Genomic DNA, 72,089 nt, shown 5'->3' on the forward strand with positions numbered 1-72,089 from the left:
GCTCTGAGTTAACTCTCAGGTCCTGATTCATTAGGAGATTGTGCATCTTTTGCAGCTGCTAAATCTGTGCAAATGAGACTAAAAGACCTCAGCTGTATATGTCTAATTCACAGAGCACCCACAAAGGGTTAAATGCTCAATAAACTGCTCAGCTGAGTGTATAGTGTCTCTGTACGCCAGTGCTGTTTGCATACATTTAAATGATCCACTGTGCATTTATTTGGAGCAAAACAGGCCCTTTTCTATGCAAGCAAGGCTTATTGCAAAACACAATCAACATCTCGATAACTGTGCAGGGATTTACAGATACATTTCACAAGTTACTTGTCCCATAATTCCAAAGACATTCACGTTGGAGTGTCAAGGTTTCAGCTCAATATCAGCTCAAGAATGGCACAGACAGTGAAACACAAATGATTGAAGTAGCAGCAATTACTTCATAATAATTGTTTATCTTGGTGTTATAGCAACTCAGTTTAAGGAGGGAAGGGGGAGGGGGGGCACTGTTTTGGTTAATCAATGTTTAGATTAATCTTACATAAACATTGGTGATGAGGAGTGTGAAAGAGAAAGAGGCTGGAGTAGGAGCCACTAGACCTGCAGACTGGGGCCCCCACAAGGTGTTCCCCGAATCACCCTAAATGCATTTATAGGGTGACCAGGTCCGTCGGATTGCCTTCTTTGCCACTTGATCCATCTCACCACTAGGTGGTGATCAATTAAAAGCTCTGCTCCTCAGATTTGTTGACATAGAAACAGAGTCCATCATTGGTTTTTGGCCTAGCATGTTCTGATACAAAGAACACATAACGTATATCAACTGGTTCATGCAAAGCTTGGCCTTCAGGCTCAGATCCCTCTGCATCACAATGGTCTGGGACAACTTCTGCCCACCATAACCTGTCTTTCAATCTCAGGGTCCCTTATCCCTTACTTTTGAACAAGACCATGAAGTTCTTGAACTTCTTCACTTGGAGCGAGGACTCATTTCTACCCTGTGGGGAACAATCCACCATGATCAAGCAAAGAACCATGGCCTTGGACCTAGAAGTAGCCTGAAAAAGCCAAAAGGAAGCAGTGGTAACCCTGGCAAGTGCCAGACACAGCTCTCACTTTGGTCATACAGGGACTGGATAGCAAGTAGAAAAGTCCTGAAAACCTATACTCCCATGGTACCCTTCACTAGACCCCAAGGGACTCGATTCAAAGCCTTCACCAAGTCCACCAAATACATGTCAACTGAACGAACAAACTCCCTGCTCCCTGCAGGGGTCCTGCAAGGGTGAAGAGGTGGTCCACTGTCCCACAGCCAGGATGAAATCAGCATTGTTCTTCAACATTATCACTTGTAAACCCAGTGTGACCAACATCCCACTGATGAATTCTTCCTGTTAGTTCTCCGCTGCTTAAAACTAAAAATCTGGTTTCTCACCACTGCCCTTCAAACTCAGCAGCCTGAGCTCGGGCTGAATGCCAAAAGTTAAGAATGAATGGAAAATACTCACAGTCACCTCCATATGTGGTTTTTGCACACAGCTCAAAAACACATGCCTTGTTCAAGTAACCACATTATCAGATAACGCAGAACCCGAGTTCAGATTGATCCGAATCAATCTGGAAAAATCTACCCCATTATCACTGTTTGATATCTAATCCTGATAGGGGTGTTGCCTCACAGCAAGAAGGCTCCTGGATTTAATCCCTGGACGGGCAGGTGCCCGTGTGGAGTTAGCATGTTCTCCCTGGGTATGTCATATGTGGGTTCTCTCCATGCCCCCCCCCCCCCCCCCTCTGCGACCCTGAATGTAATAAGGGGTCAAAGGTTGATGGATGGATATCTAATCCCTGACTCATTTTTGGCCATAGAAGTATTTTTCCAGAAAGGTCCTGGGGTCAATCTTCAGTTTTCTGAGTTATTGTCATCAATTTGGGTTTCACAAACATCCCTGGGATTATTTCTTCCTTTGGGTTTCCTTCTGTTCAACAAGAGCAAAGATAAATCTCCCCTGCCCTGTAATCTCATTAGGCTGAGGTTGAGCTCAACACACACAAAAATAAAAAGAGTATAATATAAAATATTTCCAGGCTCCCTCAGATGTCTGCTTCACTATCTTTAGATTACTTGATCATATTTGGCCCTTAAAGTAATTTTCAACAAAGGTCCTGGGGTCAATCTTCAGTTTTCTGAGTTACTGTCATCACTTTGAATCCCTCAGCTGTTCCAGACCTGTGGCCAGTCATGTGACTGTCTTAGAAGGTATTTACTCAACAAGACACAAGCTCTGCAGTAAACTCATCTGCACTCGCTAACATTGTTCTGCTGCTTTAGTTAACCCAAAAGAAGGTGAACACTGGGAGGCACAGACGGTCCCAGCAATCGGAACTAACATTTGAAATGAGAGCTCACAATATAAATGAGCCAGTGTAACGTCTCCATACAGCCTGGTCCTGCTGCAGGTCCTCTGCTTAAGGTTAATGAGGTAATGGGTCGTGATCAATCATGAGCAATTTTACACATTTTTCTCATTTCAGGCTCAGTGGCTTTTCTGAAACCAGGGTTTTAAAACCCTTGTTTTTCATGATTGTAATGTTTATCTACACGTTAATTCTGTGTGCCAACCTGTTGCTCATTGTTGTTATCTGTAAGAACAGGAGCTTACATGAACCTATGTATATATTTCCATGCAGTCTGTTTGTTAATGAGCTGTTTGGTAGTACGGGGTCCCTTCCTCTCCTCTTGGTTCAGATTCTCTCTGACAGTCACACTGTTTCTGTTCCTTTGAGTTTCCTGCAGATCTTCTGTGTGTACTCATATGTAACTGTAGAGTTTTATATTTTAGCCGTCATTTCTTATGACAGATATCTTGCCATCTGTTATCCTCTGCAATATAACTCTCTTATGACATTTAAAAAGGTTGCTGTGCTTATTGCACTGTCATGGTTAGCCGCTTGTCTTAATGTTGCTTGCACAGTGTCCTTGAGTTCTACTCTGCAGCTGTGTGGGAACATTATTGACAATGTTTACTGTAATAACTACTCCATAGTTAAACTGGCCTGCTTTGACACCACAATAAATAACATTTACGGCATAGTTATGCACATAATCGGATTATATGTTCCTCTGATTTGGATCTTATATACTTACATAAGGATTCTTAAAGTGTGTTTCTCTGGTTCCAAACAGACCAGACAAAAAGCTGTTAGTACCTGCACACCTCACCTGGCCTCTCTGCTCAACTTTGCTTTTGGAATTGGCTTTGTGGTTATTCAGAGCAGGTTTAATGTGAGCGGTGCACAAACTCTGCTGCCTATAATTTTCTCCTCATACCTTATTACATGTCAGCCGATCCTAAACCCGGTCATGTACGGCCTGAAAATGTCCAAAATATTCAATATATGTAAAAGCCTGTTTTGTTCTAAAGCTCTGATTATCCAACTCAATCGTTGAGATCAAATATTTATGAATACCTTTTAATGAGTCCAGTTTTCTTGATGTCTAAGGGTCACTGTACTGTCATACAAGAAATCAAACATGCACTTGATAACAGCACAAACAGCTGAGCTGGTTTTTGAAGAGCAAATGTAAACACTTGTTGAATCCTAGTGCGTCTCATTTAGATGAACTATGTATGTGTTTAATGTGTTGACAGTTCCATTTGCCCTGAGCCAACAGCTCGGATTTCAACACAGTAAGGTTTTGGTAAAGTGTTCTGCATGTCTAAATGCTATTTGAAGCTGTATAAATAAAGTGGATGGATGCACAATGATTATTTTATTTAAGAGTCCAGTCTAGATCTGCTCTTTCTCTAAAATGTCTTCATGGAAAGTGTCCTGATATAACAGTTGGTATGAACTGGTGCTAGACAAATATTAGACTGACTGGCTGATTGTCTTAGTGGGAAGTTTCCTGATATTGATTCCTCCAAAGCTTGTTTGCTTACACATTTTCTTGTGCAACATAGTGTGACAGTAAAGCTGTTGCATTTTAGAGCTGTAGATGTAAAACATGGCACAAAGCAACCAACTATGAGTCATTTATTTATCATCTGAGGTTATAGCTATAGTTCCATCTTCTGATGCATCCAATTCCTTCACTACCAACATCAGTTAAGCTGTTTTAGTCGGAGCCAGATCACTGCTTGCTCCACAGAGAGATGTCTTACTTTTTCATGCTGAGAAAAGTCTCCAGCAAACTACAGACTGCCTTTCCATCGTCAAATAGCACTACAAGGCTCTGAGTTAACTCTCAGGTCCTGATTCATTAGGAGATTGTGCATCTTTTGCAGCTGCTAAATCTGTGCAAATGAGACTAAAAGACCTCAGCTGTATATGTCTAATTCACAGAGCACCCACAAAGGGTTAAATGCTCAATAAACTGCTCTGCTGAGTGTATAGTGTCTCTGTACGCCAGTGCTGTTTGCATACATTTAAATGATCCACTGTGCATTTATTTGGAGCAAAACAGGCCCTTTTCTATGCAAGCAAGGCTTATTGCAAAACACACCTAATCAACATCTCGATAACTGTGCAGGGATTTACAGATACATTTCACAAGTTACTTGTCCCATAATTCCAAAGACAGTCACGATGGAGTGTCCAGTTTTCAGCTTAATATCAGCTCAAGCATGGCACGGACAGTGAAACACAAATGATTGAAGTAGCAGCAATTACTTCATAATAATTGTTTATTTTGGTGTTTTAGCAACTCAGTTTAAGGAGGGGGGGGGGGGGGGGTGTTTTGGTTAATCAATGTTTAGATTAATCTTACTGTAAACATTGGTGATGAGGAGTGTGACAGAGAAAGAGGCTGGAGTAGGAGCCACTAGACCTGCAGACTGGGGCCCCCACAAGGTGTTCCCCCGACTCACCCTAAATGCATTTATAGGGTGACCAGGTCTGTCGGATTGCCTTCTTTGCCACCTGATCCATCTCACCACTAGGTGATGATCAATTGACAGCTCTGCTCCTCAGATTTGTTGACATAGAAACAGAGTCCATCATTGGTCTTTGGCCTAGCGTGTTCTGAAACAAAGAACACATAACGTATATCAACTGGTTCATGCAAAGCTTGGCCTTCAGGCTCACATCCCTCTGCATCACAATGGTCTTGAGTTACCAGGGTTTCTGCTGATGATTGTGGAGTAAAACTGAGATCTGGCATCCTGGAGAGCTTTGGCATAGAGCTTTTGGTGATCACGGTGTGCCAGCTTATGAACAGTGAGTCCAGAGACTTTGGCCCGCCGCTCCAGAGCACGGCCAGCTGTCTTCATTTTTCGAAGTTCATCATTGAACCATGGTACTGAATGTTTGAAAGTGACTGTCCTGGTTTTGACAGGGGCATGGGTGTCGAGGATGTTGCTCATGGTCTTGTTGTATATATCTACTGAGTTGTTGGCTGATGAGACTTGAATGGAGGAGCAGAGGTGATGGAAGTCTTGTGTTATTGAATCTGGGTCTATATTTTTGATGTTTCTGAAGGAGATTTGGCGCTTGAGTTTAGTGCAGAGGTACTGTAGTGTTAAGTCCAGTGAGATGACTCTGTGGTCGGAACCACCCAGGTCGTAGGCTTGCAGGTTGCTGAGGGGGGCGGAGTCAGTGATGACCAAGTCTAGGGTGTGTCCTCTGACGTGTGTGGGGACGTGAACATGTTGTGTCAGATTGAGGTTGTCGAGTAGTTGTATGAATTCCGCTGCGGTTTTACAGGTGGGTGAGTCGACATGGATGTTGAGATCACCAAGTATAACAACATTGGCAGATGTTGTGTACACAGTTGAGAGGAGGTCATGTATCTCTGTGATGAAAGCTGTATTTGGTTTTGGCGGCCGGTAGATGAGGAGTAATGTGGTTAACTAGTGTAGGACCCTTTACCAACAGCGGGACCATTGAAACGGCGTTAAAGCCAGATGTATACCTAGACTGTTTTTCACCCATTGACCTTCCTGAACTGGTTTCAACAGTTTCTTCAGCTAAACCATCGACCTGTCTTTTAGACCCAATCCCAACTAAGCTGCTAAAAGAAGTAATTCCACTAGTTAGCAGTTCTTTACTCAGTATGGTTAATATGTCTTTACTGACAGGCTATGTACCTCAATCATTTAAAGTAGCTGTAATTAAACCTCTCCTTAAAAAGCCCACTCTTGATTCAGGCTCCTTATCTAACTATAGGCCGATATCTAACCTCCCCTTTATCTCTAAAATCCTGGAGAAAGTGGTGTCAGTTCAGCTCTGGGACTTTCTTAAGAGCAACAGTTTGTTTGAGGACTTTCAGTCGGGGTTTAGAGCCCACCATAGCACAGAGACTGCACTGTTAAAAGTAACCAATGATCTACTAATGGCCTCAGACAGTGGTCTTCTTTCCGTACTTGTTTTATTAGATCTTAGCGCTGCATTCGATACGATTGACCATCAAATCCTGTTACAGAGATTAGAGCAACTAATTGGCATTACAGGAACTGCTTTAGCTTGGTTTAAATCGTACCTAACAGATCGATCTAGATTTGTTCACGTTAATGAAAAGTCCTCAGTGCAGACCAGGGTTAGTCAGGGAGTTCCACAAGGATCAGTGCTAGGACCAATTCTTTTCACCTTATATATGCTTCCTCTAGGTAACATCATGAGGAAGCACTCTATTAATTTTCATTGTTATGCTGATGACACTCAGCTCTATTTATCAGTGAAGCCAGAAGAAACCAATCAGTTATCTAAATTAGTAGCCTGTCTAAAAGACATAAAGACCTGGATGACCAGAAATTTCTTACTGCTAAACTCAGGAAAAACTGAAGTGATTGTTATCGGCCCCAAACACCTCAGAGAGACCTTTTCTAATAATATAAGAACCTTAGACGGCATTAGTCTGGCATCCAGCACCTCGGCTAGGAATCTAGGAGTCCTATTTGATCAAGATTTATCCTTCAATTCCCAAATTCAGCAAATCTCAAGGTCAGCCTATTTTCACTTGCGCAATATTTCTAAAATTAGACACTTCCTATCTCAGAGCGACGCAGAAAAACTAGTCCATGCATTTGTTACCTCCAGGTTAGATTACTGTAACTCCCTCTTATCAGGCTGCCCCAATAAGTCTCTAAAGATTCTTCAGCTAGTTCAAAACGCCGCAGCTCGAGTATTGACTAAAACTAGGAAGAGGGAGCACATTTCTCCAGTGTTAGCTTCTCTACACTGGCTCCCAATAAAATGTAGAATAGAATTTAAAATCCTTCTTTTAACCTACAAAGCCCTTAAAAATCAGGCACCCTCGTATCTTAAAGAGCTCATAGTGCCCTATTACTCCTCTAGAACTCTACGCTCCCAACATGCAGGCTTGCTAGTTGTACCTAAAATCTCTAAAAGTAGTGTGAGAGGTAGAACCTTCAGTTATCAGGCCCCTCTCCTTTGGAATCATCTACCAGTCAGGGTCCGGGAGGCAGACACCCTCTCCACTTTTAAGAGTAGACTTAAAACTTTCCTTTTTGATAAAGCTTATAGTTAAGCTGGATCAGGCTTGGACCAGCTTTTGTCATGCTGCTATAGGCCTAGACTGCCGGGGGAACTGGCACACTGACACACTGGGATCCTAGCTCACCTTCTTCCCCCCAACCCCTTCATCACTTACTTTAACTCTGCCTGTCCCATTAAAGTTACTAACCATAGACCTTTCTGGAGTCCCTGAGCTCCACTGTCTCGTAGATTCCTCTGAGCTGCCGTAGACGTCCTCCTGCTGCGGACGATCTGGACTCCAGCTGATACGGACGTGCTGGACTCCAGCGGCAACAGCTTCTACGACTCGTCTCATCACTATCACCTCTCTCTCTTACTCCCCTCTATCTGTCTTTCCAGACCCAACTCAGTCGAGGCATGATGTCTGTCTAACATGAGTCTGGTTCTGCCTGAGGTTTCTGCCTGTTAAAGGAAGTTTGTCCTCACCACTGTAACTAGCTAAATACTGCGATGTGCAATGCTCATGATGGATTAAGGTGGGGTCAGACTGAGTCTTACCCTGTCTTGGTGTTGGGTCTCTGTTCATAATTTGACATAGTGTGGGCTAGGCCTCCTATGTTTGTAAAAGCGTCTTGAGATAACGTTTGTTGTGATTCGGCGCTATACAAATAAAGATTGATTGATAAAAGATTGATTGATAGTGAGTGGAGGCTTGCATTTGAATGCAAGGCACTCAAATGACGAAAAAGTCGGTAGAGACAGGGGAGACAGTTCAATGTCATTACGGTGGATTACAGCTAGACCACCACCACGGCCGGTGTTGCGGGCTCTTTCCAAATAGCTGTATGTAGGGAGGCAAGCTTCATTTAGTACATGATATACTTCGGGCTGATGCCAGGTTTCAGTGAGACACATAATGTCAATCCCTTTTTCCAGGATGTGATCATGTATGAGACAAGATTTGTTTGTGAGTGACTGGGTATTGAAAAGTTCGATTTTGATAACGGATGGATGTGTGATTTTATTGAAAGAGCGGAGGAGACTGAAATCCACTCCGCGTTTTACGTCCGTCTTTGTGTGCGGCAATCTTCTCGCAGCTCCTGCACTATTTGGTCCAGGGATGAGAGCGCGCTGATGACATGTCCGGTGTGCGACAGGGCGCACAACTGACGTAATGGCAGGTATGGAGAGACAAGGCTGTGTGTACACAAAGCTACGACGAGCACTCCTTTGGATATATCGTGGTCGTCGTAGAATCCCAAGTTGTGTGATGGTTTGGATGCACGTAGGGATGGTGTGGTTGTTTAGTTGTAGAAGTTGTAGAGTTGAATACTTGTGCATGTCGGTGGACAGGGAGGCTGTAGGCTCAGGGTTAGCAGTTAGCCATGTACCTGATGCGCTGTCCTGGAGGGGCGTCATGTATCGCAGGATGATCCACTCAGTAGCAGGAGGAGGTGAGGAAGACCACCGGGAGGAGGACCAGAGTCCGCAGGCTACCACCAGGCAGAGGAAACGGAGGTCAGGAGTCCGCCGGGTCAGCCGGCAGCGGTAGCCACCAGCTACTCGTTGAGGAACAAGGGAGGCTAGCTGACAGCTAGCTGCGGAGGCAGCCGTCGAGGGCATGGAACCCAGGCGATTCTAGCAAACAGCTGGGAGGCTGTCCAGGCTAGACCATCGGTACCAGAGCCGTGAGTAGTTTGGTGTCGGTCCAAGGTGGAGAGGGATAACACCAGGTGAGATGCAGCTGCCAGAGCCGGTGAAAGCAGTCAAATTGTTTGGGTAAAGTTCAACGCTCACAGATGTAACTTCTTCATTAAAAAGCGTGATGTTGCACAGAGAAACACCAGGAGATCTGTAAGCTTTTTTAGGCTTTTTTTTCCTTGTGAAAGAGGCAAAAAGAAGGAAGGAAAGGTGGAGAAGCGGCGAACAAGCAGCGCCAGCGTCCTCTCTCACCCTCTCTCAATTTGCATTGAGATTATTAAGAGCAGGCTGAATATGAGCGGAGTACCAAGCCTGCAGTCCATATTTTTATCCTTATACCTTATGACATGTCAGCCGATCCTAAACCCGGTCATGTACGGCCTGAAAATGTCCAAAATATTCAATATATGTAAAAGCCTGTTTTGTTCTAAAGCTCTGATTATCCAACTCAATCGTTGAGATCAAATATTTATGAATACCTTTTAATGAGTCCAGTTTTCTTGATGTCTAAGGGTCACTGTACTGTCATACAAGAAATCAAACATGCACTTGATAACAGCACAAACAGCTGAGCTGGTTTTTGAAGAGCAAATGTAAACACTTGTTGAATCCTAGTGTGTCTCATTTAGATGAACTGTGTATGTGTTTAATGTGTTGACAGTTCCATTTGCCCTGAGCCAACAGCTCTGATTTCAACACAGTAAGGTTATGGTAAAGTGTTCTGCATGTCTAAATGCTATTTGAAGCTGTATAAATAAAGTGGATGGATGCACAATGATTATTTGATTTAATAGTCCAGTCTAGATCTGCTCTTTCTGTAAAATGTCTTCATGGAAAGTGTCCTGATATAACAGTTGTTATGAACTGGTGCTAGACAAATATTAGACTGACTGGCTGATTGTCTTAGAGGGAAGTTTCCTGATATTGATTCCTCCAAAACTTGTTTGCTTACACATTTTCTTGTGCAACATAGTGCTACAGTAAAGCTGTTGCATTTTAGAGCTGTAGATGTAAAACATGGCACAAAGCAACCAACTATGAGACATTTATTTATCCTGTGAGGTTATAGCAATAGTTCCATCCTCTGATGCATTCCAATTCCTTCACTACCAACATCAGTTAAGCTGTTTTAGTCAGAGCCAGATCACTGCTTGCTCCACAGAGAGATGTCTTACTTTTCCATGTTGAGAAAAGTCTCCAGCAAACTACAGACTGCCTTTCCATCGTCAAATAGCACTACAAGGCTCTGAGTTAACTCTCAGGTCCTGATTCATTAGGAGATTGTGCATCTTTTGCAGCTGCTAAATCTGTGAAAATGAGACTAAAAGTCCTCAGCTGTATATGTCTAATTCACAAAGCACCCACAAAGGGTTAAATGCTCAATAAACTGCTCTGCTGAGTGTATAGTGTCTCTGTACGCCAGTGCTGTTTGCATACATTTAAATTATCCACTGTGCATTTATTTGGAGCAAAACAGACCCTTTTCGATGCAAGCAAGGCTTATTGCAAAACATAAATAATATTCTAGTACTAGGGTTTACAAACACCAAGTTATCATACAGTACAGTCTTTTAGGACAATGAGGGGTTGAACATTGAGGTATGCAGGGCCCTGACAATGTAAAGCCTTAAAGGATTCTGAAAGTAAATGGTAACCAGAGCAAGAAGCTGAACCTAGGCTGATGTGACAGACTGTTTCCTTTTTTGTTAGGACTTTGTTAGACTTCTATACAGTCTTCAGTTTGGCCATGAGTCTGAGACAGGTACATATATTTTAACAACAATCCAGGTTCAATTAAACAAAGACATGTCATTTTTCAATCTCGCGATATGTTTTATCCCATGAACAAGACCCTGAGATACTTGAACAAGAAGTGTCCGGTGTCAATGTTTTGGTTAATCAATGTTTAGATTAATCTTACTTAAAATATTGGTGATGAGGAGTGTGACAGAGAAAGAGGTTGGAGTAGGAGCCACTAGACCTGCAGACTGGGGCCCCCACAAGGTGTTCCCCCGGCTCACCCTCAATGCATCTTTAGGGTGACCAAGTCCGAAGGATTGCCCTCTTTGCCACCTGATCCATCTCACCACTAGTTGGTGATCAATTGACAGCTCTACTCCTCAGATTTGTTGTCATAGAAACAGAGTCCATCGTTGGTCTTTGGCCTAGCGTGTTCTGATACCAAGAACATATAACGTATATAAACTGGTACGTTCAAATAACGCAGAACTCGGATCAATCTGGAAAAATCTACCCCATTATCACTGTTTGATATCTAATCCTGATAGAGGTGTTGCCTCACTGCAAGAAGGCTCCTGGTTCGAATCCCTGGACGGGCAGGTGCCTCTCTGTGTTGAGTTAGCATGTTCTCCCTGGGTACGTGCATACGTGGGTTCTGTCCGGGCCCCCCCTGCGACCCTGAATGTAATAAGGGGTCAAAGGTTGATGGATGGATATCTAATCCCTGACTAATTTTTGGCCCTAGAAGTATTTTTCCACAAAGGTCCTGGGGTCAACACACACGAAAAGAAAAAGAGTATAATATAAAATATTTCCTGACTCCCTCAGATGTCTGCTTCACTATCTTTAGATTACTTGATCATATTTGGCCCTAGAAGTATTTTTCCACAAAGGTCATGGGGTCAATCTTCAGTTTTCTGAGTTATTGTCATCACTTTGAATCCCTCAGCTGTTCCAGACCTGTGGCCAGTCATGTGACTATCTTAGAAGGTATTCAATCACAACCAAACCAGGTGATCCAAAGTAAACTCACCTGCACTTAATGTGCAGCTGCTCTACTGAAGCTGAAAACAGGTGAACATGGGGAAGCACGGGCACAGCTCCATGCCATTGGAGTTAAAGGTACAGGGTTTACAATATTAAAGTGAGCCAGCTCTGTAAGTATCTTGAGTCTGTGTAATGTCTCCATACAGCCTGGTCCTGCTGCAGGTCCTCTGCTTATGGTTAATGATGTAATGGGTCGTGATCAATCATGATCAATTTTACACATTTTTCTCATTTCAGGCTCGGTGGCTTTTCTGAAACCAGGGTTTTAAAACCCTTGTTTTTCATGATTGTAATGTTTTTCTACACGTTAATTCTGTGTGCCAACCTGTTGCTCATTGTTGTTATCTGTAAGAACAGGAGCTTACATGAACCTATGTATATATTTCCATGCAGTCTGTTTGTTAATGAGCTGTTTGGTAGTACGGGGTTCTTCCCTCTCCTCTTGGTTCAGATTCTCTCTGACAGTCACACTGTTTCTGTTCCTTTGTGTTTCCTGCAGATCTTCTGTTTGTACACATATATAACTGTAGAGTTTTATATTTTAGCCGTCATTTCTTATGACAGATATCTTGCCATCTGTTATCCTCTGCAATATAACTTTCTTATGACATTTAAAAAGGCTGCTGTGTTTATTGCAGTGTCATGGTTAACAGCTGGTCTTTCTGTTGCTTTCACAGTGTCCTTGAGTTCTACTCTGCAGCTGTGTGGGAACATTATTGACAATGTTTACTGTAATAACTACTTCATAGTTAAACTGGCCTGCTTTGACACCACAATAAATAACATTTACGGCATAGTTATGCACATAATCGGATTATATGTTCCTCTGATTTGGATCTTATATACTTACATAAGGATTCTTAAAGTGTGTTTCTCTGGTTCCAAACAGACCAGACAAAAAGCTGTCAGTACCTGCACACCTCACCTGGCCTCTCTGCTCAACTTTGCTTTTGGAATTGGCTTTGTGGTTATTCAGAGCAGGTTTAATGTGAGCGGTGCACAAACTCTGCTGCCTATAATTTTCTCCTCATACCTTATTACATGTCAGCCGATCCTAAACCCGGTCATGTACGGCCTGAAAATGTCCAAAATATTCAATATATGTAAAAGCCTGTTTTGTTCTAAAGCTCTGATTATCCAACTCAATCGTTGAGATCAAATATTTATGAATACCTTTTAATGAGTCCAGTTTTCTTGATGTCTAAGGGTCACTGTACTGTCATACAAGAAATCAAACATGCACTTGATAACAGCACAAACAGCTGAGCTGGTTTTTGAAGACCAATTGTAAACACTTGTTGAATCCTAGTGTGTCTCATTTAGATGAACTATGTATGTGTTTAATGTGTTGACAGTTCCATTTGCCCTGAGCCAACAGCTCGGATTTCAACACAGTAAGGTTTTGGTAAAGTGTTCTGCATGTCTAAATGCTATTTGAAGCTGTATAAATAAAGTGGATGGATGCACAATGATTATTTTATTTAAGAGTCCAGTCTAGATCTGCTCTTTCTGTAAAATGTCTTCATGGAAAGTGTCCTGATATAACAGTTGTTATGAACTGGTGCTAGACAAATATTAGACTGACAGGCTGATTGTCTTAGTGGGAAGTTTCCTGATATTGATTCCTCCAAAGCTTGTTTGCTTACACATTTTCTTGTGCAACATAGTGTGACAGTAAAGCTGTTGCATTTTAGAGCTGTAGATGTAAAACATGGCACAAAGCAACCAACTATGAGTCATTTATTTAATATCTGAGGTTATAGCTATAGTTCCATCTTCTGATGCATCCAATTCCTTCACTACCAACATCAGTTAAGCTGTTTTAGTCGGAGCCAGATCACTGCTTGCTCCACAGAGAGATGTCTTACTTTTTCATGCTGAGAAAAGTCTCCAGCAAACTACAGACTGCCTTACCATCGTCAAATAGCACTACAAGGCTCTGAGTTAACTCTCAGGTCCTGATTCATTAGGAGATTGTGCATCTTTTGCAGCTGCTAAATCTGTGCAAATGAGACTAAAAGACCTCAGCTGTATATGTCTAATTCACAGAGCACCCACAAAGGGTTAAATGCTCAATAAACTGCTCTGCTGAGTGCATAGTGTCTCTGTACGCCAGTGCTGTTTGCATACATTTAAATGATCCACTGTGCATTTATTTGGAGCAAAACAGACCCTTTTCTATGCAAGCAAGGCTTATTGCAAAACACACCTAATCAACATCTCGATAACTGTGCAGGGATTTACAGATACATTTCACAAGTTACTTGTCCCATAATTCCAAAGACAGTCACGATGGAGTGTCCAGTTTTCAGCTTAATATCAGCTCAAGCATGGCACGGACAGTGAAACACAAATGATTGAAGTAGCAGCAATTACTTCATAATAATTGTTTATTTTGGTGTTATAGCAACTCAGTTTAAGGAGGGGGGGGGGGGGGGGGGGGTGTTTTGGTTAATCAATGTTTAGATTAATCTTACTGTAAACATTGGTGATGAGGAGTGTGACAGAGAAAGAGGCTGGAGTAGGAGCCACTAGACCTGCAGACTGGGGCCCCCACAAGGTGTTCCCCCGACTCACCCTAAATGCATTTATAGGGTGACCAGGTCCGAAGGATTGCCTTCTTTGCCACCTGATCCATCTCACCACTAGGTGATGATCAATTGACAGCTCTGCTCCTCAGATTTGTTGACATAGAAACAGAGTCCATCATTGGTCTTTGGCCTAGCGTGTTCTGAAACAAAGAACACATAACGTATATCAACTGGTTCATGCAAAGCTTGGCCTTCAGGCTCACATCCCTCTGCATCACAATGGTCTTGAGTTACCAGGGTTTCTGCTGATGATTGTGGAGTAAAACTGAGATCTGGCATCCTGGAGAGCTTTGGCATAGAGCTTTTGGTGATCACGGTGTGCCAGCTTATGAACAGTGAGTCCAGAGACTTTGGCCCGCCGCTCCAGAGCACGGCCAGCTGTCTTCATTTTTCGAAGTTCATCATTGAACCATGGTACTGAATGTTTGAAAGTGACTGTCCTGGTTTTGACAGGGGCATGGGTGTCGAGGATGTTGCTCATGGTCTTGTTGTATATATCTACTGAGTTGTTGGCTGATGAGACTTGAATGGAGGAGCAGAGGTGATGGAAGTCTTGTGTTATTGAATCTGGGTCTATATTTTTGATGTTTCTGAAGGAGATTTGGCGCTTGAGTTTAGTGCAGAGGTACTGTAGTGTTAAGTCCAGTGAGATGACTCTGTGGTCGGAACCACCCAGGTCGTAGGCTTGCAGGTTGCTGAGGGGGGCGGAGTCAGTGATGACCAAGTCTAGGGTGTGTCCTCTGACGTGTGTGGGGACGTGAACATGTTGTGTCAGATTGAGGTTGTCGAGTAGTTGTATGAATTCCGCTGCGGTTTTACAGGTGGGTGAGTCGACATGGATGTTGAGATCACCAAGTATAACAACATTGGCAGATGTTGTGTATACAGTTGAGAGGAGGTCATGTATCTCTGTGATGAAAGCTGTATTTGGTTTTGGCGGCCGGTAGATGAGGAGTAATGTGGTTAACTAGTGTAGGACCCTTTACCAACAGCGGGACCATTGAAACGGCGTTAAAGCCAGATGTATACCTAGACTGTTTTTCACCCATTGACCTTCCTGAACTGGTTTCAACAGTTTCTTCAGCTAAACCATCGACCTGTCTTTTAGACCCAATCCCAACTAAGCTGCTAAAAGAAGTAATTCCACTAGTTAGCAGTTCTTTACTCAGTATGGTTAATATGTCTTTACTGACAGGCTATGTACCTCAATCATTTAAAGTAGCTGTAATTAAACCTCTCCTTAAAAAGTCCACTCTTGATTCAGGCTCCTTATCTAACTATAGGCCGATATCTAACCTCCCCTTTATCTCTAAAATCCTGGAGAAAGTGGTTTCAGTTCAGCTCTGGGACTTTCTTAAGAGCAACAGTTTGTTTGAGGACTTTCAGTCGGGGTTTAGAGCCCACCATAGCACAGAGACTGCACTGTTAAAAGTAACCAATGATCTACTAATGGCCTCAGACAGTGGTCTTCTTTCCGTACTTGTTTTATTAGATCTTAGCGCTGCATTCGATACGATTGACCATCAAATCCTGTTACAGAGATTAGAGCAACTAATTGGCATTACAGGAACTGCGTTAGCTTGGTTTAAATCGTACCTAACAGATCGATCTCAATTTGTTCACGTTAATGAAAAGTCCTCAGTGCAGACCAGGGTTAGTCAGGGAGTTCCACAAGGATCAGTGCTAGGACCAATTCTTTTCACCTTATATATGCTTCCTCTAGGTAACATCATGAGGAAGCACTCTATTAATTTTCATTGTTATGCTGATGACACTCAGCTCTATTTATCAGTGAAGCCAGAAGAAACCAATCAGTTATCTAAATTAGTAGCCTGTCTAAAAGACATAAAGACCTGGATGACCAGAAATTTCTTACTGCTAAACTCAGGAAAAACTGAAGTGATTGTTATCGGCCCCAAACACCTCAGAGAGACTTTTTCTAATAATATAAGTACCTTAGACGGCATTAGTCTGGCATCCAGCACCTCGGCTAGGAATCTAGGAGTCCTATTTGATCAAGATTTATCCTTCAATTCCCAAATTCAGCAAATCTCAAGGTCAGCCTATTTTCACTTGCGCAATATTTCTAAAATTAGACACTTCCTATCTCAGAGCGACGCAGAAAAACTAGTCCATGCATTTGTTACCTCCAGGTTAGATTACTGTAACTCCCTCTTATCAGGCTGCCCCAATAAGTCTCTAAAGATTCTTCAGCTAGTTCAAAACGCCGCAGCTCGAGTATTGACTAAAACTAGGAAGAGGGAGCACATTTCTCCAGTGTTAGCTTCTCTACACTGGCTCCCAATAAAATGTAGAATAGAATTTAAAATCCTTCTTTTAACCTACAAAGCCCTTAAAAATCAGGCACCCTCGTATCTTAAAGAGCTCATAGTGCCCTATTACCCCTCTAGAACTCTATGCTCCCAACATGCAGGCTTGCTAGTTGTACCTAAAATCTCTAAAAGTAGTGTGGGAGGTAGAACCTTCAGTTATCAGGCCCCTCTCCTTTGGAATCATCTACCAGTCAGGGTCCGGGAGGCAGACACCCTCTCCACTTTTAAGATTAGGCTTAAAACTTTCCTTTTTGATAAAGCTTATAGTTAGAGCTGGATCAGGCTTGGACCAGCTTTTGTCATGCTGCTATAGGCCTAGACTGCCGGGGGAACTGGCACACTGACACACTGGGATCCTAGCTCACCTTCTTCCCCCCAACCCCTTCATCACTTACTTTAACTCTGCCTGTCCCATTAAAGTTACTAACCATAGACCTTTCTGGAGTCCCTGAGCTCCATTGTCTCGTAGATTCCTCTGAGCTGCCGTAGACGTCCTCCTGCTGTGGACGATCTGGACTCCAGCTGATACGGACGTGCTGGACTCCAGCGGCAACAGCTTCTACGACTCGTCTCATCACTATCACCTCTCTCTCTTACTCCCCTCTATCTGTCTTTCCAGACCCAACTCAGTCGAGGCATGATGGCTGTCTAACATGAGTCTGGTTCTGCCTGAGGTTTCTGCCTGTTAAAAGGAAGTTTTTCCTCACCACTGTAACTAGCTAAATACTGCGATGTGCAATGCTCATGATGGATTAAGGTGGGGTCAGACTGAGTCTTACCCTGTCTTGGTGTTGGGTCTCTGTTCATAATTTGACATAGTGTGGTCTAGACCTCCTATGTTTGTAAAAGCGTCTTGAGATAACGTTTGTTGTGATTCGGCGCTATACAAATAAAGATTGATTGATAGTGAGTGGAGGCTTGCATTTGAATGCAAGGCACTCAAATGACGAAAAAGTGGGTAGAGACAGGGGAGACAGTTCAATGTCATTACGGTGGATTACAGCTAGACCACCACCACGGCCGGTGTTGCGGGCTCTTTCCAAATAGCTGTATGCAGGGAGGCAAGCTTCATTTAGTACATGATATACTTCGGGCTGATGCCAGGTTTAAGTGAGACACATAATGTCAATCCCTTTTTCCAGGATGTGATCATGTATGAGACAAGATTTGTTTGTGAGTGACTGGGTATTGAAAAGTTTGATTTTGATAACGGATGGATGTGTGATTTTATTGAAAGAGCGGAGGAGACTGAAATCCACTCCGCGTTTTACGTCCGTCTTTGTGTGCGGCGATCTTCTCGCAGCTCCTGCACTATTTGGTCCAGGGATGAGAGCGCGCTGATGACATGTCCGGTGTGCGACAGGGCGCACAACTGACGTAATGGCAGGTATGGAGAGACAAGGCTGTGTGTACACAAAGCTACGACGAGCACTCCTGTGGATATATCGTGGTCGTCGTAGAATCCCAAGTTGTGTGATGGTTTGGATGCACGTAGGGATGGTGTGGTTGTTTAGTTGTAGAAGTTGTAGAGTTGAATACTTGTGCATGTCGGTGGACAGGGAGGCTGTAGGCTCAGTGTTAGCAGTTAGCCATGTACCTGATGCGCTGTCCTGGAGGGGCGTCATGTATCGCAGGATGATCCACTCAGTAGCAGGAGGAGGTGAGGAAGACCACCGGGAGGAGGACCAGAGTCCGCAGGCTACCACCAGGCAGAGGAAACGGAGGTCAGGAGTCCGCCGGGTCAGCCGGCAGCGGTAGCCACCAGCTACTCGTTGAGGAACAAGGGAGGCTAGCTGACAGCTAGCTGCGGAGGCAGCCGTCGAGGGCATGGAACCCAGGCGATTCTAGCAAACAGCTGGGAGGCTGTCCAGGCTAGACCATCGGTAACAGAGCCGTGAGTAGTTGTCCGTGCAGAACTGTTTGGTGTCGGTCCAAGGTGGAGAGGGATAACACCAGGTGAGATGCAGCTGCCAGAGCCGGTGAAAGCAGTCAAGTTGTTTGGGTAAAGTTCAACGCTCACAGATGTAACTTCTTCATTAAAAAATCGTGATGTTGCACAGAGAAACACCAGGAGATCTGTAAGCTTTTTTAGGCTTTTTTTTCCTTGTGAAAGAGGCAAAAAGAAGGAAGGAAAGGTGGAGAAGCGGCGAATGTGTTGACAGTTCCATTTGCCCTGAGCCAACAGCTCGGATTTCAACACAGTAAGGTTTTGGTAAAGTGTTCTGCATGTGTAAATGCTATTTGAAGCTGTATAAATAAAGTGGATTGATGCACAATGATTATTTGATTTAATAGTCCAGTCTAGATCTGCTCTTTCTGTAAAATGTCTTCATGGAAAGTGTCCTGATATAACAGTTGTTATGAACTGGTGCTAGACAAATATTAGACTGACAGGCTGATTGTCTTAGTGGGAAGTTTCCTGATATTGATTCCTCCAAAGCTTGTTTGCTTACACATTTTCTTGTGCAACAGTGTGACAGTAAAGCTGTTGCATTTTAGAGCTGTAGATGTAAAACATGGCACAAAGCAACCAACTATGAGTCATTTATTTATCCTGTGAGGTTATAGCAATAGTTCCATCCTCTGATGCATTCCAATTCCTTCACTACCAACATCAGTTAAGCCGTTTTAGTCAGAGCCAGATCACTGCTTGCTCCACAGAGAGATGTCTTACTTTTTCATGTTGAGAAAAGTCTCCAGCAAACTACAGACTGCCTTTCCATCGTCAAATAGCACTACAAGGCTCTGAGTTAACTCTCAGGTCCTGATTCATTAGGAGATTGTGCATCTTTTGCAGCTGCTAAATCTGTGCAAATGAGACTAAAAGTCCTCAGCTGTATATGTCTAATTCACAGAGCACCCACAAAGGGTTAAATGCTCAATAAACTGCTCTGCTGAGTGTATAGTGTCTCTGTACGCCAGTGCTGTTTGCATACATTTAAACGATCCACTGTGCATTTATTTGGAGCAAAACAGACCCTTTTCTATGCAAGCAAGGCTTATTGCAAAACATAAATAATATTCTAGTACTAGGGTTTACAAACACCAAGTTATCATACAGTACAGTCTTTTAGGACAATGAGGGGTTGAACATTGAGGTATGCAGGGCCCTGACAATGTAAAGCCTTAAAGGATTCTGAAAGTAAATGGTAACCAGAGCAAGAACCTGAACCTAGGCTGATGTGACAGACTGTTTCCTTTTTTGTTAGGACTTTGTTAGACTTCTATACAGTCTTCAGTTTGGCCATGAGTCTGAGACAGGTACATATATTTTAACAACAATCCAGGTTCAATTAAACAAAAACATGTCATTTTTCAATCTCGGGATAAGTTTTATCCCACGAACAAGACCCTGAGATACTTGAACAAGAAGTGTCCGGTGTCAATGTTTTGGTTAATCAATGTTTAGATTAATCTTACTTAAAATATTGGTGATGAGGAGTGTGACAGAGAAAGAGGTTGGAGTAGGAGCCACTAGACCTGCAGACTGGGGCCCCCACAAGGTGTTCCCCCGGCTCACCCTCAATGCATCTTTAGGGTGACCAAGTCCAAAGGATTGCCCTCTTTGCCACCTGATCCATCTCACCACTAGTTGGTGATCAATTGACAGCTCTGCTCCTCAGATTTGTTGTCATAGAAACAGAGTCCATCGTTGGTCTTTGGCCTAGCGTGTTCTGATACCAAGAACACATAACGTATATAAACTGGTACGTTCAGATAACGCAGAACTCGGATCAATCTGGAAAAATCTACCCCATTATCACTGTTTGATGTCTAATCCTGATAGAGGTGTTGCCTCACTGCAAGAAGGCTCCTGGTTCGAATCCCTGGACGGGCAGGTGCCTCTCTGTGTTGAGTTAGCATGTTCTCCCTGGGTACGTGCATACGTGGGTTCTGTCCGGGCCCCCCCTGCGACCCTGAATGTAATAAGGGGTCAAAGGTTGATGGATGGATATCTAATCCCTGACTAATTTTTGGCCCTAGAAGTATTTTTCCACAAAGGTCCTGGGGTCAACACACACGAAAAGAAAAAGAGTATAATATAAATATATCTCCAGACTCCCTCAGATGTCTGCTTCACTATCTTAAGATTACTTGATCATATTTGGCCCTAGACGTATTTTTCCACAAAGGTCCTGGGGTCAATCTTCAGTTTTCTGAGTTATTGCCATCACTTTGAATCCCTCAGCTGTTCCAGACCTGTGGCCAGTCATGTGACTATCTTAGAAGGTATTCAATCAAAACCAAACAGGTGATCCAAAGTAAACTCACCTGCACTTAATGTGCAGCTGCTCTACTGAAGCTGAAAACAGGTGAACATGGGGAAGCACGGGCACAGCTCCATGCCATTGGAGTTAAAGGTACAGGGTTTACAATATTAAAGTGAGCCAGCTCTGTAAGTATCTTGAGTCTGTGTAATGTCTCCATACAGCCTGGTCCTGCTGCAGGTCCTCTGCTTATGGTTAATGAGGTAATGGGTCGTGATCAATCATGATCAATTTTACACATTTTTCTCATTTCAGGCTCGGTGGCTTTTCTGAAACCAGGGTTTTAAAACCCTTGTTTTTCATGATTGTAATGTTTTTCTACACGTTAATTCTGTGTGCCAACCTGTTGCTCATTGTTGTTATCTGTAAGAACAGGAGCTTACATGAACCTATGTATATATTTCCATGCAGTCTGTTTGTTAATGAGCTGTTTGGTAGTACGGGGTTCTTCCCTCTCCTCTTGGTTCAGATTCTCTCTGACAGTCACACTGTTTCTGTTCCTTTGTGTTTCCTGCAGATCTTCTGTTTGTACACATATATAACTGTAGAGTTTTATATTTTAGCCGTCATTTCTTATGACAGATATCTTGCCATCTGTTATCCTCTGCAAAATAACTTTCTTATGACATTTAAAAAGGCTGCTGTGTTTATTGCAGTGTCATGGTTAACAGCTGGTCTTTCTGTTGCTTTCACAGTGTCCTTGAGTTCTACTCTGCAGCTGTGTGGGAACATTATTGACAATGTTTACTGTAATAACTACTTCATAGTTAAACTGGCCTGCTCTGACACCATAATAAATAACATTAATGGCATAGTTAAGCTCGTAATCACAGTATTTGTTCCTCTGATTTGGATCTTTTATACTTACATGAGGATTCTTAAAGTGTGTTTCTCTGGTTCCAAACAGACCAGACAGAAAGCTGTCAGTACCTGCACACCTCACCTGGCCTCTCTGCTCAACTTTGCTTTTGGAATTGGCTTTGTGGTTATTCAGAGCAGGTTTAATGTGAGCGGTGCACAAACTCTGCTGTCTATATTTTTCTCCTCATACATTCTTACATGTCAGCCGATCCTAAACCCGGTCATGTACGGCCTGAAAATGTCCAAAATATTCAATATATGTAAAAGCCTGTTTTGTTCTAAAGCTCTGATTATCCAACTCAATCGTTGAGATCAAATATTTATGAATACCTTTTAATGAGTCCAGTTTTCTTGATGTCTAAGGGTCACTGTACTGTCATACAAGAAATCAAACATGCACTTGATAACAGCACAAACAGCTGAGCTGGTTTCTGAAGAGCAAATGTAAACACTTGTTGAATCCTAGTGTGTCTCATTTAGATGAACTGTGTATGTGTTTAATGTGTTGACAGTTCCATTTGCCCTGAGCCAACAGCTCTGATTTCAACACAGTAAGGTTTTGGTAAAGTGTTCTGCATGTCTAAATGCTATTTGAAGCTGTATAAATAAAGTGGATTGATGCACAATGATTATTTTATTTAATAGTCCAGTCTAGATCTCCTCTTTCTGTAAAATGTCTTCATGGAAAGTGTCCTGATATAACAGTTGTTATGAACTGGTGCTAGACAAATATTAGACTGACAGGCTGATGGTCTTAGTGGGAAGTTTCCTGATATTGATTCCTCCAAAGCTTGTTTGCTTACACATTTTCTTGTGCAACATAATGTGACAGTAAAGCTGTTGCATTTTAGAGCTGTAGATGTAAAACATGGCACAAAGCAACCAACTATGAGTCATTTATTTATCCTGTAAGGTTATAGCAATAGTTCCATCCTCTGACGCATCCAATTCCTTCACTACCAACATCAGTTAAGCTGTTTTAGTCGGAGCCAGATCACTGCTTGCTCCACAGAGAGATGTCTTACTTTTTCATGTTGAGTACAGTCTCCAGCAAACGACAGACTGCCTTTCCATCGTCAAATAGCACTACAAGGCTCTGAGTTAACTCTCAGGTCCTGATTCATTAGGAGATTGTGCATCTTTTGCAGCTGCTGAATCTGTGAAAATGAGACTAAAAGTCCTCAGCTGTATATGTCTAATTCACAGAGCACCCACAAAGGGTTAAATGCTCAATAAACTGCTCTGCTGAGTGTATAGTGTCTCTGTACGCCAGTGCTGTTTGCATACATTTAAATGATCCACTGTGCATTTGTTTGGAGCAAAACAGGCCCTTTTCTATGCAAGTGTGGCAAGGCGAGCAGTAATGTGTAAATAAGGGCAACGCCACCTGGGGACTTACACCCCAGGATGTAAACTAAATAAACTAAACACAGACAGGAAGGGCACGCGGTTCGAATTATCCACAGGACACGAGAACGTGATTTCACAATATAAAAATACTTTATTAACAGTTATTAAAACAGACTAAATGAAAGCAGACTAAGTAAGGAACAAACTAAATAAGGGAAAATATCAGTGGTATGGGGACTGCCAAAAGGAAATAAGGACAGGGCTGGGGCTTACCACGACAGCGGAAACAAAAAGGGGAGGGATCCAAAACTACACAACACCCGTGAAACAGCAAACCAAAAGTGAAAAAAGGATCCACCACCAGGGAACCGCTGCCGTTCTGGGGCCCTCAGCACCTGTAACAAAATGAGAACACACACACAATTAAACTCATGCAATACTGGCAGCCCTCATACCACTATAACCCAAATTAAACAACAGAAACAAAACAATTTAACACAATAAATCAAAACAATCAAAACACAAACTTAATAGTCAATAGAGAAAATAACAAAAGTAGGGGAGATAAATCAAACAATTAGACTCATAATGTGTCTGCGCATGTATATAAACACGAGCCAGCAGACAGCTGAAACGGTGCGCCGATGGAGGCCCGAGCAAAGCCACCGGGCAGTTATTTCGCCTCACACAGTCCCGTGAAAGCGCCCGTGGTGTTCTTCAATGAAACACTTATTTCAGTGTTACACTCCGAGAAATCAACAGCAGCCAAGACAGCAGCAGCGCAGACAACGGCAACGTTGTGACCGCGTACTGGAAAATAAACAAATAAATCAATCAGTGTCTAAATATAAACAACAACTTAACCTAAACTACAAATAAAATAATTCCTACCGGAGAGCAGGGCAACCGTATGTCGGCAACAGCAGGAGGAAGCAGCTGCCCAGACTCGGCGAGTGATGGCTGGGAGAGAAAAGCTGTTAATTCCCTCACCAGACCATCAACAGCTAAATGTTATTAAGGCAGACAAAACGCGCCTTACCCGCAGGAAACACACTGCCACATCTACCCCCAGATTTTGCATCGCCGCCCCGACGATGAACCAACAAACAAACTACCACCAGGGTCTGAAAACGGCTATCTGGACATTAGACATAGGCTGCGCCGGCTGTGGTGGATTACCCAGCTGACCTGCAGACAGCGGAAGATGGTGAACATTGGAATGTTAACCAGCTGTAGAGCGAGCAGTCCGACACAGAACCTGCTGACTGGTGCCAGGTTGCTCTGATGGGGACAAGGAAAAAACTGGCGGTACAAGGTTACCTGAGCAGGAGGTACACTTGAACCGACCTGAACCCCTGAACGAGTTGTCGCAGCGGAACTACTCGGGCCTGCAGAACGACGTACCGACACAGGTGGCATAGATGTTTCTGGTACCAAGAGCCACAAGTCGCCATCACTGAGGGATTCACCCTCCACCTGTTCCAGGCCAGAAGGCGAGGGGTCCCTGGGAGGGGTCGGTAGAGGCTGAGGCCTGATAACCGCCTTCAACATGTCCCGGTGTACTGTTCGTGCATGATGCAAGTCATGCACTGAAGCGACAGTGTATACTGCTCCTTGATTCGCTGGTTCTTTTAACATCTGATGGACTACAGAGCTCCAGACATCATGAATTTTGTGACGACCCCTCACACTGTGATCTTTAAGGTACACCAACTGGCCCACCGGTAAGGGTGCATCACGAACCTGCTGGTCATGACGCTCCTTCCGGCGACCAGCAGCAGCCAACAACCGTTCTTTAGCACCTTCAAACGCCACCTGAAGCCTGGCTTGATGCTCAAAAACCCAATCCTGTACTTCCCCACGTACAGGATCCTGAACTCGTCCCAACAGAAAGTTGATGGGGAGACGAGGTTCTCTACCAAACATCAGGTAGAAGGGTGACTCTCCTGTGCCCTGATGGGGTGTGGTGTTGTAGGAGAACAACACCTGGGGCAAACAGGAGACCCAGTCCCATTTCCTTGAGACTGGAAGAGTGCGTAGGAGGTTGTGGAGAGTTCTGTTGAACCGCTCGCACTGCCCATTGCCCGCTGGATGGTATGGAGTAGTGCGAGACTTCGCAACCTCGTACAAGCAGCAGAGCTGGTGCAGCAAAGCGCTCTCGAAACTCCTCCCCTGGTCTGAATGAAGACGGGTTGGAACACCAAATTTGTAGAACCACTCTGTAAGGAGAACATGGGCCACAGTAGAGGCCCGTTGGTCCCGAGTGGGAACAGCAACGGTGTACTTACTAAAAACGTCTGTCATGACAAGGACGTTTTCAACGCCACTGCTGGAGGGCTCCAACAGGGTGAAATCAATGGCCAAGATTTCGTTTGGCTCCGAAGCAAGCAAGTGACCCATAAAGCTATGCGGCACTGACCCAGAGTCTTTTGCAACCTGGCAGCGCTCGCACTCTTGGACCCACTGTTTGATGTCCGATGACATCCCCGGGAAGTAGCAACGCTGCCTCACCAGGTCAGTGGTCCGATCAATGCCCTGGTGGCCATGCTCCTGATGCAAGCGGTTAAGGGTGTCTTGCTTAAGGACTGCAGGCAGAACCAGTTGGAGGGATTCGTCCCCACCACCAGGCTGGAAGACCCGTCGGTGAAGCACACCCTCTTTTTCAACCAAATGGTTCCACTGACGCAACAGGGCCATCGCCGGCTTAGAAACCTGAGGTCTCTCAGCCGGCGTTGGCCGAGCCTGTCTCCGCCAAAACACCAAAAACTCTGTCACAAGGGGATCTGCCTCCTGCAAGGCACGAATGTCAGCAGGAGAGGGAGATGGAAACGCAGATACTAGACCCTGGGTTGCCACCACCCTTGGGTCTAGGACTGCTGCACGCTGGAGGACACTGGGGACACCAGAGTGCATCAGCGTTCCGATTACTGCGACCTGATCGGTACTTGATGTCAAAATCAAACGCAGCCAACTGGGCGGCCCAACGATGCTCCGTGGCACCCAGCTTGGCAGACTGCAGGTAGCTCAGCGGGTTGTTATCTGTGTAAACCACACACTTATGGCCCAACAGATATTCCAGGAACTTCTCCGTCATAGCCCACTTCAGGGCTAAAAACTCCAGCTTCATGGAGCTGTAGTTATCCATGTTTCGCTCAGTTGGCCTGAGGCCACGACTGGCATAAGCGACAGGCTGAACACCTCTGTCGGTCTCTTGAGAGAGAACTGCTCCCAGGCCACTATGGCTGGCATCAACCTCCAAAATGAAGGGACGGGAAAAGTCAGCATAAGTGAGCACAGGGGCGGAAACTAGCTTCGACTTCAAGGCTTCAAAACTGGCTTCACACTGCGGCGTCCAGGCAGCACCCAGGGCTTGCTCGGATCCTTTTCTGGGCTTTTTGCTTGCAAGCTCAGCTACTAATTTATGCAGAGGGCCGGCCAGTTGCGCAAAGCCCTCTACAAAACGCCGATAGTAGCTGGAAAAACCCAAAAAGGAGCGCAGCTCTGTAACATGACGGGGCCGCTTCCATTTGGACACAGCCTCGATCTTCTCAGGGTCTGTGGAGACTCCATCGCTTGAGATGACATGGCCTAAGTACTTAACTTCCTTCTGGAAGAAAGAGCACTTCTCCAGTTTGGCCTTTAGACCTTCCTTTTGGAGCCGACCAAGCACTACTTCCAGCCGCTGCAGATGCTGAGAAACAGAGGAGGAGAAAACAACGATGTCATCAAGGTACAGAAGGAGGGACTGTCCTTGCTAATCTCCAAACATCCTCTGCATCAGCCGCTGGAAGGTGCTTGGGGCGTTACATAGCCCAAAAGGCATCCTGTTGAACTCAAAAAGTCCAAAAGGGGTACCGAAAGTGGTCTTAGGCTTATCTGGTTCTGACATTGGCACCTGGTTGTACCCACTAGCCAGGTCAATTGTCGAAAACCAGCGGGCACCACAAAGCGCATCCAGGCTTTCCTCAATGCGAGGCAGTGGGAACGCATCCTTCCTGGTTTTGCTGTTCAAAAGGCGGTAGTCAACGCACAAGCGCAGCTTCCCGTCCTTCTTCCGGACCAGCATGATGGGTGAGGCATAGGCTCTACAGCTTTCCTTAATGACCTGCGCCTCGAGAAGCTGATTGATGTGAGCCTTCACTGCCTCATACTCTGAGGGAGGGATGCGACGATACCTTTGTCGAACAGGGACATCATCAAGGAGCGGAATGTCATGGGAGATGAGGCCAGTACAGCCTAAGTCCCCATCGTGGGCTGCAAAGACTGAACTGTACTCCTGCAACACAGACCTCACCTCCCCCTGCTCCTCCTCCGTCAACATGGACAGATCCACTTGTGGGGTCACTCCCGTGGTCGAGCTACTGGCTGTTTGTGAGGAGATCGTAGCCCTGGTAGGCCTCACCTCAGTCACCCCTGTGGGTAAACTAACAACCTGGGCACCACATAGAGCACCAAGACAAGTCCGAGGGTACAGGAGAATATCCGTGGTTCCCACATTGACCACCGGAATATAAGCCGTACCCCGGACAACTTGAACCAAGCATGGAGACGCCAGCAACCCCGCTGGCAGACCAGAATCAGGGGGCTCGAACAGCGCCGGCTGATCTCCAAAGTGTGGAAAGCAAGTGCTGGCCACAATCTTAATTACTCCACCAGGGATGCGAAGGGCCCGTTTACCCTGCACCCGAACTGAACCCATAGGGTCCTTCTGAACCTGGGCAGCAGCCTGGTGGCACTTCTGGAGGGCCTCAATGACGGGGCCAGGGGCCTGCAACACAGGGGGTGAATCAAAGAGAGACCGACCATATGCCCCGAAAAGATTCCGATAGCAAAGTCGGATAATGTTCATCCCCAAGACTCCAGAGACTGAGGCCACAGCTTCAGGGGGGTCTTTTACGACCAAGATCCCGCAGCGGGACATCTCCTTCCCACAGAGGGTCACATCAAGCTCCAAGTAGCCAACATATGGAATGGCTAGGCCATTAGCCGCTCGCAGCTGTAGCCAATGACAGGACCGCAGGCGATCATGATCCCAAGCCAGTTTACCATCGACAGAGCCTGGAGATTCCCCTACTGAGCTGTGGCTCGACAACTCAGCGGCTTCAGTTTTCCGGCTGCCGAGCGGAAAGGTGGGATGTTAACCCCGCGACAGAGTGGGCATGAGCACGAACAGGGGCACGCTCACCATCACACTCCCGGGCAAAACGTCCAGGCTGATGACACCTGCGACAAATCACAGAATTGTTGTGTGACATCCGACCTTGGGGTCGGGGAGCCTGCAAGGAAGCTACTGTGCGCGTAAGCTCATTAAGCTGCTCTTGCTGGCGCTTCATTAGATCAATCAGTTCAGTTAAACCCGGCCCCTGGGCAGCAGCTACAGGGGCTGGAATGGAGCTACTCCGAACACTAAACTGAAGACCATGAGCAGATGGAAGAGAGTAGCTACGCCCACGAGAACCCCCAGGAAGACCCTCCCTCTCCCATCTAATAGCCTCGCTACGCACCTCCAGCAACGTCGCAGTGGGCTGACGCCGAACCATTTGCTTCAGCTCTCGTCGCAGAGAACTGTCAAGGACACGCTCTACAAACTGGTCACGAAGCAAAACTTCAGCGTTTGGCATACCGTCAGGTGCGCACTGCTGGATGTTCTGCATTAAAGATAACAAAGCCAAAGAAAACTCCTGCAGCGTCTCACCCTCCTGTTGTTGTCTCGCGAAGAAAGCCTGCTGCAGAGTGACATAAGAGTGAGTATGGCCGTACAACTCTCGCAAGATGGAAAAAATGCGGACTGGGTTGTCTCGCTCTACACCCGGTCGAAACTGTATCTCATCCCGCGCCTCTCCCTCCAAATGATCGACAATAAAGAGGGCTTGGTCAGCAACAGAGAGGTGGCGAGCCCGTATGCACGCCTGTACCTCCTCAATCCACTCAGCCACACTAGTGCCTGTCTTACCATTAAACATGGGACATCTACGGTCTCTAGGTATAACCACCAGCCGCTCCGTCACAGCAGCCGGAGCACGACCAGCTGACTCGGAGGACACCGAAGCTGCCCCACTAGGGCCCGAATGAGACACAGCATGCTCCCGAAGCAGACGCTCCTTGTCGGCCTTCAGCTGCAGCACGAGCTCCCGGAGCTGCTGCACTTCCTCCTCCATACCGACAACAACCACACCTAAGCCTCCAGCAGGGAATGAGGAAGGGGGATAATGGTTTCTGAATAGTTTAGTTTCTGAAACGATACTGCTGTCTTGGTTCTGGCAAAAACTCTGACTTTACAGTTAAAACACAATCTACAAACACACAAAAAAATTTTAACAGGTGGAAATCACGTCTCTGTCCTTTAAATGTGGATCCTGCCGGCAACGCCAAATGTGGCAAGGCGAGCAGTAATGTGTAAATAAGGGCAACGCCACCTGGGGACTTACACCCCAGGATGTAAACTAAATAAACTAAACACAGACAGGAAGGGCACGCGGTTCGAATTATCCACAGGACACGAGAACGTGATTTCACAATATAAAAATACTTTATTAACAGTTATTAAAACAGACTAAATGAAAGCAGACTAAGTAAGGAACAAACTAAATAAGGGAAAATATCAGTGGTATGGGGACTGCCAAAAGGAAATAAGGACAGGGCTGGGGCTTACCACGACAGCGGAAACAAAAAGGGGAGGGATCCAAAACTACACAACACCCGTGAAACAGCAAACCAAAAGTGAAAAAAGGATCCACCACCAGGGAACCGCTGCCGTTCTGGGGCCCTCAGCACCTGTAACAAAATGAGAACACACACACAATTAAACTCATGCAATACTGGCAGCCCTCATACCACTATAACCCAAATTAAACAACAGAAACAAAACAATTTAACACAATAAATCAAAACAATCAAAACACAAACTTAATAGTCAATAGAGAAAATAACAAAAGTAGGGGAGATAAATCAAACAATTAGACTCATAATGTGTCTGCGCATGTATATAAACACGAGCCAGCAGACAGCTGAAACGGTGCGCCGATGGAGGCCCGAGCAAAGCCACCGGGCAGTTATTTCGCCTCACACAGTCCCGTGAAAGCGCCCGTGGTGTTCTTCAATGAAACACTTATTTCAGTGTTACACTCCGAGAAATCAACAGCAGCCAAGACAGCAGCAGCGCAGACAACGGCAACGTTGTGACCGCGTACTGGAAAATAAACAAATAAATCAATCAGTGTCTAAATATAAACAAAAACTTAACCTAAACTACAAATAAAATAATTCCTACCGGAGAGCAGGGCAACCGTATGTCGGCGACAGCAGGAGGAAGCAGCTGCCCAGACTCGGCGAGTGATGGCTGGAAGAGAAAAGCTGTTAATTCCCTCACCAGACCATCAACAGCTAAATGTTATTAAGGCAGACAAAACGCGCCTTACCCGCAGGAAACACTCTGCCACATCTACCCCCAGATTTTGCATCGCCGCCCCGACGATGAACCAACAAACAAACTACCACCAGGGTCTGAAAACGGCTATCTGGACATTAGACATAGGCTGCGCCGGCTGTGGTGGATTACCCAGCTGACCCGCAGACAGCGGAAGATGGTGAACGTTGGAATGTTAACCAGCTGTAGAGCGAGCAGTCCGACACAGAACCTGCTGACTGGTGCCAGGTTGCTCTGATGGGGACAAGGAAAAAACTGGTGGTACAAGGTCACTCTGAGCAGGAGGTACACTTGAACCGACCTGAACCTCTGAACGAGTTGTCGCAGCGGAACTACTCGGGCCTGCAGAACGACGTACCGACACAGGTGGCATAGGCGTTTCTGGTACCAAGAGCCACAAGTCGCCATCACTGAGGGATTCACCCTCCACCTGTTCCAGGCCAGAAGGCGAGGGGTCCCTGGGAGGGGTCGGTAGAGGCTGAGGCCTGATAGCCGCCTTCAACATGTCCCGGTGTACTGTTCGTGCATGATGCAAGTCATGCACTGAAGCGACAGTGTATACTGCTCCTTGATTCGCTGGTTCTTTTAACATCTGATGGACTACAGAGCTCCAGACATCATGAATTTTGTGACGACCCCTCACACTGTGATCTTTAAGGTACACCAACTGGCCCACCGGTAAGGGTGCATCACGAACCTGCTGGTCATGACGCTCCTTCCGGCGACCAGCAGCAGCCAACAACCGTTCTTTAGCACCTTCAAACGCCACCTGAAGCCTGGCTTGATGCTCAAAAACCCAATCCTGTACTTCCCCACGTACAGGATCCTGAACTCGTCCCAACAGAAAGTCGATGGGGAGACGAGGTTCTCTACCAAACATCAGGTAGAAGGGTGACTCTCCTGTGCCCTGATGGGGTGTGGTGTTGTAGGAGAACAACACCTGGGGCAAACAGGAGACCCAGTCCCATTTCCTTGAGACTGGAAGAGTGCGTAGGAGGTTGTGGAGAGTTCGCACTGCCCATTGCCCGCTGGAGACTTCGCAACCTCGTACAAGCAGCAGAGCTGGTGCAGCAAAGCGCTCTCGAAACTCCTCCCCTGGTCTGAATGAAGACGGGTTGGAACACCAAATTTGTAGAACCACTCTGTAAGGAGAACATGGGCCACAGTAGAGGCCCGTTGGTCCCGAGTGGGAACAGCAACGGTGTACTTACTAAAAACGTCTGTCATGACAAGGACGTTTTCAACGCCACTGCTGGAGGGCTCCAACAGGGTAAAATCAATGGCCAAGATTTCGTTTGGCTCCGAAGCAAGCAAGTGACCCATAAAGCTATGCGGCACTGACCCAGAGTCTTTTGCAACCTGGCAGCGCTCGCACTCTTGGACCCACTGTTTGATGTCCGATGACATCCCCGGCCAGTAGCAACGCTGCCTCACCAGGTCAGTGGTCCGATCAATGCCCTGGTGGCCATGCTCCTGATGCAAGCGGTTAAGGGTGTCTTGCTTAAGGACTGCAGGCAGAACCAGTTGGAGGGATTCGTCCCCACCATCAGGCTGGAAGACCCGTCGGTGAAGCACACCCTCTTTTTCAACCAAATGGTTCCACTGACGGAACAGGGCCATTGCCGGCTTAGAAACCTGAGGTCTCTCAGCCGGCGTTGGCCGAGCCTGTCTCCGCCAAAACACCCAAAACTCTGTCACAAGGGGATCTGCCTCCTGCAAGGCACGAATGTCAGCAGGAGAGGGAGATGGAAACACAGATACTAGACCCTGGGTTGCCACCACCCTTGGGTCTAGAACTGCTGCACGCTGGAGGACACTGGGGACACCAGAGTGCATCAGCGTTCCGATTACTGCAACCTGATCGGTACTTGATGTCAAAATCAAACGCAGCCAACTGGGCGGCCCAACGATGCTCCGTGGCACCCAGCTTGGCAGACTGCAGGTAGCTCAGCGGGTTGTTATCTGTGTAAACCACACACTTATGGCCCAACAGATATTCCAGGAACTTCTCCGTCATAGCCCACTTCAGGGCTAAAAACTCCAGCTTCATGGAGCTGTAGTTATCCATGTTTCGCTCAGTTGGCCTGAGGCCACGACTGGCATAAGCGACAGGCTGAACACCTCTGTCGGTCTCTTGAGAGAGGACTGCTCCCAGGCCACTATGGCTGGCATCAACCTCCAAAATGAAGGGACGGGAAAAGTCAGCATAAGTGAGCACAGGGGCGGAAACTAGCTTCGACTTCAAGGCTTCAAAACTGGCTTCACACTGCGGCGTCCAGGCAGCACCCAGGGCTTGCTCGGATCCTTTTCTGGGCTTTTTGCTTGCAAGCTCAGCTACTAATTTATGCAGAGGGCCGGCCAGTTGCGCAAAGCCCTCTACAAAACGCCGATAGTAGCTGGAAAAACCCAAAAAGGAGCGCAGCTCTGTAACATGACGGGGCCGCTTCCATTTGGACACAGCCTCGATCTTCTCAGGGTCTGTGGAGACTCCATCGCTTGAGATGACATGGCCTAAGTACTTAACTTCCTTCTGGAAGAAAGAGCACTTCTCCAGTTTGGCCTTTAGACCTTCCTTTTGGAGCCGACCAAGCACTACTTCCAGCCGCTGCAGATGCTGAGAAACAGAGGAGGAGAAAACAACGATGTCATCAAGGTACAGAAGGAGGGACTGTCCTTGCTGATCTCCAAACATCCTCTGCATCAGCCGCTGGAAGGTGCTTGGGGCGTTACATAGCCCAAAAGGCATCCTGTTGAACTCAAAAAGTCCAAAAGGGGTACCGAAAGTGGTCTTAGGCTTATCTGGTTCTGACATTGGCACCTGGTTGTACCCACTAGCCAGGTCAATTGTCGAGAACCAGCAGGCACCACAAAGCGCATCCAGGCTTTCCTCAATGCGAGGCAGTGGGAACGCATCCTTCCTGGTTTTGCTGTTCAAAAGGCGGTAGTCAACGCACAAGCGCAGCTTCCTGTCCTTCATCCGGACCAGCATGATGGGCGAGGCATAGGGTCTACAGCTTTCCTTAATGTCTTGCGCCTCGAGAAGCTGATTGATGTGAGCCTTCACTGCCTCATACTCTGAGGGAGGGATGCGACGATACCTTTGTCGAACAGGGACATCATCAAGGAGCGGAATGTCATGGGAGATGAGGCCAGTACAGCCTAAGTCCCCATCGTGGGCTGCAAAGACTGAACTGTACTCCTGCAACACAGACCTCACCTCCCCCTGCTCCTCCTCCGTCAACATGGACAGATCCACTTGTGGGGTCACTCCCGTGGTCGAGCTACTGGCTGTTTGTGAGGAGATCGTAGCCGTGGTAGGCCTCACCTCAGTCACCCCTGTGGGTAAACTAACAACCTGGGCACCACTGAGAGCACCAAGACAAGTCCGAGGGTACAGGAGAATATCGCTGGTTCCCACATTGACCACCGGAATATAAGCCGTACCCTGGACAACTTGAACCAAGCATGGAGACGCCAGCAACCCCGCTGGCAGACCAGAATCAGGGGGCTCGAACAGCGCAGGCTGATCTCCAAAGTGTGGAAAGCAAGTGCTGGCCACAATCTTCATTACTCCACCAGGGATGCGAAGGGCCCGTTTACCCTGCACCTGAACTGAACCCATAGGGTCCTTCTGAACCTGGGCAGCAGCCTGGTGGCACTTCTGGAGGGCCTCAATGACGGGGCCAGGGGCCTGCAACACAGGGGGTGAATCAAAGAGAGACCGACCATATGCCCCGAAATGATTCCGATAGCAACGTCGGATAATGTTCATCCCCAAGACTCCAGAGACTGAGGCTACAGCTTCAGGGGGGTCTTTTACGACCAAAATCCCGCAGCGGGACATCTCCTTCCCACAGAGGGTCACATCAAGCTCCAAGTAGCCAACATATGGAATGGCTAGGCCATTAGCCGCTCGCAGCTGTAGCCAATGACAGGACCGCAGGCGATCATGATCCCAAGGTGCGAAATGCTCCTGGAAAAAGCTTTCAGTTATAGTGGACACCATGGACCCAGTATCCACCAAACATGACAGAGACATCACCCATCAGAACATCAATGTTTGGACATGACGACATTAGACCAGCCAGTTTACCATCGACAGAGCCTGGAGATTCCCCTACTGAGCTGTGGCTCGACAACTCAGCGGGCTTCAGTTTTCCGGCTGCCGAGCGGAAAGGTGGGATGTTAACCCTGCGACAGAGTGGGCACGAGCACGAACAGGGGCACGCTCACCATCACACTCCCGGGCAAAACGTCCAGGCTGCTGACACCTGCGACAAATCACAGAATTGTTGTGTGACATCCGACCTTGGGGTCGGGGAGCCTGCAAGGAAGCTACTGTGCGCGTAAGCTCATTAAGCTGCTCTTGTTGGCGCTTCATTAGATCAATCAGTTCAGTTAAACCCGGCCCCTGGGCAGCAGCTACAGGGGCTGGGATGGAGCTACTCCGAACACTAAACTGAAGACCATGAGCAGATGGAAGAGAGTAGCTACGCCCACGAGAACCCCCAGGAAGACCCTCCCTCTTCCATCTAATAGCCTCGCTACGCACCTCCAGCAACGTCGCAGTGGGCTGACGCCGAACCATTTGCTTCAGCTCTCGTCGCAGAGAACTGTCAAGGACACGCTCTACAAACTGGTCATGAAGCAAAACTTCAGCGTTTGGCATACCGTCAGGTGCGCACTGCTGGATGTTCTGCATTAACGATAACAAAGCCAAAGAAAACTCCTGCAGCGTCTCACCCTCCTGTTGTTGTCTCGCGAAGAAAGCCTGCTGCAGAGTGACATAAGAGTGAGTATGGCCGTACAACTCTCACAAGATGGAAAGAATGCGGACTGGGTTGTCTCTCTCTACACCCGGTCGAAACCGTATCTCATCCCGCGCCTCTCCCTCCAAATGATCGACAATAAAGAGGGCTTGGTCAGCAACAGAGAGGTGGCGAGCCCGTATGCACGCCTGTACCTCCTCAATCCACTCAGCCACACTAGTGCCTGTCTTACCATTAAACATGGGACATCTACGGTCTCTAGGTATAACCACCAGCCGCTCCGTCACAGCAGCCGGAGCACGACCAGCTGACTCGGAAGACACCGAAGCTGCCCCACTAGGGCCCGAATGAGACACAGCATGCTCCCGAAGCAGACGCTCCTTGTCTGCCTTCAGCTGCAGCACGAGCTCCCGGAGCTGCTGCACTTCCTCCTCCATACCAACAACAACCACACCTAAGCCTCCAGCAGGGAATGAGGAAGGGGGATAATGGTTTGTGAATAGTTTAGTTTCTGAAACGATACTGCTGTCTTGGTTCTGGCACAAACTCTGACTTTACAGTTAAAACACAATCTACAAACACAAAAAAATTTTAACAGGTGGAAATCACGTCTCTGTCCTTTAAATGTGGATCCTGCCGGCAACGCCAAATGTGGCAAGGCGAGCAGTAATGTGTAAATAAGGGCAACGCCACCTGGGGACTTACACCCCAGGATGTAAACTAAATAAACTAAACACAGACAGGAAGGGCACGCGGTTCGAATTATCCACAGGACACGAGAACGTGATTTCACAATATAAAAATACTTTATTAACAGTTATTAAAACAGACTAAATGAAAGCAGACTAAGTAAGGAACAAACTAAATAAGGGAAAATATCAGTGGTATGGGGACTGCCAAAAGGAAATAAGGACAGTGCGCACCCAGACCCCGCAGAACAGCTCAGCCCCCGTCACACCACACTGCTGTAACGGAGCGAAAACCGGAGTAAACAACCCGCACAGGTGAATGAATGAATCAAACAGACGAGGGAGCATGCCTACCCTCGGAAACCCGACACCACTCTTCGTGCCGCACAGGCACAACACCGGACGTATCTCACGTCTGCCGGCTCCGTGAGGGAGGAACAGGAAGAGGGAGAAGACAAGCCGACCAGGTGCCTTTATAGGCGTGCGCCCAGTAACTATGAGCCACACTGACACCTAAAGGTAGGGAGTGCAACTCCCTATCTTGCCACACAAGCAAGGTTTATTGCAAAACACAAATAATATACTTGTCCTAGGGTTTACAAACACCAAGTTATCATAAAGTACAGTCTTTTAGGACAATGAGGGGTTGAACATTGAGGTATGCAGGGCCCTGACAATGTAAAGCCTTAAAGGATTCTGAAAGTAAATGGTAACCAGAGCAAGAAGCTGAACCTAGGCTGATGTGACAGACTGTTTCCTTTTTTGTTAGGACTTTGTTAGACTTCTGTACAGTCTTCAGTTTGGCCATGAGTCTGAGACAGGTACATATAATTTAACAACAATCCAGGTTCAATTAAACAAAAACATGTCATTTTTCAATCTTGCGATATGTTTTATCCCACAAAGAAGACCCTGAGATACTTGAACAAGAAGTGTCCGGTGTCAATGTTTTGGTTAATCAATGTTTAGATTAATCTTACTTAAAATATTGGTGATGAGGAGTGTGACAGAGGAGAGGCTGAAGGAGGAGCCACTAGACCTGCAGGCTGTGGCCCCCACAAGGTGTTCCCCCGGCTCACCCTCAATGCATCTTTGGGGTGACCAGGTCCGAAGGATTGCCTTCTTTGCCACCTGATCCATCTCACCACTAGTTGGTGATCAATTGACAGCTCTGCTCCTCAGATTTGTTGTCATAGAAACAGAGTCCATCATTGGTCTTTGGCCTAGCGTGTTCTGATACCACGAACACATAACGTATATAAACTGGTACGTTCAGATAACGCAGAACTCGGATCAATCTGGAAAAATCTACCCCATTATCACTGTTTGATATCTAATCCTGATAGAGGTGTTGCCTCACAGCAAGAAGGCTCCTGGTTCGAATCCCTGGACGGGCAGGTGCCTCTCTGTGTGGAGTTAGCATGTTCTCCCTGGATATGTGAATATGTGGGTTCTCTCTACGTCCCCCTTGTGACCCTGAATGTAATAAGGGGTCAAAGGTTGATGGATGGATATCTAATCCCTGACTCATATTTGGCCCTTGAAGTATTTTTCCACAAAGGTCCTGGGGTCAATCTTCAGTTTTCTGAGTTATTGTCATCACTTTGAATCCCTCAGCTGTTCCAGACCTGTGGCCAGTCATGTGACTATCTTAGAAGGTATTTACTCAACAAGACACAAGCTCTGCAGTAAACTCATCTGCACTCGCTAACATTGTTCTGCTGCTTTAGTTAACCCGAAAGAAGGTGAACACTGGGAGGCACAGACGGTCCCAGCAATCGGAACTAACATTTGAAATGAGAGCTCACAATATGAATGAGCCTGTGTAATGTCTCCATACAGCCTGGTCCTGCTGCAGGTCCTCTGCTTATGGTTAATGAGGTAATGGGTCGTGATCAATCATGATCAATTTTACACATTTTTCTCATTTCAGGCTCGGTGGCTTTTCTGAAACCAGGGTTTTAAAACCCTTGTTTTTCATGATTGTAATGTTTATCTACACGTTAATTCTGTGTGCCAACCTGTTGCTCATTGTTGTTATCTGTAAGAACAGGAGCTTACATGAACCTATGTATATATTTCCATGCAGTCTGTTTGTTAATGAGCTGTTTGGTAGTACGGGGTTCTTCCCTCTCCTCTTGGTTCAGATTCTCTCTGACAGTCACACTGTTTCTGTTCCTTTGTGTTTCCTGCAGATCTTCTGTGTGTACTCATACGTAACTGTAGAGTTTTATATTTTAGCCGTCATTTCTTATGACAGATATCTTGCCATCTGTTATCCTCTGCAATATAACTCTCTTATGACTTTTAAAAAGGTTGCTGTGCTTATTGCAGTGTCATGGTTAGCCGCTTGTCTTAATGTTGCTTGCACAGTGTCCTTGAGTTCTACTCTGCAGCTGTGTGGGAACATTATTGACAATGTTTACTGTAATAACTACTCCATAGTTAAACTGGCCTGCTCTGACACCACAATAAATAACATTTATGGCATAGTTAAGCTTGTAATCACAGTATTTGTTCCTCTGATTTGGATCTTTTATACTTACATGAGGATTCTTAAAGTGTGTTTCTCTGGTTCCAAACAGACCAGACAGAAAGCTGTCAGTACCTGCACACCTCACCTGGCCTCTCTGCTCAACTTTGCTTTTGGAATTTGCTTTGTGGTTATTCAGAGCAGGTTTAATGTGAGCGGTGCACAAACTCTGCTGCCTATAATTTTCTCCTCATACCTTATTACATGTCAGCCGATCCTAAACCCGGTCATGTACGGCCTGAAAATGTCCAAAATATTCAATATATGTAAAAGCCTGTTTTGTTCTAAATCTCTGATTATCCAACTCAATCGTTGAGATCGAATATTTATGAATACCTTTTAATGAGTCCAGTTTTCTTGATGTCTAAGGGTCACTGTACTGTCATACAAGAAATCAAACATGCACTTGATAACAGCACAAACAGCTGAGCTGGTTTCTGAAGAGCAAATGTAAACACTTGTTGAATCCTAGTGTGTCTCATTTAGATGAACTGTGTATGTGTTTAATGTGTTGACAGTTCCATTTGCCCTGAGCCAACAGCGCTGATTTCAACACAGTAAGGTTTTGGTAAAGTGTTCTGCATGTCTAAATGCTATTTGAAGCTGTATAAATAAAGTGGATGGATGCACAATGATTATTTTATTTAAGAGTCCAGTCTAGATCTGCTCTTTCTGTAAAATGTCTTCATGGAAAGTGTCCTGATATAACAGTTGTTATGAACTGGTGCTAGACAAATATTAGACTGACAGGCTGATTGTCTTAGAGGGAAGTTTCCTGATATTGATTCCTCCAAAGCTTGTTTGCTTACACATTTTCTTGTGCAACATAGTGTGACAGTAAAGCTGTTGCATTTTAGAGCTGTAGATGTAAAACATGGCACAAAGCAACCAACTATGAGTCATTTATTTATCCTGTGAGGTTATAGCAATAGTTCCATCCTCTGATGCATTCCAATTCCTTCACTACCAACATCAGTTAAGCTGTTTTAGTCAGAGCCAGATCACTGCTTGCTTCACAGAGAGATGTCTTACTTTTTCATGTTGAGAAAAGTCTCCAGCAAACTACAGACTCCCTTTCCATCGTCAAATAGCACTACAAGGCTCTGAGTTAACTCTCAGGTCCTGATTCATTAGGAGATTGTGCATCTTTTGCAGCTGCTAAATCTGTGAAAATGAGACTAAAAGACCTCAGCTGTATATGTCTAATTCACAGAGCACCCACAAAGGGTTAAATGCTCAATAAACTGCTCTGCTGAGTGCATAGTGTCTCTGTACGCCAGTGCTGTTTGCATACATTTAAATTATCCACTGTGCATTTATTTGGAGCAAAACAGACCCTTTTCTATGCAAGCAAGGCTTATTGCAAAACATAAATAATATTCTAGTACTAGGGTTTACAAACACCAAGTTATCATACAGTACAGTCTTTTAGGACAATGAGGGGTTGAACATTGAGGTATGCAGGGCCCTGACAATGTAAAGCCTTAAAGGATTCTGAAAGTAAATGGTAACCAGAGCAAGAAGCTGAACCTAGGCTGATGTGACAGACTGTTTCCTTTTTTGTTAGGACTTTGTTAGACTTCTATACAGTCTTCAGTTTGGCCATGAGTCTGAGACAGGTACATATAATTTAACAACAATCCAGGTTCAATTAAACAAAAACATGTCATTTTTCAATCTCGCGATATATTTTATCCCACAAAGAAGACCCTGAGATACTTGAACAAGAAGTGTCCGGTGTCAATGTTTTGGTTAATCAATGTTTAGATTAATCTTATTTAAAATATTGGTGATGAGGAGTGTGACAGAGAAAGAGGTTGGAGTAGGAGCCACTAGACCTGCAGACTGGGGCCCCCACAAGGTGTTCCCCCGGCTCACCCTCAATGCATCTTTGGGGTGACCAGGTCCGAAAGATTGCCTTCTTTGCCACCTGATCCATCTCACCACTAGTTGGTGATCAATTGACAGCTCTGCTCCTCAGATTTGTTGTCATAGAAACAGAGTCCATCGTTGGTCTTTGGCCTAGCGTGTTCTGATACCAAGAACACATAGCGTATATAAACTGGTACGTTCAGATAACGCAGAACTCGGATCAATCTGGAAAAATCTACCCCATTATCACTGTTTGATATCTAATCCTGATAGAGGTGTTGCCTCACTGCAAGAAGGCTCCTGGTTCGAATCCCTGGACGGGCAGGTGCCTCTCTGTGTTGAGTTAGCATGTTCTCCCTGGGTACGTGCATACGTGGGTTCTGTCCGGGCCCCCCCTGCGACCCTGAATGTAATAAGGGGTCAAAGGTTGATGGATGGATATCTAATCCCTGACTAATTTTTGGCCCTAGAAGTATTTTTCCACAAAGGTCCTGGGGTCAACACACACGAAAAGAAAAAGAGTATAATATAAAATATTTCCAGACTCCCTCAGATGTCTGCTTCACTATCTTAATATTACTTGATCATATTTGGCCTTAAATGTATTTTTCCACAAAGGTCCTGGGGTCAATCTTCAGTTTTCTGAGTTATTGTCATCACTTTGGGTTTCACAAACATTCCTGGGATTATTTCTTCCTTTGGGTTTTCTTCTGTTCAACAAGAGCAAAGATAAATCTCCCCTGCCCTGTAAACTCAGCAGGCTGAGGTTGAGCTCAACACACACGAAAAGAAAAAGAGTATAATATAAAATATTTCCAGACTCCCTCAGATGTCTGCTTCACTATCTTTAGATTACTTGATCATATTTGGCCCTAAATGTATTTTTCCACAAAGGTCCTGGGGTCAATCTTCAGTTTTCTGAGTTATTGTCATCACTTTGAATCCCTCAGCTGTTCCAGACCTGTGGCCAGTCATGTGACTATCTTAGGAGGTATTCAATCAAAACCAAACCAGGTGATCCAAAGTAAACTCACCTGCACTTAATGTGCAGCTGCTCTACTGAAGCTGAAAACAGGTGAACATGGGGAAGCACGGGCACAGCTCCATGCCATTGGAGTTAAAGGTACAGGGTTTACAATATTAAAGTGAGCCAGCTCTGTAAGTATCTTGAGTCTGTGTAACGTCTCCATACAGCCTGGTCCTGCTGCAGGTCCTCTGCTTATGGTTAATGAGGTAATGGGTGGTGATCAATCATGATCAATTTTACACATTTTTCTCATTTCAGGCTCGGTGGCTTTTCTGAAACCAGGGTTTTAAAACACTTGTTTTTCATGATTGTAATGTTTATCTACACGTTAATTCTGTGTGCCAACCTGTTGCTCATTGTTGTTATCTGTAAGAACAGGAGCTTACATGAACCTATGTATATATTTCCATGCAGTTTGTTTGTTAATGAGCTGTTTGGTAGTACGGGGTTCTTCCCTCTCCTCTTGGTTCAGATTCTCTCTGACAGTCACACTGTTTCTGTTCCTTTGTGTTTCCTGCAGAGCTTCTGTGTGTACTCATACGTTAGTGTAGAGTTTTATATTTTAGCCGTCATTTCTTATGACAGATATCTTGCCATCTGTTATCCTCTGCAATATAACTCTCTTATGACATTTAAAAAGGTTGCTGTGTTTATTGCAGTGTCATGGTTAACAGCTTGTCTTTCTGTTGCTTTCACAGTGTCCTTGAGTTCTACCCTGCAGCTGTGTGGGAACATTATTGACAATGTTTACTGTAATAACTACTCCATAGTTAAACTGGCCTGCTCTGACACCATACTAAGTAACATTAATGGCATAGTTAAGCTCGTAATCACAGTATTTGTTCCTCTGATTTGGATCTTTTATACTTACATGAGGATTCTTAAAGTGTGTTTCTCTGGTTCCAAACAGACCAGACAGAAAGCTGTCAGTACCTGCACACCTCACCTGGCCTCTCTGCTCAACTTTGCTTTTGGAATTTGCTTTGTGGTTATTCAGAGCAGGTTTAATGTGAGCGGTGCACAAACTCTGCTGCCTATAATTTTCTCCTCATACCTTATTACATGTCAGCCGATCCTAAACCCGGTCATGTACGGCCTGAAAATGTCCAAAATATTCAATATATGTATAAGCCTGTTTTGTTCTAAAGCTCTGATTATCCAACTCAATCGTTGAGATCAAATATTTATGAATACCTTTTAATGAGTCCAGTTTTCTTGATGTCTAAGGGTCACTGTACTGTCATACAAGAAATCAAACATGCACTTGATAACAGCACAAACAGCTGAGCTGGTTTTTGAAGACCAATTGTAAACACTTGTTGAATCCTAGTGCGTCTCATTTAGATGAACTGTGTATGTGTTTAATGTGTTGACAGTTCCATTTGCCCTGAGCCAACAGCTCGGATTTCAACACAGTAAGGTTTTGGTAAAGTGTTCTGCATGTCTAAATGCTATTTGAAGCTGTATAAATAAAGTGGATTGATGCACAATGATTATTTTATTTAAGAGTCCAGTCTAGATCTGCTCTTTCTGTAAAATGTCTTCATGGAAAGTGTCCTGATATAACAGTTCTTATGAACTGGTGCTAGACAAATATTAGACTGACAGGCTGATTGTCTTAGTGGGAAGTTTCCTGATATTGATTCCTCCAAAGCTTGTTTGCTTACACATTTTCTTGTGCAACATAGTGTGACAGTAAAGCTGTTGCATTTTAGAGCTGTAGATGTAAAACATGGCACAAAGCAACCAACTATGGGTCATTTATTTATCATCTGAGGTTATAGCAATAGTTCCATCCTCTGATGCATCCAATTCCTTCACTACCAACATCAGTTAAGCTGTTTTAGTCAGAGCCAGATCACTGCTTGCTCCACAGAGAGATGTCTTACTTTTTCATGCTGAGAAAATTCTCCAGCAAACTACAGACTGCCTTTCCATCGTCAAATAGCACTACAAGGCTCTGAATTAACTCTCAGGTCCTGATTCATTAGGAGATTGTGCATTTTTTGCAGCTGCTAAATCTGTGCAAACAGACTAAAAGTACTCAGCTGTATATGTCTAATTCACAAAGCACCCACAAAGGGTTCAATGCTCAATAAACTGCTCTGCTTAGTGTATAGTGTCTCTGTACGCCAGAGCTGTTTGCATACATTAAAACGATCCACTGTGCATTTATTTGGAGCAAAACAGACCCTTTTCTATGCAAGCAAGGCTTATTGCAAAACACACCTAATTTATGAACACTGGTGCTAACAGCCATGCTCACTTAGATTGGGAAATATTTACTATCTGCTGAGAGCTGGTGGTAACTGCACCTCAATGTTTATAGGTGTTGATAGCTCCAACTGTAAAAAAAAATAATAGTTACACATTTATTTTACAAACCATTTTTCAATAACTCAAAGACACCGAACAATAGTTAAAATAAATATCAAAATACAAAGGAAAAAAAAAAACACACACAAATCAAACAAAAAATAACAGCACAATCACACATGAACAGTGAGTTATGAACAGTGAGTTATGAACAGTGAGTTATGAACAGTGAGTTATGAACAGTGAGTAATGAACAGTGAGTTATGAACAGTGAGTTATGAACAGTGAGTTATGAACAGTGAGTTATGAGCAGTGAGTTATGAACAGTGAGTTATGAACAGTAAGTTATGAACAGTGAGTTATGAACAGTGAGTAATGAACAGTGAGTTATGAACAGTGAGTTATGAACAGTGAGTTATGAACAGTGAGTTATGAGCAGTGAGTTATGAACAGTGAGTTATGCACAGTAAGTTATGAACAGTGAGTTGTGAACAATGACTTATGAACAGAGAGTTATGCACATTGAGTTATGAACAGTGAGTTATGAACAGTGAGTTATGAACAGTGAGTTGTGAACAGTGAGTTATTAACATTGAGTTATGCACAGTGAGTTATTAACAGTGAGTCATGAACAGATAGTCATGAACAGTGAGTTGTGAACAGTGAGTTATGCACAGTGAGTTATTAACAGTGATACATGAACAGATAGTCATTAACAGTGAGTTGTGAACAGTGAGTTATGAACAGAGAGTTATGCACAGTGAGTTATGAACAGTGAGTTATGAACAGCGAGTAATTAACAGTGAGTTATGAACAGTGAGTAATTAACAGTGAGTTATGAACAGTGAGTCATGAACAGTGAGTTGTGAACAGTGAGTTGTGAACAGTGAGTTGTGAACAGTGAGTTGTGAACAGTGAGTTATACACAGTGAGTCATGAACAGTGAGTTATGAACAGTGAGTTATGAACATTGAGTTGTGAACAGTGAGTTATACACAATGAGTCATGAACAGTGAGTTATACACAGTGAGTTATGAACAGTGAGTCATGAACAGTGAGTTATGAACAGTGATTTGTGAAAAGTGAGTTATGAACAGTGAGTTATGAACAGTGAGTCATGAACAGTGAGTTATGAACAGTGATTTGTGAACAGTGAGTTATGAACAGTGAGCTGTGAACAGTGAGCTGTGAACAGTGAGTTATACACAATGAGTCATGAACAGTGAGTTATGAACAGTGAGTTATTAACAGTTAGTTATTAACAGTGAGTTATGAACAGTGAGTCATGAACAGATAGTCATGAACAGTGAGTTGTGAACAGTGAGTTGTGAACAGTGAGTTATACACAGTGAGTCATGAACAGTGAGTTATGAACAGTGAGTTGTGAACAGTGAGTTATGCACAATGAGTCATGAACAGTGAGTTATACACAGTGAGTTATGAACAGTGAGTCATGAACAGTGAGTTATGAACAGTGATTTGTGAACAGTGAGTTATGAACAGTGAGCTGTGAACAGTGAGTTATGAACAGTGAGTTACACACAATGAGTCATGAACAGTGAGTTATGAGCAGTGAGTTATTAACAGTTAGTTATTAACAGTGAGTTATGAACAGTGAGTTATGCACATTGAGTTATGAACAGTGAGTTATGAACAGTGAGTTATGAACAGTGAGTTGTGAACAGTGAGTTATTAACATTGAGTTATGCACAGTGAGTTATGAACAGTGAGTTATGAACAGTGAGTTGTGAACAGTGAGTTATTAACATTGAGTTATGCACAGTGAGTTATGCACAGTGAGTTATTAACAGTGAGTCATGAACAGATAGTCATGAACAGTGAGTTATGAACAGTGAGTTATGCACAGTGAGTTATTAACAGTGAGTCATGAACAGATAGTCATTAACAGTGAGTTGTGAACAGTGAGTTATGAACAGTTAGTTATGCACAGTGAGTTATGAACAGTGAGTTATGCACAGTGAGTTATGAACAGTGAGTTATGAACAGTGAGTTATGAACAGCGAGTAATTAACAGTGAGTTATGAACAGTAAGTAATTAACAGTGAGTTATGAACAGTGAGTCATGAACAGTGAGTTATGAACAGTGAGTTATGAACAGTGATTTGTGAACAGTGAGTTATGAACAGTGAGCTGTGAACAGTGAGTTATGAACAGTGAGTTATATACAATGAGTCATGAACAGTGAGTTATGAGCAGTGAGTTATTAACAGTTAGTTATTAACAGTGAGTTATGAACAGTGAGTTATGCACATTGAGTTATGAACAGTGAGTTATGAACAGTGAGTTATGAACAGTGAGTTGTGAACAGTGAGTTATTAACATTGAGTTATGCACAGTGAGTTATGCACAGTGAGTTATTAACAGTGAGTCATGAACAGATAGTCATGAACAGTGAGTGGTGAACAGTGAGTTATGCACAGTGAGTTATTAACAGTGAGTCATGAACAGATAGTCATTAACAGTGAGTTGTGAACAGTGAGTTATGAACAGTTAGTTATGCACAGTGAGTTATGAACAGTGAGTTATGCACAGTGAGTTATGAACAGTGAGTTATGAACAGTGAGTTATGAACAGCGAGTAATTAACAGTGAGTTATGAACAGTGAGTAATTAACAGTGAGTTATGAACAGTGAGTCATGAACAGTGAGTTATGAACAGTGAGTTATGAACAGTGAGTAATTAACAGTGAGTTATGAACAGTGAGTAATTAACAGTGAGTTATGAACAGTGAGTTATATACAATGAGTCATGAACAGTGAGTTATGAACAGTGAGTTATTAACAGTTAGTTATTAACAGTGAGTTATGAACAGTGAGTTATGAACAGTGAGTTATGAACAGTGAGTTATGAACAGTGAGTTATGAACAGTGGGTTATGAACAGTTAGTTATGAACAGTGAGTTCTGAACAGTGAGTTATTAACAGTTAGTTATTAACAGTGAGTTATGAACAGTGAGTTATGAACAGTGGGTTATGAACAGTTAGTTATGAACAGTGAGTTCTGAACAGTGAGTTATTAACAGTGAGTTATTAACAGTGAGTTATGAACAGTGAGTTATGAACAGTGAGTTATGAACAGTGAGTTATGAACAGTTAGTTATTAACAGTGAGTTATTAATAGTGAGTTATGAGCAGTGAGTTGAATGTGGAAGGGACAGTGGTGTTCTTTTTCGCCTTTATTGACAGGAAGCTGAAGAGAGACAGGAAATGTGGGGAGTAGAGAGCGGGGGAACACATGCAGTAAATGGTCGGCCGGTCGGGAGTCAAACAGGGGAACTCTGCAATGAGGACTACAGCCTCAATATGTGGGGCGCTTAGACTACTAGGCCACCAGCGCCCCAGTGCATATCTGAATATGTGTGGAGAGTGAGGGGGTGAATTCAGAGAAGGCTCTGTTCCTCCAGGTTCAGTGCTTGGGTAAGAGAGGTGGAGGAAGGAGGTTGGTGTCTGAAGAGCAGAGATTGAGGGAGGGAGTGTGATGGTGGAGGAGGTCAGTGAGGTAGGAAGGGGCCTGGTGGTGGGGGGTCTTGTGGGTAAGGAGCAGGATTTTACAGTGGAAGCAGTAAGGTGCAGGGAGCCAATGGAGGTGTTGCAGGACAGGGGTGATGTGGTCACATGCGGGTGAGGAGGCCTGCAGCAGAGTTCTGGATGTATTGAAGTTTACAGAGGACTTTGGATGATGTGATGTAGAGGATGCTAGGGCAGTAATCAAGGCAGGATGTGATGAAGGCGTGGGGTGGAATATGTGAGGGACTTGGGCTAATAAGGTCAGACTTGTCATAGTTTAAAAATAGTTGTTCTTTATTTTGATGAGGCAGTTTGTTAGCGTGGAGTGGGTTTCTGTGGTGATGGAATTAGTGGTAATGAAGCTGGATGTCGTCGTGGAATAATGACAACAGAGACCATGCTGATGGATGATGTTGCCCAGGGGGAGCAAGCATTTGATGGACAGGAAGGGACCAGGCCTTAGGGGAAGCCTTGAGACAGAGGTGCTCTGGACGAGGAGCAGTTGTTAATGTGAATGAGTTGTTGTAGGTCTTGAGGTTGGATTTTAACCCAGAGAGAGCAGTGCCAGGGTTGAGTGTGTCTTCTAGGTGGGAGAGAAGAATAGTGTGGTGTATGGTGTGGAAGGCTGCAGAGAGATCGAAGAGGATGAGGATGTTGAGGGTGCCAGAGTCTGAGGAGAGGAGATCATTGGTGATATTGAGAAGCGCTGTTTCTATGCTGTGTTGGGAACAGAAACCAGTTTGAACTGGTGTTATTGGTGTTATAGGGTGTTATTGGTGAGATGTGACTTGACTTGAGAGGCAACAGCATGTTCCAGGATTTTGGATTGAAATGGGAGGTTGGAGATGGGCTGGAAATTACACATACTATCAGGACTGAGTCAAGGTTTCTTGAGAATGAGGGTAATGGGGTCAAGAATACTGGTTGAATTTTTAACACCTGCGTTGATGGTGAACCGTTTCGTCGGGGATACAGGGAAGAACTGAGACAGTGGCAGAGTGTTGAAGCAAGGGGAGGCAGGGGGAGGCAGTGTGGTGGGCGGTGAAACTTTAAATTGTAGACTGAAAAAAAAGCATCTGTCAACTGTGAGAGATGAGGAGGTTTCAGTGTTCTAAACAATAGTTCCACTGCCGCATGACTTTAAAAAAACCTATCTGTACATTAAGGGCCCGATCTACTAAAGGTTTGCGTGTATAAAAACACGTGCAAACTTTATAGTGCGCGCAAAGCAGATGTACTAACCGGGTGCACCGAGGATTGCGAGCAAAATAGCACTCGCTATCCATTTAGCGTATTTGCCTTCATGCATATGAAGATTACATGCAGATTATCAGAACGCGCAAAATACTGGGAGGAGATGCAAATGTAATCATTTAGCACACGCAATGTGTTTTTGTGTCTATATTTAGCACGTTTGAAAGGCAGGTGCAAACTGGCACAGCGTTACGCACACATGGCTGCGGTTACTGTAAAGCTCATCATAACTTTACAACATGCCCGCAACAGTGGGGCTTACAAGCATTACTACAGTTTTTAGTCAATCAAACCAAGAGAACAAAATAACAATAATTAAAGCCGCAAGCGGTGATGTGCGGGCCCTCGTTCAAGCACCGCCTGATGTGCGCAAGTCCCAGATGTGCACCACCGCCTGATTTAAGCCACCGCCTGATGTGCTGCAGGTGTTGCTGTGCTGCCTAGGCTGAAACTGTGAGCTTACCTGTGCAGTTATCAGCATTGTGTACATTGCAGTACTGCCTGTCACCAGTAGGTGCTGCTGTGTCTTTAATTATGTTCTGAAGGATTGTTCATCACAGATCATTATAGAAAGAGTTGGGATCACAAGCATGTTAAAAACATGTTCTGAGAGTAAATACTCATTGTGTCCAATAGGTGGCGCTATTCATATGACAAACATGTGTATATAGATGAGTTCAGGCTGGGTCCATGATGAAACATGTCAAATTTGGAAGAGATCGGAGATTGTATGTAAATGTCAGTACCATGTATTTCCTGTTGGTGGCGCTATGGCTGTAGTAGATCAATGAGTCCATAGGTGTGTTGAGGGATGGACCCTGATCATGTGTATGTAAGTTCAAACAGATTGAACACTGTATGAAGGAGCTATAAGTACTTCCTGTTTCATGGCGAGACATCAGAGTTTGAGGCGTGGCCACGCCCACATCCATTGACTTAGGAGGTACCCTTTGACAAATGTTCATCTGCAGTGTGACAACGACATTGGGTGCGACGCAGGAGTTGATTGGACAAAAACTGTAGGACATGTGATTTTCTGCTGCCAGTAGGGGGCGCTATATGATATTGGTGAATATTTGCCTATAGAGGCGTTCAGGCTGGGGCACTTATCATGCATGACCGGTCTGAGCCTGATCCATTATTGCATATGAGAGATATTACTGTTCAGAGTTTTTCAAAATGTCCTCCAGATGTAGCGAGGTGCCACGCCCACACCGATTGACTTAGAGAAATTCTGTCTGATAGCTTTTGATCGTCAATGTGTCTACTTCGAAATGTGCGTTGTTGGGAGTTGATCGGAGCAAAATTGTAGGAGGAGCTTACATAAATACGTACCCTTGCGAATCGGGTCAAATCAAAATGGCCGACTTCCTGTTGGGATTTCACCACGACGTCAAGAGAATTTTTTGTAGGTCTTGGCATGATACCGACCCCCGACATGCATGTATGTTGAACCGTATTATGGGGCTGGCCTTTTCAAATTTTCAACTTCAAGGGGGCGCCGTTTCGCCATTTTGGGGAATTTTTTTTCGGGACCGCAAAAATTTCGAAATTTTTGCCAGGCCTGGTGCATGTGCAATAATTGGGGACTTTTGAACCGCGTTAGGGCAAGCAAATTGGGGATTCAAAAGTCAGACGAAAGAAACAAAGAATAATAATAATAATCCTTAGGGTTTCAAAAGGGCCTCGCTGACCTTGTCGGTGCTCGGGCCCTAATAATAATAATAATAATAAAACAAATCAAATTCAAAGGAGTTCAGTACCACGGATAGCGACCGCATCATTCTGACACCCACTGTAACTGTTCCAACTAATGAGAGCACAGTACACCACTGTATCAACAGCTATAAAGTTTAATAAAATTGGCACAGCGGCCCACATGTTCACATACAAACAAAGAATCAATATGAAGTACTCGGCCTACTCACCACTGTTTGGACGAGCCTTAAGCTCCGCGGACTTGCCCATGATGCACTGTATGTCCATTTTCTTTGATCTGTCATTCTCAATAGATAACATGACATGTCCACTCTGTCTATTCTGTCCCATCGTGCTCATCAAGGGGTTTTTAGTTAGTTTTAACTTGGAGAATGAGCACTCACTGAGCTGCGCCAGGCAGCTCTGTGTAATTCCTCATCTCGTGCTTGCAGCAGTGTGTTGAGGTGAATTGCCTCAAACATGTTCCCAGTTCCATTTAAGCTGGTGAATCTTTGGGACAGTTGCTGGATGATGATATCAGGCATTAAAAACGTTCACCCGAAAGTTGCTCCCTGGGACAGTGAGGGGACTGTCTTCATCCAAGTGACGCCTAACATTTCTAGAGCAAGAGTGGCAGACTAAGTCTCATCAAATTGCTCTCTAAACTCCATCAAAACACTGATTGTGTTTTGGAGTAGAGTAGATGCGTTTATTTCATCAGCAGATCTTCTGTTTTTTCCTCACAGCATTCACCTTTTCACAGATGGCCTCCCAAATCGTGTCTCTAACGCTGAGATGTCTCTGCTGGAGTTCATGTTTTTGTTTCTCTCCTCCACAAAGATCTCCAACTCCATGGCTTCAAACTTCATTTATCGCTTAAGGCCACTCTGCTCTCTCAAACTCTCCATGGTGACAGCCGATAGCACACGCAAAATCCTCGTAAAATAGGGCGGTCCTCACCACTTTTGCACTTGTTATCATTTGCGCACGCAGTCATAATAGATCACCCGCAACACGCCCAGAAATAACACGTGCAAAATTATTATTTGCACACACAAATTAGCGCTCGTTATTTGGGATCTTAGTAGATCAGGCCCAGCACTATTGTAACTGTTAGTGGGTAGTTCAGCACAGAAACCTAAAACAGGACTCTGGATCATCCACAGGCTCTTCATCGAACAGATGGAGCAGCCGGTATAAACAACTGGCACACATTCTACATAGACGTATATGTGGTGTTTAAAAAGGATAAGCACAGTAAACAGAAGTTGTGTGTGCTCATTTAGGTGCTGTGTGGAATCACCATGTTGTTTCATGTCAACGCTGCTAGAGGGCGACGCTGTATTGTGAGAGCTCTGCTGAGCTACGTTGATTTGCCCTGTCAGAGTCAGAGTTCAATAAAGAAACCATGTTGAGAACTCGCAGCACTGTCGTCTTTCAGCTGAGGAATATGAAATCCTACTTTTATCTGTTTAAGACACAACAGTATAACTGTCACTCATGGTTCAACCTTCCTCCACTAAATAACGGCATGTGCTGACTGTGTGCCTGACACAACAGCAACAGAACACATAGTGTAACATAACATCTTGATAACTGTGCAGGGATTTACAGATACATTACCTGTCCCATAATTCCAAAAGACAGTCACGTTGGAGTATCGCCAGCTGGTTCTGTTTCACAAGCTTGACCTGATACACCACATCTGACAGTCTCTCTAGGACTGTACAGGGCCCACTTCTGTGACTTGTCAACTTGGGGGAGAACCTTTTTCCATTCAGGACTGTAAATCCCCACCACAGAACCAGGTTCAAAGTTCTCTCATTTCACGAGTTGCTTGTCCCATAATTCCAGACGACTGTCCAAACATGCCCACATACTTGGACACTATGTAGCCCCTACCTTGACGGTGAAAGAGCCTGGGATGCACGCCCTGTCACCAGACAGCAACTGAATACAAAAAAATTTTTTCTTTCTCCACATCTGCATTTTTCAATCAGGCTCCAAGCAGTCTTCTGAAGTCATTCTCAGAAATAAAAACATTTCACACACTAACGAAAACCCAGAAAGGTTGCTGTTGTTGGCTAAGGTGAGGTCACTCTACCAGGTCAAAGGTCAATCCAGTCTGTCAACATGTGTGTCCCTGAGGTGTCCTCACTTCAGCCACAGTTTCCACCAATTCCCCCTGAAGCAAATTACTGTCACAGTTGTTAACCAGTGAGACCAATCAGCATGCAGACCTCAGCACTGGATCCACTGGTCCTCAGAGACACTGTAATGACCTCCCCACAGACCAGCACACCCACCTCAGACCAGCATACACACCTCAGACCAGCACACACACCTCAGACCAAAACACACACCTCAGACCAGCACACCCCCTCAGACCAGCATACACACCTCAGACCAAAACACACACCTCAGACCAGCACACACACACCTCAGACCAAAACACACACCTCAGACCAGCACACAGACCTCAGACCAGCACAAACACCTCAGACCAGCACACACACACACACCTCAGACCAAAACACACACCTCAGAGCAGCACACACACACGCACACACGCAGGCACGCACGCACGCACGCACGCACACACACACACACACACACACACACACACACACACCTCAGACCAATAACAAATAAACTAAGAAGACTTTTTGTTTTCTTCATCTTTGTTCTGGTATTTCTGTTTAATCTGACTTTGAACCAAAGAATATGGAAACACTTATCTGATCTTTTTTTAGTTTTAAACATGTTCCTATTCATGCATACCAGTTATCAATGGGTCATCAAGTATAAACAATAAGTGAAAGATGAGTTCTGATGTTTGGATTTAGACAATAAAGTAGGTAAACACACACTGTAAGACATTTTAAGTCAGTTAAACTTAGAAACGAAAGTTTACCTGCTGCCTTACAAATGTGAGTAAACTCAAGTTGAAAGTAACCATTGTTTCACCTCAGACTGTTAAGTTATACAAGTTGTTTAACTAATGGTAGTTTGTATTTTCAACTTAAGTCTCAAAGTTAAGTCGACTTACTATGTTGAATTGTCTATTTATGAAAACTCACGTTATCTTGTCTTGTAAACTTACAATTCCCTGTCATTTCAACTTACACTTTTAAGTTAAGATGACTTTATAATATTTCATATTAATTGCTATTCTAAGTTAAAAGGGCTAATGTTTTTAAATTGTTCTAACCTTTCAACTTTATTCCTCATCTTGACTATACTTAGATTAGATATTTAGACTTTATAATGAATCAATTTAGAGCTGAAAACAAACTTTATTTTAACAACGCTCATGCCTCAACATTTGCAATGTATTGTCCCCATCCAACACTAAAAGGTGGAGTTGAGGACAGCAGTTCAGTAGTTGGCAAGGTGTACTGAAACATTTACATAGCTTTACAGGTTTTTAAAAGCTGTTCAACAAAACTGCTCAAACATCTGTCAAAATAGATTTCAGATTTCTCTAAGGTTTAACAGAATTGGTACAAAAGTAGTAAGACAAGTGAAGAAGACAAAGAGATAAAAAAAAGAGAGATGAAATGAGATGGAGATAAAAGTGAGGAAAACAGATATTGAATTTGTCAGAGGAAGGTATGTGGGCAGAGGGAAAGAATGACTATGGATAAGGAGCATAACAATATTGCTTAACAATTATTTTAAAGTTAAAGGTGACTTTTTGATCTTAGTTTGCTCATCACACATAAATGGCTGTTTCAGCAATACATAAAGTCGTTCTGTGCAAAAGCAATTATGAACAGCGCAGAGTAACAATAACCTCGATAACGTTCCTCTCAGTTAAGACCTTGTTTTTGCAACAACAACAAAATATATACAGTGATGCTCAAGTTGTTCTCAATATGAACAGGTTTAGCGCTATGACATTGGTTTACACATCACGAAGGTCACTGCTTTAACAATATTGTATCAAGTCGTTCTGTGCAAGCGCAGTTATGAACCATGCAGGGTAACACTTTATATTAACTACACACTTTTAAGCATTAGTTAAGCATTAATTAATACTTAACTCATCATCTGTAAAGCATTGTTCATACATTAATACTCATTTATATATCATGTACAAACACAGTTATAAATGTTTTATTATTCATGAATATGACTCTCTATAATGTGTTAACTAACTCTTTGTTCATACTTTATAAATGATGGATTCACCAATTACAAATGAGCTATTATGGTCATTATAAACCAGTTATAAGCACATTTACAGGTTACGATTCTAACATTTAATAAGGGTTAGTGAACACCTTATTACATAGCATATTATGATTAATCAAGGTAGTCACGAAGGACTTATAAGCTGCTTGTTCATGGTTTTGTGAGCTGATCTAAAGTGAGGACTTTTTATACTTTACAAAGAATTCATTAATGAGATTGAAGACCAGCAGCACCTTAAAACACAGAAGTCATAGATATTGATTCAACAGAATAAGGAAACAGACACAAAACATGTACTTAAACTTGTATTCATTAAAAGGAAACAACCTCAGTATAAAACCGTGTTTATAAAAATAACTCTTCATATGAACTTAAAATACTCTGCAACTAAAAAAGAAAATCTCTCAAACTTAAGGTGCTCACAGTGGAAAAACTCAAATAAAATATGACATATCAAATATATAAAAAGACAGTAACATTTAAACACTGGCTGTATAAAACCATTTGTAAACACAAGTTAAAATGCAGCTGCAAAACTGAACAGTCACTTGGATTCTGTGTTTTAAGGTGCTGCTGGTCTTAAATCTCATTAATGAATTCTTTGTAAAGCATAAAAAGTCCTCACTTTAGATCAGCTTACAAAACCATGAACAAGCAGCTTATAAGTCCTTTGTGACTACCTTGATTAATCATAATTTGCTATGTAATAAGGTGTTCACTAACCCTTACTAAATGTTAGAATCATAACCTGTAAATGTGTTAATAACTGGTTTATAATGACCATAATAGCTCATTTGTATTTGGTGAATCCATCATTTATAAAGTATAAACAAAGAGTTAGTTAACACATTATAGAGAGTCATATTCATGAATAATAAAACATTTATAACTGTGTTTGTACATGATATATAAATGAGTATTAATGTATGAACAATGCTTTACAGATGATGAGTTAAGTATTAATTAATGCTTAATTAATGCTTAAAAGTGTGTAGTTAATATAAAGTGTTACCCAATGCAGAACATTAACTTCACTGACATTCCTCAGTTAAGACTTCACAATGTTATTTTTTTCAACAACAAAAAAGTACATATAAAAACAAGTGCAGACATTTATTCTAACAGTTTTTATAGTAGTGATTCAATTTGGTTTGACATGGCCCGGTAGTTCTGAATGGATCAGAAGGCTCTTTATTCTTCTCCAGAGGACACAACAATTGTGTATTGTTTTCGATTTTTCCTTCTTAGACTGCACCTAAAGGTGCCCTTTTCAGTTTATAGACGATACCTCAGTAGCTTGTTTCTGAGTCCATGTATCCTGGCTGAACAGTGGTCAGGTTTTATTTTCATGACGACCCTTTGCATGAATTCAAATGAGCACTTCATCTCAGAAGGGTACTCCAGATTCAGGCAGTAGAGTGTTCCCATTAGCAAAGCGAAACCAGTGGCCACATCTGGTATGTCATGAAGAATGATCGTCTCCTCTACCACCACAGCCACATGAAAGACTTGCATTGGGAACGCATCGTGCAGAACGCCTTCATGTCCAATGAGAAGTCCGACACGCATTCCCTTCATTAAGACGTCCAGGGTTTCACCATGAACCTGAAACAATTGGACAAATTAAATCGTTATTTTGTTGCATGTAATTCGGAAAAATAATGTTAGTAATACGTTGACACTAAATTGGCAAAACTTATTCATGATTGAGTATGCAAGAGGAAACAACCATGTACCTCTTCAACTAATAAAAGTGTACATTATTATATATTATTGCAATTCAACAGGTGTATTGTTTAAAAAAAAAAAGTTTGTCCCCTTTAGATAGACCAGTGACCCTGCTGCCTTTAAAAATTTCAGGGGGCCCATCGTCCTCTTTTCACACAATCTTGATTCCGACAATTGCTGAACCCATAGAACTTCTGTCTATCCTTAAAGGATGACTTAGGGATTTTTGTACCTGGGCTGTATTTAGGGTTGTCATGTGGTGCACACAGGACAACCCTAAATACAGCCCAGGTACAAAAATCCCTAAGTTATCCTTTGATAGGAACCAAAATCAGGCTGATCCATGCTGCATTCAGTGAGTTTCATTTTTGCCTGAAACCAAAAGTAAGTTTGACAGGGAACTTATAGTTTATTTCTGAAGTCATGGCTGAATATTTAGACAATTCTGAAGACTTTGATGTGGTATTTGAATTTGATTTGTGGACTCTCTTTATAAGGTTGTCAAATACTTACAATAATATGAAAATAAACACTTTTATTGGCATATTTTTGATGCAAGAAAGATCCCCACACAACCCCGTTCAAACTTAGTTTTGGTTCCTATCATTCAGTTGTACCGCTGGACTGCCTACCTCAAAGGTACTGAGGAGCAGGCTACAAGCATGGAGAGCAAAGTTTAAACAAAACAAAAATAAAAACTGCCTGGAAGTGGTTAAAATTTGTAGTTGCATTCAAATACACCTCATACGCAGCTATGCATTTATTGTGATTAAATTATGAAGTTCAGCAGTCTATATCATCATCATCATCATCATCACATTTTCTTTTTAAAACTGCCTATCAGTTCATTTTAAAGCATTTGAACAGCCAGTAACTTTTGAATTATGTACTAAACGTTGAATGAAAAAGGTTCTGCAATGTTGTGGAAAACAAGAACCAGATGCCTGGTTTAGTGGCTGTGGCCGAAGTTGATGGCTGCGCATGCGCAGTTCAACAGTGGCAGTGAGTGAGTGACTCAATCAGGGAGTGACCGAAAATAAACATTGACTTGTATAGGTGGCTCCGGCCCCTGGCCACAGCCACAAAAAGGGATGTTTACTTCTGTTTAAAATGAATACATGTAAATCTAGTCAATCATTAGTATTACATAAATATGTTAATATATTTTCTTATATCACACATCCTGATGATCTCTGAAGTATCCTCTGCGAAGAAACCTGGAAGACCAAGAAGGACAGCTGTCCTCCTATTTTGATTTGTGTCCTACATAAAGTTAGACAAAAGTGAGTTCATGCAATATTTAAACTAAAGTTCTTATGGAAGTTCACATTGACAAATTCACACTATACATACCTCTTTCTCAAGGCACTGCATAACACTTTGAAGGGTCAACCTCCTGCTTGATGAAATGGCTGCTTTACACAACTGCAAGAGACTCGGCGTCCAAGCATCAAGTCCCTCCAGGAAGGACAGCAGATCTGTGGTGACTATTCTTCCGAACTCAGCTCTGATCTGAAACACAAGTAGTGGGGTAGGCAGTACAGATCAAATTATGATATATGAAGATTACATCCTATCTTTAGCAATGCTGCTAAAGTAGACAAATACAGAACATTTTTGTTTGTGGATGTCTGAGTTAGCACTAGTTACCTGTCTCTCATTGAACAATGCAGGCCATCTGTTCACGAGTTCAGAGACGAGTGGCTCGTCACCAATTACTTCTTTTCTTCGCTGAGAGAATGTTGCAGTCATCATTTCATCCAGGAGCTGCAAGTCTGGATAACACTTCTGCACCTCTAGAAGCATGGTCTTCCGATTCTCCTCAGATGTAAATGCGCTTTGTCCTGCAGGTGGATCTGGCAAGTAGTGGACCTCTCCCTTCTTTGACTTTTTTAACACCTTGCTGCTTGTTTGTCCTCTCTTTCTCTTATTTACAACAACTTCAGGGCATCCAGCTGCCATCAATCGCTGACGGTAATTGCCCATCTTGAATTTCAAGCTGAATACCCAGCAATACCATCCCTTCTCAGAACCCGGCTCTCTGAGACAAGGGTGCTTTTCTACAAGAGCTGTGGCTACACTTTCGTAATGTTCCTTACTCGGATAGGCGGTGACTTTGGATATCATATCGGCTAGTTTGTCCAGTATTTCACTCTTGACGCCCTTGGAGACGACCATCACTGTTCCTTCCTTGGCATAGGCATCATTAGCTGCGGTCAGCTGAAGTTCAACATCATGGGAGAAATCAGGGATAATAAATGGATCAGGCCATTCCACTGATGAATTGTTACTTGGGGAACTCAAACTTGCAGTATCCAATGTTGAGTGAGAAACAGCATCAGAAAATGTGATCAAAACTTTCAGCGTTGCTCGATCCGTTGGTAGTTCTTCGATATCTGTCAAATTGCAGAGCTCATTTCCATAGTCTGGATCTTCAAACTGCAGAAGGAAGTTTCCTCGCAAGCCCATTTTTTTTTTTTTTTTCTCGTCTTTTTTTTTCTTTTTTTTTTTTCTTCTTTTTCTCCTCTTGTCTGCATATATATTTCTGGTTTGTGTCATGTTTGTCACAAACTGTCAAATATTCATGCAATTTATTCTTGCAGCAAAAGAAAAGAAAGAAAACCTTTTTCTTCTGTGCTTGTGACTGTGTGCATGCAACCATCACCATCCCTCTTAGAACTCTGGCCTATCTTTTATTGGCAGCTAATATCATGTTCTGTAAAAGAGGGCGTGAACACCTAGGTGGGCCACAAAAAATAAAAAAAATAAGAGAAAGTGAAAGAAAGATTACATAAGGATATACAAAGGGACAGGGAGAGAGAAGGAGAGAGAGACCTAACACACTTAGATGGAAAGGGACCATCTCACCATGATGCCAAAAAGAAAATCTGTGTGGTGATACTAATGATTAAGCAACCCTTAGTGTCCACAATCATTACTGAAGCTTGGGTCGCAGAGGGTTGCCGCCGTGCTGTGTTCTATTTGTGTAACAAGACCACCACTGGTGCAGATGAAACCACCTGGGTCAGACCAGCTGAGCGGTACGGCCCAGCACCCGGGCCGCGAGAGCAGTCAGACCGAAGGACCCAACCCGCCGCGGGAGACCCAGGCCAGGGGACAAGCCAAGGACCCAGACCGGAAGCAAGCAGGTACCGCCGGAGCACCCAGGGCGACCGCCAGGTCACCCAGTAGGAGGAAAGGGGGGCGAGGGGGGAGAGATCCCGCAGCCCCCCCAAGGGACACCCCCACAACACCACCCCCACAGCCCCCCAAGACGGAGCCAAAGGAGCCACCAGGGCCGAGGGGGCCCGGCACCAGGAGCAGACAGCCAGGCAGACGGGCAGGACCAGGACCAGAGCCCACCAACCGGCGCGCCGGAGCGGGGGGAAGGCGGAGGCGGCAGGGCCAATCCCACCTGCCCCCCCCAGACGGCCCGACCACTCCCCCAAGCCACGCCCCCCACCCATGCCCTGCGACTGATGGACCAGGCCGCGGGGGCATGGAGGGACACCCCAATGGCTGCCGTAGTAACACCCCCCAGCTGCGCACCACCCCACCCCCCCAAGAGGACCGCGAGGGAACCCCGAGAAACCCGGCCCCGAGGGCAGCCGCGGACCAGGCCCCCACAGGGGAGGGGGCAGCAGGGGGGCGGAGGGTGACAGGGACACCAGCCACCCACCCAGCCCCGATGGGCCCCCAACGAGTAGGGCCGAGCCAAACACTAAGGCCCCGCCAAACCTGATCTCGCAAGCCCATTTTGCCGCGCAGTTCTTCACATAACTTGTCGACAGACTCAGGAATGGTCTCTAAGGTGACACGTCTTATCTCTTGAGGGGACACAATAACTCGGAGAAGCATCTTGGAGGCACCAACCGCTTTAACAGAGTGACACACAAAGAAAAAAAAAACAAAGCTCAAAACAACTGCAAACAGTAGAAGCAGCCTGGACTACAAATTGTAGTATAAGAGTGAAGAAATGCATAGTCTGAAATAATGTGTATGATTATGTTAGGCAAGCAGTAAGTTAGCAAGGCTTAACTTTAACAGGTGTTAAATAAAAAGGGTTTAAATCAGCATGGGTGTTTTTATTGATACCTTATTGTATCATGAATGTCCTTGGAGTGATGAGCAGCTTTCCATCAACAAGGTATGCAGCCAGAGGGATGTAGTCATTCAGCTGGTCCGGGTCAACAACCACAGTTACTGCAGGCTCTTTTTTGGTCAGCTGGTAACACCTTAGATGGTCCAAAAATCCAGCTGTAAAGAGTTCAATAACAAAAAATATGCAGGACTCTACTAAACAAATGTCCAGTATTCTCCCAAAATCTGGCAGTCCACTTGTGTGCCCAACTGAGAGTACCATTCCTTTTGAATATTTTGTCCCATTCAAAAAGGCAGTGGAGGTGAGTGTTCCGTATAGCCACATTGACAGCATCATCCAAAATATCCACAGAGACAACAGATACCCGTCCAGTTTCGATGCTTGGTTTAAAAACACTTGGCATCTCTAGGTAATATGCCAGCATTAGTTGATGTCTTGTAGCCAAAGTGTGCAAAATATTTTTGAAGTTGCCAGCATCACGAACCACCTTTTTAAAAAAAGAATGTTTAGCCTCAAATCTTATTGTCCAAAATTCAATTAGAGGACCAACTTTTTTGATTAATGTCGGATAATGTTCCAGAAAGTGATGTTTAGGGCGCAATTTAGTACAAGGAAAAACTTCTAAAAGCAACTGTCGGTGGTCAGAGATTTTAGCTTGTAGGTAGCACAGGGTTTCTGTTGTGAATGAGGGGCTGGCTAACAACTCAACAATGTCTTTTAATTCAAGAATGATATGCCAAGTTTTTTCATCCTCTGGGATCTGATGGCCAACAAACAGCGGAAGAAATCTCAGAAGTGTCCAGTTCTCATGTCCATTGCCACCAATAGTTCCATTTTTTCGAAAGTTTGTCTGTATTGTCTGAGGCCTGTTAGTTCTGTCATAGAATTGAAAGGGGAATGTTGTTATTTTACAATTAAGTTCCGTCAATGTAAAGTACTTCTTAGCAATGAGATCTGAAATGCATATGCATAGTTCCACAGGTACAATTCCTTATATATGCTTCCTCTAGGTAACATCATGAGGAAGCACTCTATTAATTTTCATTGTTATGCTGATGACACTCAGCTCTATCTATCAGTGAAGCCAGAAGAAACCAATCAGTTATCTAAATTAGTTGCTTGTCTAAAAGACATAAAGACCTGGATGACCAGAAATGTCTTACTGCTAAACTCAGGAAAAACTGAAGTGATTGTTATCGGCCCCAAACACCTCAGAGAGACTTTTTCTAATAATATAAGTACCTTAGACGGCATTAGTCTGGCATCCAGCACCTCTGCTAGGAATCTAGGAGTCCTATTTGATCAAGATTTATCCTTCAATTCCCAAATTCAGCAAATCTCAAGGTCAGCCTATTTTCACTTGCGCAATATTTCTAAAATTAGACACTTCCTATCTCAGAGCGACGCAGAAAAACTAGTCCATGCATTTGTTACCTCCAGGTTAGATTACTGTAACTCCCTCTTATCAGGCTGCCCCAATAAGTCTCTAAAGATTCTTCAGTTAGTTCAAAACGCCGCAGCTCGAGTATTGACTAAAACTAGGAAGAGGGAGCACATTTCTCCAGTGTTAGCTTCTCTACACTGACTCCCAATACAATGTAGAATAGAATTTAAAATCCTTCTTTTAACCTACAAAGCCCTTAAAAATCAGGCACCCTCGTATCTTAAAGAGCTCATAGTGTCCTATTACCCCTCTAGAACTCTACGCTCCCAACATGCAGGCTTGCTAGTTGTACCTAAAATCTCTAAAAGTAGTGTGGGAGGTAGAACCTTCAGTTATCAGGCCCCTCTCCTTTGGAATCATCTACCAGTCAGGGTCCGGGAGGCAGACACCCTCTCCACTTTTAAGAGTAGACTTAAAACTTTCCTTTTTGATAAAGCTTATAGTTAAGCTGGATCAGGCTTGGACCAGCTTTTGTCATGCTGCTATAGGCCTAGACTGCCGGGGGAACTGGCACACTGACACACTGGGATCCTAGCTCACCTTCTTCCCCCCAACCCCCTCATCACTTACTTTAACTCTGCCTGTCCCATTAAAGTTACTAACCATAGACCTTTCTGGAGTCCCTGAGCTCCATTGTCTCATAAGTTCCTCTGAGCTGCCGTTGACGTCCTCCTGCTGTGGACGATCTGGACTCCAGCTGATACGGACGTGCTGGACTCCAGCGGCAACAGCTTCTACGACTCGTCTCATCACTATCACTTCTCTCTCTTACTCCCCTCTATCTGTCTTTCCAGACCCAACTCAGTCGAGGCATGATGGCTGTCTAACATGAGTCTGGTTCTGCCTGAGGTTTCTGCCTGTTAAAAGGAAGTTTTTCCTCACCACTGTAACAAGCTAAATACTGCGATGTGCAATGCTCATGATGGATTAAGGTGGGGTCAGACTGAGTCTTACCCTGTCTTGGTGTTGGGTCTCTGTTCATAATTTGACATAGTGTGGTCTAGACCTCCTATGTTTGTAAAAGCGTCTTGAGATAACGTTTGTTGTGATTTGGCGCTATACAAATAAAGATTGATTGATTGATTGATTGATAATGCGTCATGTAGAAAATCTGGTGGAAATCCTTTTGCAGCATGAAAATGGGTCAGTCTGTTTAAAGGACAGTCTTTCTTCACACCATCAACACAAGACACATCCCTTTGCTTAAGCACATTAACAGCTTCATCAAACAATGCTGGTGTTCTTAAAGTTAAAAACCCCACTTCTAACATCATATTTCTGAATATCTACACGATTTGCCAAGCAAAATCTGCAAAACTTTTCAACATTGAAAGACTCTTGGAATCCAGCAAGTGAGTGTGCACCCAAGTTGTCTGCAGATACATACAAAACTGTTCCTTTAATATTTGAGCCAAGACGCTGAACAAACACACCTTCTCTTTCAAGGAGCTCAAGATCTCTAATTAGAGGTGCTAGAACCTTGCTGTAACCATATTCTTTTACATGGACAGTTTTGCACAACACAGCTAGATAAATTGAGGATAATGATGATCGGAGTCTTATAGGTAAGTTGGCAATCACCCAATAGATACCACAAACTTTGTGCTTCTTTCTTGAAGTGCCTAATGGATTACAAATTTCGAAATCGTCAATATATAATCCAAGAGCTATTCCTAATCCTTCAGTAAAAATCTTGTTCTCTTTAAAGTATTCTCCGTCTTGAAAAGAACTGTAATGACCATCTCGTTGACAGGAGGTCTTTAGTGTCTGAAGGATTTCATTTCTTTCCAACAGTTTACAAAGCACTTCTAAAATAGGAACATAAACAAATGAGCACTTTTTTTCTTGTGCATTTAACAAATATTCAACTGGTTCAATAACTTTAAAGTTCTTTCTATAAAATGACTGTCTTTTGCGATCAGTGCCAAGAGGCCCGTCCCTTGAGAGAAATTTGAGTGGGTTCAAAGCTTGCAATTCTTCAGTCAATGAAGCTACCACAGAGGCATCAGCTGTGCAATTATTGTCTTTCAAAACTTTATGGATAACTGTCTTTATATTTCGATGAGCTAATTGTCCAATGTCAAATAACTCATCAATTATTTCCTGTACTGCTGAAATTGATACATGCAAAAGTGTTTGCATTTGGAGAAACAGAGATCCCAATTGATGTTGAATGGACGTTTCATTATCAAGTCCAGATTCAGCTTCAGATATAGATTCAGATTCAGGTAAATCTTCAGTGTCTGAAACAAAATCCTCCGCTATTACAGGCAATGAAAGAGTATTCTGTGCAAAAAGCTCTGGCCTGAAATCTTCCAAGATGGAAGATCTATGATTGCGACTTCTATGAGCTGTAAAAGTTGACAACACACAAGACTTGAAAAAGCACCCCACAAAGGGACATTTAACAGTTTCTCTCTTTCTCTAATGAGTGTTCAAGTGAGCAAAGTATTTGTTAATGTCACTAATATCGGAGAATTTACACAAAGATAATTTGGTTCCGATTGTAGAAGCTTTTGTATGATCTTTCAAATGAATTTTAAGTTCAGCCTGTGTTTGAAAAGTTTTCAAACAGTCTTTGTGAATACAGAGGAGTCCTGAACTCCTTCGATGATGCCCATGTCGTTCTTTGTAGTGCTGTAGTATTTCCCCTTGGCAATTAGTTGAAAATGCACAAAACTTACATTTCCACTTCATGAGAGGGCTTGAAGAAATCTGTCAAGAGAAAAAAAAAACAAAACTTATTTTAGACTCCATTAACATGTTAATTCATAAGTTAAAAACTAGTGGTGGAACGCTATTGAAAAAAATCTAATTAATTAGAGGCTTTGTAATTAATTAATCTCAATTAATCGCATATCAATATTTGACACGAGAAGCAACATTTTTCAATTTAAATGGATTTTGGTATATGACTGAATGAATTAATAAATGAATGAATGAGCTTTAACAACAAAATCCTGTTTATTTTCATCACTGAGTGTTAACATTAAGTGCAATATGAATAAGGAATATTATGATTGCATTGTTCAGAAGGCACAAACTTAATTTCAAGTCAGCTATATTCAAGCTTTTTCAGGACTTTTTGTAAACTTTTTATTTCTTAAACAAATTTGTTATTGTTTATTAAAATAAAAAAACAGCACTTAGTACAGTACAGTCATGGCCAAAAGTTTTGAGAATGACACAACTATTAATTTTCACAAAGTCTGCTGTTTCAGTTTTTATAATGGCAATTTGCATATACTCCAGAATGTTATGAGGAGTGATCAGCTCAACTGCAATTAATTGCAAAGTCCCTCTTTGCCTTGAAAATGAACTTTATCACCAAAAACACATTTCCACTGCATTTCAGCCCTGCAACAAAAGGACCAGCTAACATCATTTCAATGACACACAGGTGTCACACACATTAACACAGGTGTGGGTGTTGATTAGGACAAGGCTGGCGATCAATCTGTCATGATTGAGTGACTGGACACTTTAAAAGGAAGATGGTGCATGACACCATTGTTCCTCATCTGTTAGCCATGGTTACCTGCAAGGAAACACGTGCAGCCATCATTGCATTGCACAAAAAGGGCCTAACAGGGAAGTTTATAGCAGCGAGTAAGATTGCACCTCAGTCAACCGTCTATCCAATTATCAAGAACTTCAAGGAGAGAGGTTCAATTGTTGCCAAACAGGCTCCAGGGCGCCCAAGAAAGTCCAGCAAGCGCCAGGACCGTCTCCTGAAGGTGTTACAGCTGCGGGATCGGGCCACCACCAGTGCAGAGCTTGCTCAGGAATGGCAGCAGGCAGGTGTGAGTGCATCTGCACGCACAGTGAGGCGAAGACTTTTGGAGGAAGGCCTGGTGTCAAGGAGGGCAGCAAAGAAGCCACTTCTCTCCAGTAAAAACATCAGGGACAGACTGATATTCTGCAGAAGGTACAGGGACTGGACTGCTGAGGACTGGGGTAAAGTCATGTTCTCTGATGAATCCCCTTTCCCATTGTTTGGGGCATCTGGAGGAAGGCTTGTTCGGAGAAGACGAGGTGAGCACTACCATCAGTCCTGTCTCTTGCCAACAGTGAAGCATCCTGAGACCATTCATGTGTGGGGTTGCTTTTCGGTCAAGGGAGTGGGCTCTCTCACAATCTTGCCTAAAAACACAGCCATGAATAAAGAATGGTACCAGAACGTCCTCCGAGAGCAACTTCTCCCAACCATCCAAGGGCAGTTTGGTGATGAAGAATGCCTTTTCCAGCATGATGGAGCACCTTGCCATAAAGCAAAAGTCATAACGAAATGGCTCGGGGAACAAAACATTAAGACTCCCCAGATCTTAATCCCATTGAGAACTTGTGGTCAATCCTCAAGTGGCGGGTGGACAATCAAAAACCCAAAAATTCTGACAAACTCCAAGCATTGATTATGCAAGAATGGACTGCCATCAGTCAGGATTTGGTCCAGAAGTTGATTGACAGCATGCCAGGGAGAATTGCAGAGGTCTTGAAAAAGAAGGGTCAACACTGCAAATATTGACTTATTGCATGAATTCTGTGTAATTCTCAATAAAAGCTTTTGATATTTATGAAATGCTTCTAATTGTATTTCATTATACCATAGAAACATCTGACAAAAACACCTAAAAACCCTGAAGCAGCAGACTTTGTGAAAATGTAATATTTGTGTCATTCTCAAAACTTGTGGCCATGACTGTACATTCCAGGAAAGTGGAAACTGAACATAAAATAGTTCGAATAATATCCTTGGAATGATATAAACAGACCAACAGTTAAACATAAAGTGCCCAGTGAGTTTGTTAATTTGTCAGTCGTGGACTTACTTATTTTGGCTCTGAACCCTGTCATCTTGTCGAGTGTGGATTGGCGACACTGCCTGCTCGAACTAGGAACGTTGTCTGTGCAAGCTGCAACATGTTTGGCATTGAGGTGGTAGCGGAGGCTGGAAGAGCTCCGGTGATAGGCAAATTCTTTCTTGCACATTTTGCACACAACTGTGCTTTTATCCAGGTTTCCACCCGGTAGTTTTTTAAAACTAAAATATCCGCCCACCGAACTCAGCAACGACTTCTCATCTTGTTTCGTGCTTCGTGTTGTGTCCTGTGCATCAGTATTACGGGTCTACCGGGAACTCGTGCAACGAGAAACGTTCCGCGCTGATTGGAGTGCAAAAATAAATTGCGATTAAATCCGTTATTTTTTTGTTAATTAATGGTAATTAACGCGATAAAGTCCCAGCCCTATTAAAAACTTAAGTTACCGTGCAGACGGTTAAAAAGTAAGCCCTGACTCTGGGTGGTGACTCGGCTTTTTCGCGGGCATGCCAGAACACGTCCGCAATTAGCTTGACTGTGTCGCAAACTAGCTAGCAAGCAAATAGCTAACTATTAGCCAGCACCTGTTTGCAGGCAAATGTTTAGTTCAAAAGTTTTTTTTTTGCTCCTGTCAGGTCTGAAGCATTTGTAATCTAAATGAACGCCCGCCAACTAAAATATCCCCTATGGACAATAGTGGTGTAACTTAATAAACTAATTTGCCATTTCCAACTTCAATTAACACGATGGATTAGCAAAGAGAATAACATGGTAATGTAGTCATATTCACAAAGCTCTGTCAATGTGCTGATTTTATTCTATTTAATCACATGAGAAACTGACATTGTTATTGAATTTTATCGACACAAACTCAAAAGCACTTTTAAAAGATAACTTACCTCATTGCCGCGTCTTTTCTCCCAGCAGAATGTGTGTAGCTCCACCCTGGTCTACTTTGCAGTCGCACTCAGCCCGCGTTAAATTGCAGCTAGCTTGAAAAGTGCGTCCCTCCGCAGGCGGAAGTAGTCCACTGCTGTTTTCTCTATTGTTGCGTCAATAACTAAGTTGTGGTTGAAATACTATGGTTTATCCAATTTAGAGAACTGGTGAGCTCCATATTTCTTGGGTGTCATAGGTTTACAATTTTATTATTGACTAACCCCAAAACTGTCGTATTTCTTCAGCAGCACCCCTCCTCCCCCCGTTTCTTTTTTCAAGGTATAACTTACAGAAGTAAGTTAAATCAACACTGACAGTCCTTACAAAACTTACAAATAGTCAAGACTATTAATTACTTTAAAGGTGACATATCATGCAAAATTGACTTTTTAATGGTTCTCTACCTGAAATATGTTTCCCTGGCATGTCTACAAACCCCCCGAGAATGAAAAAAATCCATTCTGCCCCTGTTTTGATTTCTACACCTTTCTGTAAATGTGTGTGAAACCAGTCGTTTCAGACTTCCGTGTTTTTGTTACGTAACAACAATATCCGGTCTGTCACGGAGTCAGAGCTCGGAGCTTGTTCAGCCCATAGACTGTATAAAATAATACTGAATCCCTCCCCCGTTTTTCATTCCCTGCACAAATGTGTGCTAACAAGGAGCTTAGGAGGGAGGCATGCTAGTTGTAGGCTGTCTTAATAAACACAAAGGTCGGTTTTACTCCCCACGTCTGCAGATTTGAAGATCTAGTGGATGATTTTTATTTATCATGGATAAGTGCTAGAGCTAGTTAGCATAGCCACATAGCTACATGTTCGTAGCTGTAGCTGTAGCTGTGTACCAAGACACACGTCGACATACTGCAAATAAAACAACAAGAAACACTAAATCTGTGACCAATCCTTCAGAAAGGTCCTGCTGCCTCTCTGGCAGAGGTCGGTTTTACTCCCCACGTCTGCAGATTTGAAGATCTAGTGGATGATTTTTATTTATCATGGATAAGTGCTAGCGCTAGTTAGTATAGCCACATAGCTACATGTTCGTAGCTGTGTACCAAGACACACGTCTACATACTGATAAATAAAACAACAAGAAACACTAAATCTATGACCAATCGTTCAGAAAGGTCCTGCTACAGGCGCCTCTCCGTCAGGATCAGATTCAGAGGGTTGAAGTAACGTGATCTCTGAGCAGCCGTGTATATTCAGCCAACATGTAAACATTAGATCAACGTGCTGGAGAGCCGAGGCACATCCACTTCCGGAGGGGGCGTGGTCAGAGGGAAAACAGAGTGTTCTGATGAGGAATGAAGAAGAGGACTTTTCAGGCAGACCAAAATCTGATTTCAAAGTGTTTTTTTGAGCATAAACTTTAAAGACATGTTTTGGGGACCTCTTAGACCAATATATATTGATGAAAAAAGCGTGATATGTCCCCTTTAAGTTTAATTTTTTAAAACTTATAAACTTGAGTTCAATATTCAAAAATTAACATGACAATTTGAGTTAAAAAAAACAAACAAGTTCAGATAACTTAATGGGGCTCTCATGTTTTACAGTGCAACAACCCAGAAGAGGTAATGTGACACTTAACCTGTGATCAGACAGGAACCTTTGAGGCTTACAAATGAAGCTCACAGAACAAAAATGCAGTTCACCACGTGGCCACTGGAGGCTGGTCCAAAAGCGGGTAAATCCCATCGGAGCTCCATGCTGCTGATATTAATCCATGATGGCAGCAGTCACAATCAGAATCAAAATCATAAAGAAACAAATGGAAGAAGTCACAATGGCCACATCCAATTGGATCAAAATCCACTCAAACTTTCACCAAAGCCGCCCAACTTAGGGCCGGATCTACTAAAGGTTTGCGTGTATAAAAACACGTGCAAACTTGATCGCATATTTGATATTGCACATTTTTTTGCCCATGATATTCCACAGGTGAAATTCTGAGATCGGGACAGTCCTACTCACAGCCTTACTTACTTACATAAAAAACTATTAATTAGCTGTAAACTTCATTTCACACACATCCCTGGGATTATTTCTTCCTTTGGGTTTTCTTCTGTTCAAAAAGAGCAAAGATAAATCTCCCCTGCCCTGTAAACTCAGCAGGCTGAGCTTGAAATCAACACACACAAAAAGAAAAAGAGTATAATATAAAATATTTCCAGACTCCCTCAGATGTCTGCTTCACTATCTTTAGATTACTTGATCATATTTGGCCCTTAAAATAATTTTCCACAAAGGTCCTGGGGTCAATCTTCAGTTTTCTGAGTTATTGTCATCACTTTGAATCCCTCAGCTGTTCCAGACCTGTGGCCAGTCATGTGACTGTCTTAGAAGGTATTTAATCAAAACCAAACCAGGTGATCCAAAGTAAACTCACCTGCACTTAATGTGCAGCTGCTCTACTGAAGCTGAAAACAGGTGAACATGGGGAAGCACGGGCACAGCTCCATGCCATTGGAGTTAAAGGTACAGGGTTTACAATATTAAAGTGAGCCAGCTCTGTAAGTATCTTGAGTCAGTGTAACGTCTCCATACAGTCTGGTCCTGCTGCAGGTCCTCTGCTTATGGTTAATGAGGTAATGGGTCGTGATCAATCATGAGCAATTTTACACATTTTTCTCATTTCAGGCTCGGTGGCTTTTCTGAAACCAGGGTTTTAAAACACTTGTTTTTCATGATTGTAATGTTTATCTACACGTTAATTCTGTGTGCCAACCTGTTGCTCATTGTTGTTATCTGTAAGAACAGGAGCTTACATGAACCTATGTATATATTTCCATGCAGTCTGTTTGTTAATGAGCTGTTTGGTAGTACAGGGTTCTTCCCTCTCCTCTTGGTTCAGATTCTCTCTGACAGTCACACTGTTTCTGTTCCTTTGTGTTTCCTGCAGATCTTCTGTGTGTACTCATATTTGGGTATAGAGTTTTATATTTTAGCTGTCATTTCTTATGACAGATATCTTGCCATCTGTTATCCTCTGCAATATAACTCTCTTATGACATTTAAAAAGGCTGCCGTGCTTATTGCAGTGTCATGGTTAACAGCTTGTCTTAATATTGTTTGCACAGTGTCCTTGGGTTCTGCTCTGCAGCTGTGTGGGAACATTATTGACAATGTTTACTGTAATAACTACTCCATAGTTAAACTGGCCTGCTCTGACACCACAATGAATAACATTTACGGGATCTTTATTACTGCATGGACAGTTCTTGCTCCTCTGATTTGGATCTTTTATACTTACATGAGGATTCTTAAAGTGTGTTTCTCTGGTTCCAAACAGACCAGACAGAAAGCTGTCAGTACCTGCACACCTCACCTGGCCTCTCTGCTCAACTTTGCTTTTGGAATTTGCTTCGAGGTTATTCAGAGCAGGCTGAATATGAGCGGAGTACCAAGTCTGCTGTCTATATTTTTGTCATTATACCTTATTACATGTCAGCCGATCCTAAACCCGGTCATGTACGGCCTGAAAATGTCCAAAATATTCAATATATGTAAAAGCCTGTTTTGTTCTAAAGCTCTGATTATCCAACTCAATCGTTGAGATCAAATATTTATGAATACCTTTTAATGAGTCCAGTTTTCTTGATGTCTAAGGGTCACTTTAATGTCATACATGAAATCAAACATGCACTTGATAACAGCACAAACAGCTGAGCTGGTTTTTGAAGAGCAAATGTAAACACTTGTTGAATCCTAGTGTGTCTCATTTAGATGAACTGTGTATGTGTTTAATGTGTTGACAGTTCCATTTTCCCTGAGCCAACAGCTCTGATTTCAACACAGTAAGGTTTTGGTAAAGTGTTCTGCATGTCTAAATGCTATTTGAAGCTGTATAAATAAAGTGGATTGATGCACAATGATTATTTGATTTAAGAGTCCGGTTTAGATCTGCTCTTTCTGTAAAATGTCGTCATGGAAAGTGTTCACACTTGGAGTGTGAAATATTTACTATCTGCTGAGTGCTGGTGGTAACTGTTAGTGGGTAGTTCAGCATGGAAACATAATGCAGGACTGTTTGGCACATCAAACAGGTGGAGCAGCCGGTATGAACAACTGGCACACATTCTCCATAGACGAGCAAATAAGAAAACACAATGATAGTAATATTTGCAACATGTACGGTACACTGTTCATATTAAATCTGTTTTCTAGTAATAGAAAAAAAGCCCCAAAATAATAGTTGAGCAGAGAGGCCAGGTGAGGTGTGCAGGTACTGACAGCTTTCTATCAGGTCTGTTTGGAACCCGAATAACAGACTTGAAGAATCTTCATGTAAGTGTAAAATGTCACGGACAGTGAAACACAAATTATTGAAGTAGCAGCAATTAGTTCATAATAATTGTATGTTTTGGTGTTATAGCAACTCAGTTTAATTATGGAGTAGTTGTTACAGTAGACTTTA

The 72,089-nt window shown here is 43.5% G+C and overlaps 3 protein-coding genes and 1 long non-coding RNA gene across 4 annotated transcripts; 3 read left to right on the forward strand and 1 right to left on the reverse strand.

Annotated features, from left to right (window-relative positions):
* The first annotated feature begins 21,205 nt into the window (after window positions 1-21,205).
* LOC117813836 (olfactory receptor 1078-like) lies at window positions 21,206-22,584 on the forward strand. The gene has a single exon (XM_034684875.1). It carries the CDS (start codon window positions 21,338-21,340, stop codon window positions 22,283-22,285), a length of 948 nt encoding a protein of 315 aa, XP_034540766.1. The 5' UTR covers window positions 21,206-21,337; the 3' UTR covers window positions 22,286-22,584.
* Window positions 22,585-29,800: 7,216 nt separating this feature from the next.
* On the reverse strand, window positions 29,801-31,128 carry LOC117813838. Its single transcript, XR_004631470.1, has 3 exons — window positions 30,744-31,128; window positions 30,596-30,664; window positions 29,801-30,514 (listed from the first exon to the last, which is right to left on the reverse strand). It is a non-coding gene; the product is annotated as an uncharacterized LOC117813838 (long non-coding RNA).
* Window positions 31,129-38,045: 6,917 nt separating this feature from the next.
* LOC117813897 (olfactory receptor 477-like) lies at window positions 38,046-39,058 on the forward strand. The gene has a single exon (XM_034684957.1). The coding sequence runs from the start codon at window positions 38,111-38,113 to the stop codon at window positions 39,056-39,058; it is 948 nt and encodes a 315-aa protein (XP_034540848.1). The 5' UTR covers window positions 38,046-38,110.
* Window positions 39,059-70,280: 31,222 nt separating this feature from the next.
* LOC117813898 (putative gustatory receptor clone PTE03) lies at window positions 70,281-71,275 on the forward strand. The gene has a single exon (XM_034684958.1). It carries the CDS (start codon window positions 70,281-70,283, stop codon window positions 71,226-71,228), a length of 948 nt encoding a protein of 315 aa, XP_034540849.1. The 3' UTR covers window positions 71,229-71,275.
* The last annotated feature ends 814 nt before the right edge of the window (window positions 71,276-72,089 follow it).

This window comes from Notolabrus celidotus, chromosome 6 (assembly GCF_009762535.1).
Source record: "Notolabrus celidotus isolate fNotCel1 chromosome 6, fNotCel1.pri, whole genome shotgun sequence".
Classification (NCBI taxonomy): Eukaryota; Metazoa; Chordata; class Actinopteri; order Labriformes; family Labridae; genus Notolabrus; species Notolabrus celidotus.

Bases quoted from the DNA above. Each gene is read 5' to 3' on its own strand.
- LOC117813836 (XM_034684875.1), top strand. From the start codon at position 21,338: ATGATCAATTTTACACATTTTTCTCATTTCAGGCTCGGTGGCTTTTCT.
- LOC117813897 (XM_034684957.1), top strand. From the start codon at position 38,111: ATGATCAATTTTACACATTTTTCTCATTTCAGGCTCGGTGGCTTTTCT.
- LOC117813898 (XM_034684958.1), top strand. From the start codon at position 70,281: ATGAGCAATTTTACACATTTTTCTCATTTCAGGCTCGGTGGCTTTTCT.